At 38.1% G+C, this 72,089-nt stretch overlaps 3 protein-coding genes across 5 annotated transcripts; 2 read left to right on the plus strand and 1 right to left on the minus strand.

Moving 5' to 3' along the window:
* Positions 1–3,512: 3,512 nt before the first annotated feature.
* LOC104607236 (cytochrome C oxidase assembly factor) lies at positions 3,513–39,614 on the minus strand. Of its 2 annotated transcripts, none has more exons than XM_010272811.3 (3): positions 39,401–39,605; positions 38,640–38,744; positions 3,513–3,808 (listed from the first exon to the last, which is right to left on the minus strand). In XM_010272811.3, the coding sequence occupies exons 1-3, from the start codon at positions 39,467–39,469 to the stop codon at positions 3,767–3,769; spliced, it is 216 nt and encodes a 71-aa protein (XP_010271113.1). In that variant the 5' UTR covers positions 39,470–39,605; the 3' UTR covers positions 3,513–3,766. The 2 variants fall into 2 exon arrangements, with proteins under 2 accessions (XP_010271113.1, XP_088760344.1); XM_088904218.1 differs by lacking the exon at positions 3,513–3,808 and adding an exon at positions 13,693–14,201 and having other exon boundaries at positions 39,401–39,614.
* Positions 39,615–39,760: 146 nt separating this feature from the next.
* Positions 39,761–56,905, plus strand: LOC104607235 (RPA-interacting protein A). 2 transcript variants are annotated; one of them, XM_010272809.3, is made up of 6 exons: positions 39,761–40,267; positions 40,492–40,584; positions 41,131–41,365; positions 51,938–52,029; positions 55,559–55,666; positions 56,484–56,905. In XM_010272809.3, the coding sequence occupies exons 1-6, from the start codon at positions 40,205–40,207 to the stop codon at positions 56,643–56,645; spliced, it is 753 nt and encodes a 250-aa protein (XP_010271111.1). In that variant the 5' UTR covers positions 39,761–40,204; the 3' UTR covers positions 56,646–56,905. The 2 variants fall into 2 exon arrangements, with proteins under 2 accessions (XP_010271111.1, XP_010271112.1); XM_010272810.3 differs by having other exon boundaries at positions 39,762–40,267; positions 41,134–41,365.
* An 11,368-nt stretch (positions 56,906–68,273) lies between these two features.
* Positions 68,274–70,265, plus strand: LOC104607234 (putative clathrin assembly protein At1g25240). Its single transcript, XM_010272808.3, has one exon. It carries the CDS (start codon positions 68,706–68,708, stop codon positions 69,873–69,875), a length of 1,170 nt encoding a protein of 389 aa, XP_010271110.1. The 5' UTR covers positions 68,274–68,705; the 3' UTR covers positions 69,876–70,265.
* Positions 70,266–72,089: the final 1,824 nt, after the last annotated feature.

The raw sequence follows: 72,089 nt of genomic DNA on the forward strand, positions 1-72,089 counted from the left end.
TAAAAGAGAGGTCAGGACTGCCTAAACAAACCAAGAGAAGAAAACTTAAGAACCAAATCAAGGGAGAAAAGAAAGGGAACAGCAGCACGGTCCTTCTAATTGCTGTTCTGCATCCTGCATGTTTAAAGATTTCTAATATGTAAATATGATAGATCATACCTTGAAAATATATATATTGTTTATATTTGTTAGGGATGCAAATCGGGTTGTCCGATTTAAAGGATCTCAATTACATCGGGCTGAGATTAGGGTTTCAATACATTAAAAGTTTATCAAATTCCGAACCCAAATTCAGGTATCTCACCATCATTTAAGCCTTTATCCCATTTATATGGAGTCAGCTACATGAATTTTGTTTTATGCTTAATGTCATTTTCACTGTTAAATTATGGGTACTAAATAATTTTTTACTATTTGGTACATCAATTTCAGATATAAATCACTAAATAATTTTTTACTATTTGGTACATCAGATTCAGGGGTGTAAACAGTAATCGAAAATCTGACTTCGAATTTGGGATTCGGTATAATCGAATCGAATTCGAATAATTCGAATATATAATCGGATTCGAATTCAGATATGACCTTATTCGATTCGATAAATATCTGAATTCAACTAATTATTTAATTCTTATATATAATATATAAAATTTTTAAATGTTTTATATAATTTATATATATAATAATTAAATTATATAAATAATTATATATTTATATACTTTATATAAATAAAATACTTATTTTATATATTCATTAATTACCTAAAATAATTAATTAGTTGAATTTGAATCGAATTAAATATTCGAATATTTAATCGAATTCGAATTTAGATAATCTGATAAGATTCAAATTCGATCCATTTATACCCCTAAATTCAGGTATGATTTGCAACTCTATCGGCCACTAAATAGCTTGGCATTATCATTCTTTTTCTTATTTACAGGAGAAATATATAAGAAACAATTTGAATATTATTAGCACCAATTTTAGGAGTAAAGGAATTAGAGATGTATTGTGGTAGCACAGACAGCATATCTTGTATTAGAATAACTTTTATTTGCTTGTGGAAGTAAAACTGTTTCTTATTCTATCACCAGTCTAACTTCAGCTTCAGTCATTAACCACTTAACCTGTTTGCAATTATACTCTTAACAAACAAAGCAATACGTCATTCAGTTCAGCCATCGATCTATGGTCTTAGGAGTGGACTGAATACGATTCTAAACTTTGGCATTTTTTCACACTAAGCGGCTGTTATGAGACTCAAATCTATGTTCTCATTCTTGACATTCCAATTAAGCTTGTAGTGGCCCCTGTTTTGACCTGACTCATGATTGTCCCATTTAGGCTTGGGCATTATATCCTTAGCTCATGGCTAGTCCAATTCGGACAACACTGCTCTAGAATACAACTGAAAGCCTGTTTATTGGGGGGCTGAAGGCCTGAAGCTTTGGTTGAATTGCTTTTGTTGACCTGCTTTTGAAGAAGCTACTTAGATATGGTAATTTGTCCCATATCCATGGGATTCAGGGTGGGTTATTTGACCATTGATCAGATAAGTTCAATTTGCAAGTAGGAATGACCTAAGTAGGGTGTTACAAATTTGGGTTTCCTGTCTCCATAGAGATGGGGTTGGGATTTCTGGCCCTGTTGAGGTACGGGGCAGGGTATTTGAGTTTGGGGTCGGGGACAGAACATACAAAACCCAGCCCCATTGTCAGTCCTAAAGCTACTAATATAAGCTGTCCTGGTGTGGTTGGTTCACTTTGCAAAGCCAAAAGAAAGCCCCCACAAATAGGGGTTCTCACGGTTCGGTTAGCTGAACTGTGGACTAATCTTTGAAACCGAATCGGGGTTACTGGTTTTTGGAAAACCAGTAACCAAAACTGAAGTGAAGTCAATTAATTAATCGGTTGACTGGTTCGGTTAACCGTCAGTTTTTTATTATATTTTAAATAATAAATAATATATTATATATAATAAATATATATTTATATATAATGCATATTTATTAATTTATAATGTATAAACAATATAAAATATATATATATATAATATAAATATACATAAAATATATATAAATATGTATACCAGTCGGTTCGGTTAACCGCCGATTTTCCATTTTGATTAACTGAAACCAAACCGATCGGTTTGGTTAACCAAATTTTTTGTTTGGTTTTAATCGATTCGATTTTTTGGTTTTTTCTCACCCCTACCCACAAAACAGCGCTTTCCAAGTATCATGGTTAACAATTTGAGGATGCTGCAATCAGTATAACGAAGCCACCTTACTCAAGATGATTGTTTTGTTGAAACTTCTGACACTGGAATCTCAATCTCAAGTCTTACCACAAAACGTAACATCCTTGAAAACAACATCAAAGAGAACCGTGGGCCTCAAATCAATTGCTATTTTTATTGAAAAAGTAAAAAAAAAAAAAATTGATAAAATGGTGCAAGTTCATGCCCCAAGTTTAATCTGAGCTTTGGACCCAGATCCAGCTTGAGGACCGAAAATCCAAGCCCAGCCCATATAAAATTGTGGACTGCAATAACTTCCCCCCAATAAATAGAAATGGGATCAACTTAGTGTTGGGCCTCCGAATTTTAAGTTTAATCTATCAATTAACCAACCATATGACTGAATGATGATGGTGATGAGTAGCATCTATTAAGCTCTACAGCAATGTTTTCCAACCGCCATTGATTCAGACGGTCAGACCGTTCAGCCCAGAAACCGTTCAGTCAACCAGTTCCATTTTACCCAAAACTCAGAATTTGATAAAAAGCCGTTGAAAAAGTCAACAAACCATTGACCCAGGTGGTTGAACCATCGATCCATGGACCCATTCAACGACTTTTGACCGTTTTTTAAATTTTTTATTTTTTAATTTTACTATCAGGAACGGGCCATCCATTCGAACCGGATGATTGGACTGTTTACGTGAAAACCAGTGGCCAGAACGGTTCCGTTTACAGGTCGTTTTTTAAAACGTTGGCTTCCGATGACCATTATTCCTGTAATACCCAACAATGGGTGGGCGAATAAACTCAAATTTTCATTTGGTAGCTGAACGCTGCATCTCAATTTCTTGAGAAATAAAGTGAATTTAATAAACGTCTGTGCATTATATAATTTGCCCTGATTCCAATTCCATTAGCCTCTGCTTGCAATGTGAATTTCATTTGCCCTGGTGTACGCTCTTTGAAAGAGAATGCGTGCAGGACTTATTTGTTTCAATGAGGTGGTGGTAAGGAGGATGATGTTGACCCTACATGATAGAATTGAGGTGGAAGGTTTACAAGTTTTGCATCAGTTCGTATCAGGTAGGGCTGCAAATCATAGTTACAACTTCAAAAAACTGATCTAGCTGTAAAATTTGTACCCGATTCAGGTTTGCACCCTATAAGGCCGTGTAAAATACCTCTCTTTCATGGTAGTGATCAAGTGGAAGTGATTTAAGAGCTCTGTGTTTCCTTAGGTCAGGTGTATTGCCAAAAGACTGTTCATCTTGTATATGTTCTAATAGATTGAAGTTGACAAAAAATGTAACATTCTTCACAACAGTCGGGAAGAAATAGCTTCCCTTGATTATTTACCAGTGAAACATCAATTTCAAGTAGGCATCTAGTGCGAGCAAGAATAAAATGAAATTGGTTGTATATGGTTTCAGTAATACAAGCAAGAGTTTAGAATTTCTCACTCCTGTGGTACATCACAAGTGAACTATACAAGGTCAAGGCATATTTGGCAAACTCATATCAACTAGTAGCCCTTGTTCCCGCGAATCCGAGCTCTCATGTCAACCTGAGTGAAAAAAATAAAAAGATATGAAAATCATTAGGGCAGCAAATAAAAACTGTCTTCTCAATTCAAAAATGATCTAAGTCCAATCAATTTTCAATTGAATCAATTATGGATCCACCACAATCTGATACATGTATATTTACAAAACAGAGAACTTACCAACATATCAATTTTGAGTTTCTAACGAGAGTTCTTGAGTGGCAAAATTACCATTTAAGACTTAGCAAAACAAATGGTAAACAAATCCAATTTCTCAAAAGATGAGTTCCAAGAGGCATCTTATTGTGGAAGTCCCAGAATTGAAAATCAAAAGGCTTTTGCAATATAACTAAGATCAAAAAAATTTGAATAGCTATTTCTCAATAAGTTCTTCATTCATTTCCAATCAAAATGAGAAACAATGAAACAAAGTGCACAGTACATTTCTTCATAACAATCATTTCTATTTTATTTTCTCTATCTTCACTTTTCACTGTCAATAATTCTTTTGATTTTTGGGCAAATTTCTTATATGACCCCTACTGTTTAGCCAATTGACTAACTATATCCCCACTGTTCAACTATTGTCTTGCACCACTCCTACTGCTTCTAACAATTACCTAAAACCTCCCTTACCGTTAATGCTCCATCATAAACCGTTCACATGTGACATCACGTGACTTATATTTTTCAAAAACCCCTAACTTAGGGCCTGTTCATTTCCTCTTAACTCTGATCTCTTAAGAGGAATCTTTTAACTTTAGGAGAAAAATGGTTGTTTGTTCCTCTTATCTCTTATCTCTAAAAGTGTAATCATACAACTTTTTTGTTTTCCAATGATACCCCCAAAAAGACAAACAAAAACTATCATATATGGGCCAAAATGGATATTTAATAATTTTCAGAATTCATAATTTAGAATTCTCTGCATTCAGAATTCAGAGGAAAGAAAAGTTCACCAATACCAATATACCTCTTAATGTAATTATTGCACTTTCAGTTGTCAGACTTCGGAGCAAACGAACAGGCCCTTACCCTTTTATGGTCGAAGATGCCCTTTTCGATTTGCCCTCTCTAAATCCCGTAGCCGGTGAAAGGGAGTATCTGAGCTCTGTTCTTATCCTTCCTGTAATCATCTTTTCCATTCTGTTTCAGGGCTGACGTGAGCCCTGAAATGGATTGTACAATCCAGTGTGGTGAAGCAATGGTGTGGACAAAAAATCCAACCAGTCGCCGAAGAAGCTAAATGGCATTGATTATTAACGACTACAAGTTGAGGGGGGATATCAGGAGCTTTAATTTGGGTGGGATGGGTTGCAGCGCCCGAGTGATTGCCATCGACCTTGCCAAGGAGATGCTTCAGGTTCACAGAAACATGTGGTTGTCATCAGTCCTGAGAACATTAACCATTACTGGTATTTTGAGAACAAAAGGTCGATGCTGATACCCAATTGCCCCAATGACATAAGACCACGAGCTCTTCCCTTTTCCGTCTCCCCTGCCCTGCCCTTACGCTTCTAGAAGAAAACCGGTCATCAATCTTCACAATCCTATTCCTACATGTTCTCACTTCTTCTATGTGCAAAACCCATCTCTTTTCCACTCACCCCAAAACCCTCAAATCTCAGCCTTTACCATCTCAGGGACCTTGAAAATCTTACCTTATGTCTCTCCAATGGTCATGTCTCTTGGGTTTCTCTGGCTTTTCTTTGTCCTATGCAACCCACTTTCTCACCATTCGTTGAACTCTCCTGTAACGGGTTCAGTGGAGTTGGTAATGGAATTCTTCGCCTAACCAACAAGACCAGCACACTTCCTATCCATCATCCATTCAATTTCAAAACTCCACTGACGGGACTATTTTCTCTTTTTCCACCTTTCACTTTTGCCATCATTCCAGAATAACCATAGCTGCCGAGCGTTAAGATTTCTCTGCAAGAAAATGAGCAATTTATGGAGAGTGAGATATCTCTCTCGATCGACTTCATGAGCTCTCTGAATCCACTTGCAGGCTCGATTTCTTCATCCTGCGGTGGTCGGTCGGATATCGTTGCTTGCTTTCAGGTGCTGCTTCGAGTTTTCTCTTCTATGGTGATGGTGATCGCTCTCTGGATTTTCAGATTTCTCATTTCTCCAATCAAAAGGAATCTGAGTTCATAAGAAGCTTCCCCAGCTCGTTCCACTGCAAATGGGTTCATACAAAGCAACAAAAGGTCACTGTACTAACCCTCCTCTATCCTCTCTAAAAATTGGTTCATACGAAGCTTCCCCAGCTTGGTCCTCTCTGCAAATGGGTTCATACGAAGCAACAACGGTCACTGTAATAACCCTCACCGTTTCCTACTACAGGCCGTGGATAGAGAAGATGCCCCATTTGAATCACCAGAAGGTCATCTCTTCCATGACCCTTGCTTCTCTGACGTCATGCAAGCCCAATCTGTCCTCCAAACCTTAGGGACCATCCTGACGAAAACAGAGCAGCAATCTTCTTTTTTCCTGAAATTTGGGTTTTATTTTGAAAATTTGAGGAATAGTAGAGGGAAAATTTGACATTTCATTTTTTCCGTTCAACAACGATGTCAATTAGCTAAACAGTAGGGGTGGTGCAAGACAATAGTTAAACAGTAAGGGTATAGTTAGTCAATTAGCTAAACAGTAGGGGTAGTTTAAGACAATGTCTCTGACTCTCTGTTATGTGCTTTTTTACGCACAATAAAGTTCTTCCATTTCCTTCTTATAAACTTCATTTCCATGAATAGAGGGGAAGACTGAATTCAAATATAGTTGTAATAGGGCGAGAGGAAAGGAATATAATCAGATGGTCCAGTCTTTAGACACTTTGTATACATGCTAATATACTGTCCCCAGTTGGGGTGTATATGCTTTTTTCAGGACAACCTCTATACATAATACGAAATTACATTTACCTTTCAAATAAAAATAGGCGAAATTACATCAATGGAAAATTTAGGGGGTGTTCTACAACATGAATGTTCTTGTTTTCATTTATTTTTGGAATCACCACACCAGCAAAAAAACAAAAACATGTTCTTGAGATTTTTTTTTCATAGGGAAAAACAAGTTGGTTTTGTTTCAAAAAACAATACATGTTTTTGGAACCAACAAAATATTGGTTTTTAAAACAAAAACAAACTTCCTAATATAGAAATTATATGATTTATGGAACATGATGTTGAACGATCAGATAAAAACATGCTTTTGAAACCAGATTCAAGAACGTGTTTTCAGTTTCAGTTTTGACAACAAAAATACACATACAAAATGGTTTTGATTTGTTTCATGTGTTTTTTGTTTTAAGAAACAATATGTTACAAACAAAATGGTTTTGATTTGTTTTTGGAACTGGCAACAAGAAAAACTATTCATTTTGTAGCATGCCCCCTTAAGGTGAGATAAAATGCAACAGAAAGGCCAGAAATTGGTAGACTGAAACTTAACTATGATGGCTGCTGCACTGCTTAGGCAATCCAGGCCCATATCGATTTGGGGGAGCCATCAGAAATCATGAAGAGGAATTCCGACTCAGTTATTGCAGATCAGCTGGAGAAGGGAACTCTTCGAAGGCTGAAACACTAGCACTTCTCCAATGTCTTAGTCTAAGTAGGTCAATGGGCTGAACTGCATTTTGAATATAAGGTGACCATCATGTCGTGATTGGATGGCTCACATCAGAAGATCAAGGTCCATGGAACCTAATACATTTTGATAAGAGAAATCAAGCTACCGGTATAGTGGTATCCACTATGAACCACTAACTGAAATGGAACCCCCGGTCAGCAAACTGTGTAGCAGATATGCTAGCCAGGGAAGGAGTAAACAAAAAACTGGATAGGGGTATGCCTGGAGCTGAGAGAGATTTGTATCAAAACCATTTTTAAATGCTTATATAAACCATGCTGGCAGCCTGATCAGTTTGTACAAGTCCAGTCCTGCATTTTGTCCATTGAATTTATTATAGTCCTCTCCAAATATTAATAGAATAAATATTACTGAAAAAAATTGAAATGCTAATTAGCATCTGAACAGCCCTAGTAACAACTAACAAGCTACAACAACACAGCAGGATCAAGTAAAGGCATGCTAAGAGGAAACCTTGCCATCTGTTTACTAATATTTTCATCATATTTTTACAAATTATTAGTCCAGGTTACAAATTTCAGTGCTCGACAGTCTCATAAAAAACTTACAAAGGAGTAGAATCACTCTAGGGCACCAGCCCTTTCTCTTCCCTGGTTCTTCTGATCAAGAAAAAAGATGGGTCCTGGAGGTTCTGTGTTGATTATAGGGCCCTGAACCAAGCCACCATTAAGGATCGTTTCCCAATCCCAATGATTGACAAATTACTAGATGAGTTGGGCCAAGCCAGGATATTCTCCAAAATGGACCTGAGGTCTGATTACCATCAGATAAAAGTTCATGATGATGATGTGCACAAACACATGACGGACACTCAGAGTTCATTGTTATGCCATTTGGGTTGACAACTGCCCCCCTCCCACCCTTTAGGCTATTATGAATGATCTTTTCCGTCCATATTTGCAGCAGTTTATTTTGGTGTTCTGTGACAATATACTCATATATCCAGGATAGGGACTCCCAAATACTCAAAACAAATCAGTTATTTGCCAAGCAGTCCAAGTGCACCTTTGGACAGACCCAGGTCCATTATCTCAGTGATGTAGGACAAGCTCAGTTCTAGTCCTTAGAGAATGTTGAATGGTCTTCTTGATCAGAGTTTTACGGCTGTTGATGGCTGTAATGGCTTCTTGAAGGAATAAAAGGGAAAATAGGGAGAAAAAGAAGAGAGAAAATACCTGGAATCACTCATAGGGTTCCTAGAATCACTCTAGGGCATGGGAATCACTCACCATAAATAGCATAAGCTGAAGAAAACTCAATCTAATTCATTGCCTTTGTGTAAAACGTCCATACATATTTATAGACTCTAAACTCATAATAATCCTAGGAGTCAAACTGTTAGATTCATAATAGTCTAGGGAGTAAAACTGTTAGACTCAATAATCCTAGTATAATTCAAACTAAGCTGTCATATCCTATTTCAATTCAAAGAAGACTCAATAACTCTAATCCTACTTATGCAATGACTCTGAAATTTTAAACATAAACAAACTATAACTAGACAATTTAAATCTTACCATTGGACAACACAGAAATTTGCAAAAATGACAAAAATACCCCTACTGTCCAGAAATACAAAAATACATAAAATATCATAAAATTCCAACTTTGACTCTTCAGCTCCTGCATCATTCTTCCCCGGTTGGAAAAAAAAAACTCGTCAAAACTTGAGGATGAAAAGTTGATATGCCCCAATTACAAAGAGAGTAGGAATCACCATCACTATGTGTTCTGCTATCCTTGGTTCTTCAATGAACTCTAGAACTCCTTCCAGTGTTGATGTTGATGGGACTTGTGCTATGTCAGGTTGTAATTCTTGAATTAGTTCTAGTTGAATTTGAAAGGTAAAGTCACTTACTTTCTTATTAGGATCTACTACAGTCAACACATTTGTATCTTGCGCCTGAATTTCTTTAACTTGCTCCTCTTCTATTTCTTCTTGATCATTAACCTCAGGCTGATCATGGGTGTTGGAAACTCCAACAATTATTGTTTTTTCTTGGCCTGCACCATCTTGATTTTTAATATCTACAATTTCTATAGCCTGAAATTCTTCTTCTTTAGCTTCATCCTTAACTTCAGCTATAGGATAGGCATCAACATGCAAAGAATCATCTACTTTCTTTTCAACTTTGTACCTTCTTCCCATTGACTTCAAGTTCTCTGTTGTAACCTATTGTTTCTTCTTTTGCACGAAATTAGTCAACTCCATATATAGATCATCATGGAAATCTAGTGGGATGTACTTTTCTTGCAAACACCTCTTCATCTCTGCCCATGTACTAACTGGATCATCGCCTCTATTTTCTAGTCGTTGCTCAAGAGTTCTCCACCATACTTTAACATGACCCGCCAGCTTCATGCACGCAAATCTAATCCTTTGTTTGTCAAGCATATCGTGCCAATCAAAATATTCTTCTAGTTCAGCAACCCAATCAAAGAATGCTTGCAGATCATCATCTCCTTTGAAATCTGGTATTTCCCTCTCTCTTCTAACATGTTTGAAAACCTTGCACCCATAGCCAACATTATTAGATCTGTTTTCTTCCACCATCTTCTCAAATAAGTCAACCAAAGACCCTTCATATGGTTCAGAAACCCAATCATCATTGATTCTAGACTTGTAAGATCGTCTGGAAAATACCATAGGCCTATAGAATCAGTCACTTTGTGAGAACATAGTGAATAAACCATTAGCTCTAATACCAAACTGATGTAGGACCAGCTCAGTTGTAGTCCTTAAAGAATGTTGAATGGTCGGTCTTCTTGATCAGAGTTTTATGGCTGTTGATGGCTATAATGGTTTGTTGAAGGAATAAAAGAGAAAATAGAGAGAGAAAGAAGAGAGAAAATACCTAGAATCACTCACAGGGTGCCTAGAATCACTCTAGGGCATGGGAATCACTCACCATAATAGCTAGCATAAGCTGAAGAAAACTCAATATAATTCATTGCCATTGTGTAAAACGTCCATACATATTTATAGACTCTAAACTCGTAATAATCCCAGGAGTCAAACTGTTAGATTCATAATAGTTTTAGGAGTAAAACTGTTAGACTCAATAATCCTAGTAGGATTCAAACTAAGCTGTCATATCATATTTCAATTTAAAGAAGACTCAATAACTCTAATCCTATTTATGCAATGACTCTACAATTTTAAACATAAACAAACTATAACTAGACAATTTAAATCCCATCATTGGACCCTATAGAAAATTGCAAAAATGACAAAAATACCCCTACTTTCCAAAAATCCAAAAATACATAAAATTCCAATTTTGACTCTTCAGCTTCCTCATCACTCGGGCACATAGTTTCTTCAAGATTAGTGAAGGTGGAACCTGAAAAGATCAAATGCATGCAGGAATGGCCTACACCAAACTCAATAAAGGCTCTAAGGGGATTTCTGGGCCTGACAAGCTATAATGGAGGTTCATAGCAAGGTACAATCACTTGGCAAGCCCACTGACTCATTTATTAAGGAAGGACTCTTTTACATGGACCCATGAGGCCCTAAAGAATGCAGTGTCCACTCCTCCCATTCTAGCCCTTCCTAACTTCAATGATACCATCATATTGGAATGCAACGCGTCCGGGACAGGATTAGATGTCGTCCTAATGCAAAGGGGGCAACCCATCTCCTACTTCAGCAAGGCACTTTCGGCCCAGGGCCAGGCCCAATCTACTTATAATAAGGAACTCGTAGCCATTGTATTTGTAGTCCAAAAATGGCGGACCTACCTCCTAGGCTAGTGGTTCATAATACGCACTGATCAGCGGAGTATCAAATACCTGTTGGAAGAATGGGTCCACACCACTGATCAACAAAAATGGATCTCTAAGCTACTTGGCTATGACTATGTCATAGAATATAAGCCTGGCCCAATGAACAAGGCGGCGGATGCACTATCAAGGGTGGCAGAAATGAACCAACTAGTAAGCTCCCAAACCACTTATCCCCTCTTTGAGGCCATCAGAAATGAGGCTCGAGAATCAATGTTATTGGAACCATTGAGAATTAAATGCCAATAGGACCCCGCTAAAACTAAGGGGTATGATCTGATAGGCCCAGATTTGTTTTATAAAGGGTGGTTTGTAAACCCAACCACTTCGGCCCACATAGCAGCCCTGCTCCAACTCTTTCAGCCCAAGGTGGACATTTCGGAGCAATACGGATTTACAAGCAGCTCACCTCTCACTATTATTGGGTTGGCATGAAGAGAGAGGTCCAGCAATATGTGGCCTCTTGCTCTATTTGCCAACAACATAAGTACGACTCCCAAGCGCCGCCCAAACTAATGCAGCCCCTAAAATTTCCGGAGCTCGTTTGGGAAGAAGTTTCTATGGACTTTATCACTATGTTGCCCAAGTCACAAGGGAAGTCTGTCATCTTGGTCGTGGTCAACTGACTAAGAAAATATGCCCATTTCTCGGCTCTGCCTCACCCCTATACTACGACCATGGTAGTAGACATGTTCATAAGGGATGTGGCAAAACTCCATGGGACCCCTTGAGCCATTGTTTCGAATCGAGACCCCACCTTTCTTAGTTTTGGAAAGAATACTTCCACCTCCATGGGACCAAACTAAGCCACTCCATCAACTACCACCCCAATCGGATGGCCAAACGGAGGTGGTGAACAGATGTGTTTTGCAAGTGGAAAACTGAGGCAATGGGTCGATTGGTCCCATGGGCTGAATACTAGTGTAAATCCACTTTCTAGTCTGCCGCCGGGAAGACCCCGTTCTAGGCCCTCTATGGTGGTGAACCCCCATCTATCCTACTCCAATGAATCTGGATCCATAGTAGTCGCAGCAGTTGAAACTCAACTGATGGCCCGCGATGACATCCTAAGGCTACTCCAAGATAATCTCCACAAAGCACAGCAAAACATGAAACAACACTTGGACAAAAAACACAGGTTCATTGAATACTAGGTTGGGGATTTTGTCTACCTCAAGCTCCAACCCTATTGGCAAGTCACACTAGCCTATCGACGCTGGCCCAAGCTCTCCCCCAGGTACTTCGACCCATTCAAAATAGTAGAGAGGATCAGAAATCTCGCTTACCACTTGGATTTGCCAACTTCATCATGGCTGCACCCGGTATTTCATGTGGTTATGCTCAAGAGGTCCATCGAATCAGAGGCCATCACCAATTCTAGCTTACCAAAATTCACCGAAGATGGCAAACTCATCACTCAATCATTATGCATCACTGACTTCCGATGGGTGAAAATAGGGAAAAAAGCCATCAATAAGCACTAGTTGAATGGACAGGCTCACCCACTACCGACGCCACTTGGGAGCCTTACTATCAGCTCAAGAACCAATGTCTGCATCCCGACCTCGAGGACTAGGTCGTACTGAACATACGGGTCTAGGCCCATTACAGACCTCCGTGGCTAGGCCTAGGCCACCCATTAAGTTGGTATATGGCATTAAGAAGAAGACAAGACACGTCCATGCAACCATTAACGGTCAAGCCACGTCAGCCACATCTAACATCTGAGGACAACTGTCCATTCAGCCAGTTACTTAGAATAATTGTACCTGCCACCCATCTATATAGGGTTGTCAATTGGACTAGATTTGGTCCAATCCGGTCCAGTCCAACATTGGTCCATTTAGAAATGGACTGGACCAAATCCGGTCCAAACCCCATACAAACCGGATCCAGTCCAATCCAATTTAAATGCAAATGGACCGGATTGGGTCCAATCCAGTCCAAAATAAATGTTTTCCCTAGAAAACACTTTGGTTGCAACTAAAATAATGAAGGGAAACAAAATGTTTTCCTCAAAATAACACTCAATAAGGAATGAATTATTTCCTTAATTTCTCAGAAAATAAACAAAATGATTTCCATCTTCATCTGCAATCGAACACCAAAAAAAATAATCATTTTCCTAAAGAAACTGTTCATATCAAGAGGACCACATCCCGGTGCAACACTTGGTGGGCTTCACCAACTTGATATCTAGTCAATAGACTAGATATTAAGCCAACTGTTTCTGCACTCTGTAAAAGGATGTTGTAGGCAGTTTAACCATCTGAATCTGTAAAAGATATTAAACCAAGGAATCATTATGCAAGTGACTGTAAAAGGAATCTGGATTAGCTGAACACATTGAGATAACCCAATTATTTCATTTCTATTGTTTGTTGTCACAATGAGAACATGATCTATATTACAAAGTGACTGAAATCATCTACAACAAAAGAAGATAAGTAGCATACATCCAATATGGAAAATCATTCAACACTAGCCACCGTCATCCCTCTCTTCAACTGGTTGTCCCTTGCAAGGATTTTATTCAAACAAGCACTCCATATGAAGAAAAACTACTTTGGATGGCATGTTCTTGCACCAAACTTTGCTTTCTGGAAAGTCTTGGTCCTCCAGAAGAGTCAACTAGTTGTAAAATGAACTGACAGAAAACTGACCCAATTTTTCCTATGTCCATTTCCTTGTATCCTCTGTTAAAGTCAATTTATGGGCTGTATAACCTTTGCAGCAGCTCCAACATGGGTCCAACTTCACAATCATTCTAGTTTTTATGGAATTGGGGTACCCACACAATGAATGTTCCCATCTTGAATTTGTGTACAATCTGCCACACTCACCTCCTTGCCTGCAGCTACATCAGAAAGATATGGAAAGCCTCCGTTAAGGAACTATTTCTGCATCAGCAATCCTTCCAAAACTTCACTTTTTGACCATTTTATACATATTCAACTATTATCAGGCTCTGCAGGAAAAGCCACCGGTACAGTGAGAGTGAGTGACTAATAGATATACTTAACACACAAGGCAACCTAACTAGAGAGAATCTACACATATGTAAGAACTAAAGTTACCTCTAATTATAATAATGAAAAGGGAGCAGGTCTGCTAGTTGAGTCATTTAGCGAGCCCTCTACCCACCCTCTATTTGTGGAACTTTTCCTTGTGTGCAAAGCAAGCCCTCTTTCATAGGCAAGTTTTTTATGTTAAAAAATAAAACTTCAAATGGCTAATGTGGACTGTAGGATTGAACATTTGACCAAATCTAGTGGGTCTCTTATCCGGTGGATGGTTTGGGTTGGTAACAGGATGTCTTCTGCGGTAGATTCACATAAATAGGTGGATTTGTATACAAAAGCTCCCTACTCAACCTTAATGGGAAACCCTTCTCCTAATAAAAATGAATGCATAGAATTATTTTTGCCTTGAGCAATACTGCTCATACTAGTTAATAACCCCATACTGAGTGCTGGGAAACTATATGTATGTATTTTGTTTTGAGACCACTATCCAAGAGGTAAGTCTTGAAGCATTTAGGCTGAGTTTTTATTTGATTTAGGAGACTAAATTGGGTTTGGTTTGTGATTAAACAGCCCATCTTATCTAGAAGAATCACATCCACACCAATGTAGGTGGTGTTTGGTACTGTGGTAGATACCCATTTTGTTTGGTTCTGTAACATGCCACAGCAAACACATGCTTTTTTAAGCCACGGCATGTTCTCAAACTCGTCGGGTTGGTTTTGGAACACAATATTGTAGATTTTGGAACACACCAAAATCTTGTATTCTAGAACACACCACACTTTGGGACACTCAATAAACATTGATTTAACATATATGTACTTAAAAAATAGAATTTAGAACTTGTATACAAGAAGCCTAAAATGATAAAATTAAATTTGACTTTGAAGTTAAAAATCAACATACAATCCAATCCACTATGGACCGGATTGGACTGTTCAACCTAGACTGGATTGGACTAGTCCAATCCAATCCACTGTCTTATTGGACTATTCAACTTGGACCAATCCATTCTCTTATTGGACTATTCAACCTGGACTGGATTGGACTGGTCCAACCCAATCCATTGTCTTATTGGACTATTCAACTTGGACCAATCCATTCTCTTATTGGACTGTTCAACCTGGATCGGATTGGACTGGTCCAACCCAATCCACTATCTTATTGGACTGTTCAACTTGAACGGACTGGACTGGTCCAATCCATTGTCTTATTGGACTATTCAACCTGGATTCCAATCCAATCCATTGACTTATTGGACTGTCCAACTTGTTCAAATTGGTTTTAATTCAATTCAGAATGTGTCCAACACAAACATGGTCCATTGACAACCCCAATCTTATCTTCTATCAATAGACTAGACATTGGTTCAACCCAACCTAGTCCAATATAAACCATTATAAATGAACTAGGTCCAGTCCATTCCAAATTTTATAAGAAAATATTTTACAAAAAACATATTATAAGAAAAAAAAAACCTGTGAAGCAAAAATGGTCTTGTGCATAATTGAACTGCTGGCTAGAGTAGGCATTGTTTCAAGACTTGAACCAAATATGGGAATTCCTTGAGGTTAAACCTAATTTCTTGTATTTAACTAAGCAAGAAACAACTGTTTGATCTGGAAGAAACTCTTATAAAACAGGTACCCAATTCCATTGTACAGTTGGAGAACCTAAAAATTTTATCTATCAAAGGAATGAAGGTACCCAAGTCCATTGGGAGCCTAGAGTCATTAGAACTTTTGGATCTCTGTGGCAACCATTTTTCCAGTCTACCAAATAGCATCAGTCAACTTTCTAAGCTCAAGAACCTCCGGTTGGGTGACTACACGAGGCTTAAAGCACTTCCAGAACTTCCACCAAATTTATATTACTTGCACACTGGTGGCTGCACATCATTGAAAGAATTTTCTAGTCTGTGGAGATTATCTTCTTTGGGAGGATTGGATATGAGCCAAACCAGCATTTGTAATTTTCCAGACAGCATCCGTGGCCTATCTCAATTCAAGGAACTTGTACTACAAGACTGTAAAAGACTTAAATCAATCCCAGAGCTTCCATCAAGTCTGGAAAGAATATGTGCAAGTGGTTGCACAAAAATGGAAAAATTGCCAAATCTCTCAAACTTACAGAACCTATCACTCCTAATGCTTATGGATTGCCACAGGTTAGCTGAGATTGAGGACCCAGAAAGGAAGGAACCCATTCAAGAAATTCACATGGATCAGTGCAAAAATTCATATGCCTTTATGAAGAGTTTCCTAAATCTTCCCCATGTCTCTCTCTCTCTCTCCCTGTATTTATTTGACTATATGTATGTATCTATCTATCTACTTATCTCAAATTATATATGGTTTAAATGGAACAGGGGGCTAAAGATGAATGCAGTAGATTTTGACGCCATACTTGCTGGGAGTGAGGTTCCGGATTGGTTTACATGTCGAACCCTAGGTTCTGAAGTGTCCTTTGAGGTGCCTCTAGTATTGGGTAGTAAGGTCTGAGGGCTCACTTTGTGCGTTGTTTATGCCAGATAGATGAGACCTTAAGGATTTGTTAGCCAAACTAATGACTGTTACGGTTCCAAATCATTGATAACCCTAATAGAAAATCAAAATGATTCACACTAATGACCAAGAGTCTAACAAGCATTTGTTAGCCTAATTAAACTGTTTGGAATAATAGAGGAGATAGGAAATACCTGATGAACGAGCAAGGAGTCTACCGCTGGATAGAGAGAGACACGAGATAGATAATCACAAGAGAGATTGGGGAGTTCCGTTGGTTGCCGGATAACACTAGAACGATGGAATAATGACCACCATCGCTATTCGCTAGAGAGAGAGATACGAGAGAAAACAACTGGAGAGATACTACCACCGGAGAGATACCACCGTTGGAGAGATACCATCGCCGAAAGTATTGCTGGAGTTCGAGGAATACCACTACCAGAGAGAAGCCTTCTTTGTTCAATTGTCAAAGGGAGGATTGGAGGTGTGGAGCGCTAGGTCTTCGAAGAAAATTTTGTAGAAAGTTCAAACTTCAAACGAAATGGAACGGACTTTTGGTTCAGCAGTTTTGTCCAAATTCGGTCCGCATTATATACGGACCACTTAAATTTGGACTGATCCGAGTCCATACAATTATTTAGACTGTCCGGTCCGTCCAGAACACCTCCGGATCGGACGGGGTCCAACCCAAAACCGGTCCATTAATACCCCTACATCTATATATGGGGTCTACAGCAAATTGAGAAGCATGAAATGATAATTACCTTCATTCCTCTCTCTCTCTCTCTCTCTCTCTCATTTCCGGAGGTTGAGCCCCTCGAATAGGTTCTTGTTGGTGAGCAGCTCTCACCATCTTCACATAGGAAACTCCAAATCCATATCCATTTGATGCATTGGAAAGTAGACTTAAAGAGGCTTCAAAAAAATATGTAACTTGCCTTGAGGATCCCACGCTATCAGGTGTGAAATCTACTGTGAAATAGGTGCAAAATCAACTAAAAGACCAACCTACTCTACTTACAATTGCCAGTTTTGGCCACTCCTCTTTCTTTCATGGCATTCATAAGCCTCCAAGAACCTTTTGGCCACCCGTTCTACATCAATTCTCTAATTTTTTAGTCATAGTGGAAATTTTCTCATTTTATATTTTTATTTATGGTCCAGTCAGTGTAAGTTAATAGTTAGGGCATTGTTTCAACTTGAATATTCAAAGTCATTCAATCAGTAAACATGTTTTCGATGGACCAGGAAATTTAAAAAAAAAAACAAAAAAAGAATCTTAATTGGGTGTGCAATGACAATTTCAGAATCATGGTAGATAGTAATTTTTTTGTAACAATAAGGTAAAGTTTAAGAAAAAAAGAAGATTACAAGGACTTGTCACCTAAGAGAAGAAAAAAGACCAACCTTCACCCAACCAAAACTGAACTCCAAACCCATCATAGCTTAAATTGAATGAAACCCACCATAAACAAAAACATCACAACTGATCATACCCAAAATAACAAATTAAACACCCACAACCACAAATTCAACCCTACAAAAAGCAAACCACCTCACCAAATCCCACACAAACAACAAAAGCTCATACACAGACGTGAATTGAACTCAACTTAACACCACTAAAAAACTTAACAAAATTACACAATTTTGTCTGAGGTAGGAACAAAAACCTCATTATGGAAAGCATTCCTTGGTTTCCTCACCTTTTTAATAGGCCCAAACCCAAGCGATCCTCCATCAACTTTTGAAGCATCTTACTATGTTAGGAAACTTCTTTTTTGATAGGTAACAAGTAACAATTTCATTAATGTGAACAGAAAATATGCATGCAATAGCGTCCACCTGTCCATAATACAACTATTTACAAGATAGCCCAATACAACTATCCCCTAGTGACCCCTTGTTTGGCCAATGAATCACCCGAACTACTTGTACCTAGAGGTGAGCATGGGTCAAGTTCAATTCCAAGACAAAACCTACAACCTACCTTGTAGGGATCAGTTCCATGTTTTTTGAACCAGAACCTACCCTGTCAGTTCCAAGGTCAGTTCTGGCCTTGGCGGTTCCAATGTCTACTCGTGGAACCTGTTATTTTTACCCCCCCCCCCCAAAAAAAAAAAAAAGAAACATGGAACATGATCTTAAAAACTTGAATCTCAACAATAATAATAATAACAACAACAACAACAACAATAACAATAATAATTTGTTCAAACTTATCATTATAATTTTGTAAATATTACCTTTTGCATTACTTATTATATACATTCAAATATTAAATTGAAGAAAAATGATCAAACCGCTTAAGTGACTCAATGGTCAAGTGAGACCATGGTCCTTGTAACTATTCGTGTGTTTTTTTTTTTTTTTTTTGACAAGACTTGTAACTATTAGTGTTTGGGTTCAAATCTTCACATCCTCACAGTATTTTGGGATTTATTTCCAGGCAAGTTCAGTTCCAAGGCTGATTCCACCAAGGTCAACAAAGGTCAGTTCTCCAAGTCGGTTTGAGTAGGGTAAAACCCCTAGACCCTAGAACTAGCCTAGGTGGAGGTCGGTTCCAAGAATTTGGAAGCAAACCCCACCTAGTAAAAGATTGGGTAGGGTCTGTTCATTCGAGGTCCGTAAAATTTAGTTCTGGATAGAACCTACCCATTTGCTCACCTTTGAACCCAATGTAGTCTTAAATCGTATCCCTCGTCATAACGTCTCGATGAGTCAAAAGTGCTTCCATTGCATCTTTCAGCCAGCAACCACTACTTGAGAGTCTCCTTCAATAACCAGCTCCGTATGTTCATCTCTTTTGCTTTTTGAATCCCTTATAGAACCACAAGTATTTCAGCTCTTGTTGAATCTCCAACTCCTATAGGACCTGAAGCAAAGCCACTATATCCCCTTCTTTGTTTCTAAACATTCCTCCAACACCCAAAGGGCCTAAGGTTGCCAAATCTACCCCCATTAAAGTTTAGCTTTAAGATACTCTCTGTATGTGGTTCCCATTCTTTGTAAGTTCCACTTTTCTTTTTTGAAGATGCAGCCACTTCCCTCTAATTCCTTCTCAAATCATCATAAGAGTATGGTAAGAACAAATACAAAGGTTATACCATTTTACCCAATGAATCACCCTTACCAAGATACACTTCAAGATTGATTCCAAGCTTCTCCCACATCATCCATAAAATAACAGCCCTGGTACATCTCCACAAAATTCTTCCTCTATTTATCGGCCATCTAAATGTTCCAACCTAAAATAAGCTGGCCAAGCTCGTAGAAGGAATCCATCTACACCCAAAAACAAAGAAGAACCAATCCCAAATAAAGGAAACAACAAAACAAGAAATTCGTAATGTGAAAAGCATATTCACCATTAGCCTTATAGAATAGGCACCAGTTTGAAGATAAACAAGCAGTCCTCTTTTGCAACATGTCTAGAGTATTGATCTTTTCATGATAAGCTCAAGTGACTGAGTACCAGCCAATGGTTCGCCAAAGAGGAAGAAAGGAAGAATGGATCTAGGTTGTGACAAGGTATGATAACGAAATAGAAAAAAGAAGATAGGAAGGTGAGGAAGACGAAAGAAACCTGTCAAGAATGGAGGCAGTATTCCAATCCTAGAAAGAAAGCTGAGGACTCTCAAAGGGCAAAGAGAAGAGGTGGAGGAGCTGAAGACCAGAGAGGAACAAGAGGGCAACTTTCGTAGTCAAGTTACAGGGAGATTGAACCTCAACCACAAAGAGGGCGCAATAAGGAGGTCTCTACCAGTAGACAAGAAGTGTCGAGGTTACTGGGGAGATCCATTTGGCAAGGGGAGAAGCCAAACTCTGTTATACAAAATCTTATTTCGAAGGAGAAAACTTCAGAGGTAGAGGAGAAAGAAGAAATAGGAAAAGGGAGGGAGGAAATAAAGAAGAGTTTTGTCTTCAACCTGTCTCAACACGTCCCAGGACCCGACGAGATAAGTCAAGAGTTTGTACCAAACACTCCTATAACGGGAGGGCTGAATAAGGAGGTAGGGGCAAGAGATGATAGTTAGAAGGAGAAGGATAAAAAGAAAGACAGAAGGCAGAAGGAAGGGGAGGGAGGAGGAGAAACACAAAATAGGGTTTACAATAGGAAAAGGAGGCAGTCGAGACTATTTCAGAGTTAGGAAGAAAGGAAAGAAAAGGAGGGTAATGAAGTTAAACAAACAAGGGAGGAGAATAGAGGAGGTAATAGCTCAGTTTTCTCAAAATTACCAGGTCGTTTCAGAGATAATATAAAATGAAGAGGTGAATATCAATAAACCGGTGGAAAGGGAGGTTGAGATTGGGAAACCCCTCAGTTTAGTTTTTTGGGAGGGGAAGGATTTGCCAAAATAGCTTTCGAGAAATTTGAGAAGAAAAAAGAAGATAAGGAGAAATGAAGAGAGCTTCTAGAAAAAAATAAGGGGTGGGACAAGGAAGGGGGAGAAGATGAGGGGCTGGACAAGAACGAGTGAAGAGGGAATGCGATATTTAGGGAGTGGGGGAGAGGGATGATGATTCTCAATTGGAATGCGAGAAGTTCAAGAGAAGGAAGAAGAAGGGAGTTAGTATGAAATCTAATTAGAACCCAAAAACCAGGTGTGGTGTTGTTGTAAGAAACAAACTTGGAAAGTTTTGATGTTAAAATAAAAATCGATATTTGAGGTGAGGAGGGTGGAGTATGGATGGATTTGAAGGCATCGTGTTCTTTAGGAGCAAATAATAATATGGAATCCAGGGTTGTCCAAAAAGTTGGAGGTGGAAATTGGGAAATACTCGGTGCCGGTATGTCTGCAAGAAGTAAGCGGGGAGTGGAGATGGGGCACAACAAATGTTTATGGACCAAATGAGGAGGGACAGAGAGTGGAGTTTTGGGAGGAATTGAGGGAGTTGAGGCAGAAGTGGATTGGGCCATGGTGCATGGGAGGGGATTTTAATATTGTGGGGGAAAGTAGGACACCTATAGGGATGAAAAGGTTCGAGGAACTCATAAGCAACAATGAGCTAATAGACCCACCTTTGAACGGAGGAAGATTTACTTGGTCAAATGGTCAAATGCCGTCCATTTTAAGAAGATTAAACAGATTCCTTTCCATGGGAGACTGGGTAAAACATGTGGGGGAAGTAATCCAAGAGCCTATTGCTCTTCGGATGTCAAATCACAAGCCAATAATACAAAGGAAATTTGCTGTTGTAACAGGTTTGAGGCCATTCAGATTTGAAAATGATTGGCTACTGCAACCGGGTTTTGCAAAATGAGCAGAAGGCAGGTAGAAGGAAGTGCAGGTGGAAGGAGCTGCAACGGTTAAAGTGATCAAAAAACTACAGGGCATTAAAAAAGGTCTGAGGGAGAGAAGGAAGGAGACATTTGGAGGGGAAGAATGTAGAAGAAAGGAGATTCTGGAAAAAACTAGCCAGACTAGAGAGAATTAGAGAGGAAGGTGAATTCAAGAGAGAAGCCCAAAATGAGATGGCTGCTTTGGAGTCAGAGCTGGAAAGTCTAATTTTGAGGGAGGAAGCAAGGTGAAGATAAAACTCAAGAGCTTTGTAGTTAAAAGGAAAAGAACACTCAATTTTTTCATGCCTTTGCAAATAGAAGAATAAAAAACATGATCACTAGGGTGCGGGTGGAGGAGGAGGTGGTGGAGACTTGGGGAAAGAATCAAGAAAAATTGGTATCCTATTACAAGAGATTGTATACGGGGAGAAACTGAAGTTGAGTATCATTGGGAGATTTAGAGACAAGTCAGCTAAGTGACAGTTCAGCAATCTGCTTAGAGAGGGATCTTGAAGTAGCAGAGGTAAAGGAAGCACTGAAGAAGATAAATGGTGACAAAGCACCAGGTCCAGATGGGTTCAACTTCAACTTCATCAAAAGTTTTTGGTATTTCTTACAAGAGGACTTTATGTAGATGTACAAGGAGTTCTGTGAATCCAAAAGCTTAGATAGAAGAGTAAATGCAACATTTAATAGATTTAATACAGAAAAGGAATGAAGCAGTGCACATAAAAGATTTCAGGCCAATAAGTTTAATAAGCAGTCCTTACATGCTTTTGGCAAAAGTGTTGGCAAGCAGGCTTTAGAGAGTGATCCAGGAGGTGGGGGGGGGAATCTCAGATGGCTTTTGTGGAAGGAAGGCAGATTCTAGATGGGATTTTGGTGGCTAGTGAATGCATCAATTCAAGAATTAGAAGTGGAAGACCAGGTCTGGTTTGTAAGTTGGACATAGAGAAGGCATATGACCATGTGGAATGTGGTTTTTTGGAGGAGATGCAGAGGCTGATGGGGTTTGGGGAGACTTGGAGGGGCTGGATGTATGGGTGTATTTCATCTGCGTCCTTTTCTTTGCTTATCAACGGGGTATCTTCAGAATTCTTCCAAGCCTCAAGGGGATCCAATCTCCCCTTTGCTGTTTGTGTTAGTAATTTTTTTTTTATCAGAAACGATAACTTCCATTACAGATAAATTAACCTGAAATACAGAATTCAACTCTTATTAGAAAAGGTTGATCCAATAAACATCAAACATAACACCACTGCCCGAAAAAGACTCCCTTGCAGTCCCTTGTTTTGCTAGGGCGTCAGCAAAACCATTTGCTGATCTCCTTACCCACTTGAACCAAACATCCACCTCCCTTGTTATGCTAAGAATTTTCCTTATCAGCTGTCTATATTGCCAAATTCCCAGCTGCCCTGATTGCATCCACCCAATTACCAACTTGGAGTCTCCCTCTATCTCAATCTGCTCTAGCCCCAACTGTTTGGCCAGTTTTACATCTTGATGTAGTGCCAAGATTTCCGCTCTTAAGGAATCTCCAACTCCTATTGGACCTGAAAACAAAGCCATTATCTTGCCTTCATTATCTCTGAAAACACCTCCTATACCAGATGGGCCTGGATTACCCATAGAGCTTCCATCAAAGTTCAGTTTCACCCTTTGTTGTGCCAGTGGGGACCAAACTTCCTGTATCATAGCTTTGGTAGTAATAGATGCCACAATACCCCAACTTCTAATAAATGTCTTCAACTGAGAAATCCTTAAAGAGATCAAAGGATTTCAACCAATGGATAACCTTAGTAGTTATTCCTTCCACAACCTCTTCCTTGGATCTACATCTGCCTTTAAAGATCCTATTGTTTCTTTCCTCCCACACTGACCACAATACAGCAGCTCTAGTGGCTCTCCACATAATCCTTCCACGAACCGTTGGTTGCATGTAAAAAGTTGGATCAAAGAGATTCACCACGCTTGAGGAGGGAGTCCACCTGTAGCCAAAGAGAGAAGAGAACCAAGACCAAATAAAGAACACAAAGGGATATGACATTAGTAAATGTGAAATTGTCTCACCAGAACCCAAACAGAGGCAACAAACATGGGGGGAGAGGCACATATTTGGCATCTTTTTTCTGCAATAAATCCAAAGTGTTGAGTTTTTGGAGTACCACTTCCCAACAAAAGGCCTGAATTTTAGGGGGTGTAGGGCTACCCCACACCTCCTTTGAAGGAAAGTTCCCTACAAGGTTAGAGGTCTGAAGCAAAATGTAATAGAAAGAAGAGCAATTGAAAAAACCAGAAGGGGAAGGTTTCCAAATTCTGCTATCTCTACAGGACTGATCAAGAAAGACTTCCCCTAATTGAGTGATCAAATCATCAACCATCCCCATTTCAGAATCCCTTAGACCTCTTCTCAAGCCCAAATCCCAGGAGTTATCAACAAACACTGAAGGGATCACTTTTCTTTTGTTTTCAGACAAGGAGTAAATAGAATGTTTGGATTGAAGGCTTTAAGGCTGGAGCAAAAGGAGCAAAAGTACCTAATGAAGTGGCTATGAAGGTGGAGAAAATTCCAAGAGACTTCTTATGGGAAAGGGTGGGGGTAGCCAAAAAATATCATTTGGTCAAGTGGGAGAAGGTGTGCAATCCAAAGGAGAGGAGAGGTCTGGGGCTGAGAAGGGTTAAGTTAATAAACAAAGCACTTCTAGGGAAGTGGCTGTGGAAGTTCGAGCAAGGGGGAGAGACGGAAGCTTTATGGAGCAGAGTGATGGTTGCGAAATATGGTGTGATAAGATTTAGGTGGGAACCAAGGGAAGTGAGAAGCTCATATGGGGTGAGTGTCTGGAAAGGAATAATGAGTTTCAATCAATAATTCAGAAAATTGGTCAAGTTTAAAGTGGGGGAAGGCTCTAGAATGAGGTTTTGGGAAGATGAGTGGCTTGAGATAGGAAAGTTAAGTGAGGTGTGCCCAAGATTATACAAGTTAACTGAACAAGTCTGAATAGCAAAATGCTATGAGTGGAGAGGGGAGAAATTGATTTGGAATCCGAAATTCAGAAGGCCTCTACTAGACCAAGAAGTGGAAGAGTGTACTATGCTTCTGGAAAAATTAAAAGGGACCAGCATTTCTAGAGATATAGAAGATGGTCAGGTCATTCTACAAAGATTTAATAAGAGAAGAAAGGGGTATGGATCAGATAAAAGGAGTATGGGGTAACCCAGTTCTTCCAAGGGTAGAAGCCTATGCCTGGTTGGTGGCACATGACAGCGTCCTCACCTCTGATCACCTGAAATCTAGGGTCTATATCTGGCCAGCTGGTGTTATATATGCAATCAGGAGGAAGAAACAGTCTTCCATTTGTTCTTCCCATGCAGGATAGCAAGCTTTATATGGAAGTTCTTCTCCTTTCCTATTTGGGGTGAGTGGATTCCATCCATTGACTTCAGCAGAAATATTCTTTTTGTGGCCAAAGCTTAGAGGCAGTAAGAAAGCTAGGATTATTTGGAGTTGTGTCCCTTTTGCAGTATGTTGGTCTATCTGGAGGGAGAGAAATAGAAGAGTTTTCAAGAGTAGATCAAGCAACATAGAACACATGGTAGCCACAGTGACCAATCTGATCTCAGAATGGTTTCTTAGACTCCCAGATTTGGATCAAGTCTCCAAGACCGATTTTTTGAAAAATTTCTGCAATACCCTTGAATTCCAACTTTATAATGTAGAATCCTTATCAATTTGAAGCTTTGAGAATGCATTTGGTGTGTCATCTAGACAACCAAGGATGTTAGGATGTAACTCACTTACCTTTTCATGAAATTTTTTCTTGCTGCTTCAAAAAAAGTTGACGATGTAGAGGTTGATGAGGACAACGAAAAAGGAGCCGGGGATAGAGGGAATACTTACCTCATTATGCAGCCTATCCCCTAATCGACAAGGACTAACTACAGCTCGATCCAGGAGCTCCCTTCCACCGTCAACAATATATCTTTGTCATCCTGGTTAGTTTCATTTTCTGATATTCTCAGCCGCACTGTTCTCCAGTTGGACTTCAATCTATAAGGCTCTCGAGGTAGAAGCTTTGTCTCCATTGACAGCCTCGATGAGGTTTCGGTCACAATCTGAGCTCTCTTCCCTCACCGCTTCTAGAGTTGACTTCTTCCATTCTGCAATCGAGATTGATCAAAACACCTCCGACCTCTTTCCTTCCCAAACTCCAATCTTCCTATCTCCTTTGCATCTCAATACCACCCAAATTAACTCTGCAGCCTCTCTTCTGTTCATCTTTTCCAATTTGGCTGGTTACCAACGAGCCAATAGCCCTCTTCTTCTAAGCCAAGAGGGAATTTCCTAAAATACCCCTCCCCCTTTTAACCTTCTTTCCTTTTCTCCTCTTTTTAAACATTACCAATAGTCTCTTAAAGTGGTGGTCCCCACCCATTTGTATTTGTGGGATGCTACCAGCTAATGCCTATTCCTTCTCCTTTTTATCCACCCCCTCACTGGACTTTCAGTCTCCCTTCAATTTAACATTCTTGCCCTCCACTTGTCCCTCCTCTTTTTGACCTAATAAACTTCCTTTGTCCACCCATACTCTCTTACTCGACGAAGAATCTGACTCAACATCTTCTTCTTCCTCCGCTCAACCTTTCAACTACCCAACCTCCTTTGTCTTCTCCTTTACTTTGCACTTCTCCCTCCCCTATGCTCCATGCTCCCAACGTTCTTCCCTAAACCTCCTTTTTCTCTAAGATGTTCCTGGTCCACTTGAGTCTTCTCCTCCTCACAGAATGAATCACTGATTCCTTCCATTATCAGCCTTAGCTCGTAAGTTTCCCTAGAAAATTCCAACATCAATCTTTCTAGTATGCTGGCTAAGATTTTAGCCTCCACCAAAATCCAAGCCATATCTAATTTTACCCAGGTTCTGTTTCTATCATCATACTTCAGGAATTTTCCACAGGCTGAAGCCACTTCTTCAAATGTTAGGATGCTCCATGCATGGAGGGGTATCCACGACACTGATCCACGTCACATATCTTGGTCTCCCCTCCTTCAACTCTCCCGCTACTAGGGATGCAAACGGATCGGATCTTATAGAACTCGATTTGAATTCGAATCCTATCGGTAAGTCGGATCTTCGGATCTGATCCAATCTGACTAGTTTTCTTTAAAAAATAATAAATTATTACAAGAAAAACAAAATATACTAATTTAAATAAAGTAAAAACAAAACATACAAGTATTTTTTAATTATTTTCATCATATATATATATACATGTTTTATAAAAAAGTAAATAATACAACAAGTTTATAAAAATATATTTATAAATATTGATAAAAAAATATATATTTATAAATAAATAAATAGGATATATATCGGATCGGATAGGGGTGATCTGAATCCGAATCCGATTTCTAATTGGATCATATTATCCGATCCGAAGATCCAAACAGGGGTGATCCGAATTCGACCAAATAGGATCAGATCGGATCATCCCGCTACTAAACTTGTTCATGGGTCGGGTCAGGCTGGGCCAAGCTTTGTCTTTGTTAATAGAACATACTCAAACCTGAGCCCGAGCCCCATCCGACCATCAAGCCTAGGTCTTGAGCCCAAGCCCAGCCAAAAAATTGGAAAAAGATTTTTTTCCTTTTTTATTCAATAAAAAACTGTTTTATTTACATTAAATGACCTCAGAACCTAAAAAAAAATGAAAGATCTCACTTTTACATTTAAAAAGAGAAGAATAATATAGAAAAAATATATTATATATATTTTATTATATAAAATATATTTTTATATTATAATACATTATCAAGTCGGGCTTGGGCTTGGGTCGGGCTTTTTTGAGAAAGCTCGAGCCCAACACAAAAAAAGGTTGGGCCCGGTGTTTTAGGCTCAAGCCCGATCTTCTCTACATATTCCTTACTATGAAACATGAAGAACAAAAGTTTTGTGTTCAACTTCCTCACCCCTAACACCTTTTCTCTTCCCCATTCCATTATTGCCCCAAACTTCAAACTCCTTTGTATTTACCTCTCTTCCTATTATCCTTCCCACTAAATTAGCATGAAGAACTTTCATCCTCTCCTTTTGCCCTTCATTCTCCCTATCTTCCAACATAACCGGCCTTACAACTGTTTTATAGAATTTTCCTTTTAATCTAAGTCGATATTCGCTCATCGCATAAAAGTCCATATGCATCCCTCAATTTTGCCCATTCTACTCTAGTTCTTTGGGTGACATCCTCCTCAATATTTCCCTTATTATGAATTATTGAACCAAGTCAAATCATTTTTTATAATCTCCCAACAATCTTGATAGAATACCATAGTAAAACCATCAAATCTTGGGGCCCTTGATCTATCCATAGAGGGGTCATATACTCTAGAATATTCACATATTATGTAGAAGAGTACTACCCTTTGGTAGAGTTTTGAAGATTAAAGGTTCTAGAAGGTGTTCTAGATCCTTCCTAGATCTTCCTAGATTGTGCCAAGTTTACAGCCTTTTGTAGTGCGAGAGCTACAATCACTAAGGTAGCAACAACAATAACTTATGTGAAACCACCAACTACATAACCAATATTTGTAACTTTGTATTTTGGTGAACCATAAATAAACCCAAATGCATAATTCATTAGGCAAAATCTAATTGGTGTGTCCAATAGATGGATCAAGTACTCTAGAGGTGTATACGCGGTTGAGAGTGAATTTCAAGTAGACAAGATGACTAAGATCTAAAAATGGTGGTCATTGTCATCTATCAAAAAAAAACAAAAACAAAAAAGATCCCAAAAAAGGTGGCATCAACAAGGTCAAGATAGAGAAGATGATAGTAGCAGGATCCTAGTTCTGATGCCAAACTAATGCAAAGTAATCAATAAAAAAAAAACTTGAAAAATATTGCATATGGACCAAGGTTAAAGAAGTTAAATGGAGATTCTTGCACAAAAATGAGAAAAAAACAATAGGGCTTATTGGTTTGTAGGCCAAAGTCTCTTTAGGGATTGGCCTCCAAAAAGATGAGGCTTATGGATAAACCTATTCTTATAAGGTGGTTATTGTTCGGATGAGTTAGTGCAATGGAAGAAGATAATGGTTACCAAATAAGGGCAATCTCCTCATAATTAGGTATCTAGAGTGGTTAATACTCCCTATGGAGTCAGCTTTTAGGAAAGGCATTACGAGTGCAACTTAGGTCATGTTGGGTTGAGAATTTGTTAAATTTTGAATAAGCCTGAGGCCAAACCCAAGGGTAATGTAATTGAAAGTGTTCAAATTGGGCAAGACTTGCATCCCTAAAAAACATGGTAAAATATTTTCAAGAACAGACAAACATCATATCAAGCAAAAGAATTTTTTCAAGATCTTCCACACTTAAATCTATGGTTTTTGACAACACTGTTGCATGGACACAAACACAACAATTAGAAACTGACATGTGTCCAGGAGTCTGACTTGTCATGATGCAAAAAAAAAAAAAAACTCATAGATGTGTCTATAAAAACGTATTAACTATTGTAGGTTTTCAAGACTGCTATTCAGTCTTGACCACTAAGAGATTTCAGGTTCGATGAGAAGAAAAAGTGAAGAAGAAGTAGAAGAAAGAGTGGTGAAAGAGCAGTAGAACACAGATTTTGAGCAGAAGAACAGAATGTCAACATTCTTATATAGGTTATGCTAGTTACATGAAAGGGCATATCTGCCCTTGGTGTTTACATCATAACTGCTAACAAATAACAAACAATATAAAACTGAAACTAGAAATAACAGAATAGCAAAATAACCACAGCTGTGACTAAATACATTCTACCCTATGGACAGAGTGGGACCACAGCTGTGGGGCCCACATCAATGTTCTCTATACTCCCCCTCAAGTTGGGAGTATATGCTCATCATTCCCAACTTGGATAGATCCGCCTCTAGCTTCTTTCTTGATAATGGCTTTAGTGAGGATGTCTGCTAGTTGCATACTGGATGTGATGTAAGGGAGGCATACTTCTTGAGATGAGACCCTCTCTCGCACAAAATGGCAGTCAACTTCAATGTGTTTGGTTCTGTCATGCTGTACTGGATTATGTGCTATATTAATGGCGGCTTGATTATCACAGTACAACATCAGGGGCTTCTCATACTCAATACCCAACTCCTCAAGTAGAGATCTTAGCCATAGGATTTCAGCCACTCCATTGGCCATGGACCTGTATTTTGCTTCAGCACTTGACCGGGAGACAACACTTTGTTTCTTACTTCTCCAGGAGACAAGGTTTCCTCCCACAAGGGCACAATATCCTGAGGTAGACCTTTTGTCATCAACACTCCCAGCCCAATCTGCATCAGTATAGACCTCCACCTTCATGTGATTGTTGTTCTTGAAAAGTATACCCTTACCTGGGCATCTCTTCAAGTAGGCTAAGATTCTTTCTGCCGCAAGAAGATGTGTGGTTCTAGGAGAATGCATGTACTGGCTGACAACACTAACAGCATAAGTAATATCTGGCCGAGTGAGGCAAAGATATAGGAGCTTTCCTACCAGTTGCTAGAACATAACTTTGTCTTCAAGAAGCTCCCCACTCCCGGCACTAATCCTATGATTCTGTCCAATTGGTGTATCTGCAGGCTTGACACCTAACTTTCCAGTTTCTGCCAATAGGTCTAGGACATATTTCCTCTGAGATATAAAGATCCCCTGTTTGGATCTAGCAACCTCAATACCCAAAAAATACTGGAGTACACCAAGGTCCTTCACCTCAAATTCTTGGTGAAGAAGCTGTTTAAGAGACTCAATCCCATGGCTATCATTCCCTGTGACCACAATATCATCAACATATACGGCCAGTAGTGTCAAAGAGGACTCCACCCTCTTGATGAATAGGATATGATCTGACTGGGCCTGTACATATCCAAACTTCACAAGTGCTAGTCTGAATCTATCGAACCAAGCCCTAGGTGACTGTTTCAAACCATACAAAGCCTTGTTGAGCCGGCAGACCTTCTTACCTATTTCTGCATCATAGAATCCAAAAGGCAAATGCATGTAAACTTCTTCCTGCAGATCTCCATTCAGAAAGGCATTTTTCACGTCCATTTGGTATAAAGGCCAAGTGTGACTTGCTGCAAGGGACAATAGAACTCGAATAGTAGTCATCTTGGCTACCGGTGCAAATGTTTCCAAGTAATCTATGCCATAAGTCTATGTAATACCATCTGCATTATGCTTCACCGTAAATACCCATCTGCATCCAACTGGTTTCTTTCCTTTTGGCAAATCAACTACCTCCTAGGTGTTGTTTTTCAACAGGGCATCCATCTCCACTTGCATTGCATCTTTCCATTCAGGGACGGATAGGGCTTCTTGCACTGTTCTTGGAATAGGGACATTGGAAATGGAGCTAAGGTAGGACCTATAGGTAGGAGATAAGCGATCATAGGATAAAAAATGGGAAATACAGTGAGTTGTGGATGTGGTACAATGTCGTTTCCCTTTACGGACTGCAATTGGAAGGTCAAGATCGTCTGTAGGGGAAGTCTCTATGGGCTCTGGGACTGAAGTATCTGGACCTGGAGCTGCAGATGAGATTGGAGCTGGTCTGGACTGCTGATGATCAAGATCAACCTGCCTGCACCGCCTGTGATAAACCCTCAACTCCTGATCCCTCTGACCACCCTCACCATTGCAGCTCTCATCACCCAATGGAATAGGCAAAGGAACTGCCCCACTCTCACTGCTCTCCCCCTGAAGACAAGAACTCAAACCCCCACTCTCACTACTCTCCCCCTGAGGGGCAATCCGAGGATAATAGGGTGCCCCCTCAAAGAAAGTGACATCCATGGAGACAAACTTCCTCTCGAAGACAAGATCATAACAGCAATAACCCTTTTTGAGTTTGTGCATAACCAAGGAAGATGCATTTGGAGGCTTTGGGTTCGAACTTGAAGGGATGGGGTCCGAGAAGCTAAACAAAGCAAGTGCAACCGAATGTCTTAAGGGGAATAGAAAACAAGTCCTCACGTGGGTGTAGAAGCGAAAAAGGAGATCGCATATCAAGGACCCTAGAAGGGACCCGATTAATAAGGTATACTGCCATGAGGATAGCATCCCCCCAGAAGCGAATAGGGACATTGGAAGTAAACATGAGGCTTCTAGCCACTTCCAAAATGTGCCTATTCTTCCTCTCAGCAACTCCATTCTACTGAGGTGTACGAGGGCAAGAGCTCTGGTGGATAACCCCATGATGAAGAAGATAAGATGTCAATGATTTAGCAAAGTATTCCTTTGCGTTATCAGATCTGAGAACTTTGATCTTGGCATCAAACTGGGTTAGGATCATTTGGTGAAATTTTTGGGTCAGGGAAGGTACCTCATCTCGTGAACGCATGAGATAAACCCAAGAAAACCGGGTATGGTCATCAACAAATAACAAAAAGTATCTGTACCCACCCATGGAAGGGATATGATAAGGCCCCCAAACGTCAATATGCACAATATCAAAAGAATTATCACTCCTTTTATTACTCAATAAATAAGGCTTTCTACAATGCTTAGCAAACTCACAACTTTCATACTGTAGCTGAGACAACTCAATAGACTCAAATAAAGTAGGAAACAGACTCTGTAAAAATCGAAAAGACAAATGACCTAATCGGTTATGCCAAAGCATAACCGGACTCACACTCTGAGAAACAAAAGACAACTTCTCTACTGACTCTCCCTGACGGAACCGCTCCCCGAGCAGATAGATCCCATTCGTCTCACGGCCAGTCCCAATCACCTTCTACGCCTCCAAGTCTTGAAAAACACATCGGTCAGGGAAGAAGGTTATTGAGCAGTTCATATGCTTGGTAATACTACTGACTGAAAGAAGGTTAGTATCAAGCTTAGGCACATGCAAAACAGATGATAGGGAGATAGTGTTTAAAAGCTTGATGTCACCCTTTCCAGAAATAGGAACTAGGGAGCCATCAGCAATAGATACCTTATCCCTACCAGAAGACAAATGGTAAGTAGTAAACAATGAAGGCAAGCTAGTCACGTGATCAGATGCACCCGAGTCTATTACCCAACAAGGTTCAGTAGTACCTGGAGCTGCGGTGGCTGAGCTGAATTTCCAACCTCCTTTTCTAGCTGTATTAGGGCAGCCTGAACTGTAGCTAAGGTCTCCAAAGATGTTCCTTTTGTGCCAGATGAGGATGTTGAATAAGTGTTCATGGCTACATGAGCAGTGCCCTTCTTGTTTCTTAACTTCGCAGGAACCAAGTGGGGATGCAGTTTCCAACATGTCTCTTTTGTATGTTTGGGTTTCTTACAATGTTCACATACTACATCCTTCTTGTCTTCCTTCCTCCTGTCCTTCTCTGAATCACCCCCTGATTTTGGTGTAGCCGCTACAAAGGCTGATGTGGGTTGCATCATAACCTTCCTTCTGGTCTCTTCGCTATGTACAAATGAGTAAGCCTGAGAGAGAATCACACTGTCTCTAGTCAAAATCTGCTGCCTCACAATATCATATTCTGAGTTCAGTCCCGCCAGGAACTCAAACACTCTATTTTTCTCGATGTGCTTTCTATGGGTCTGAGCATCTTTGGGACTCTCCTACTCAAGAGTCTCTAAGTGATCAATCTCATGCCACAGGGACTTCAAGGTAGAGAAGTAGATCGACACCGGTTTCTCTCCTTGTTTAAGGGTGTTCACTTCACATTTCAATTCATATGCTGTGGCAACATTAAGGGGTTGGGAGTAAGTTTCTTTCATAACATCCCATATCTCCTTAGTTGTCTTTGCCCACAAATAATTCCGGCTACTATGAGGCTGCATAGAATTACACAGCCATGTCATAACCAAGTAGTTTTCTTGCATCCACTTGGTATATGTCGGGTCTCCCTTGGAAGGTTCTTTCATATCTCCCAAGAGGTACCCTAATTTACCTCTTCCACCAATAGCCATCATGGCTGATTGGGCCCATTCCAAATAGTTTGATTCATCAAACTTTACGGTCGTAATCTGACCACCCATCTCAGAAATACCACCATAACTAATGTTCCCAAGACTGCCTTCTGCCTGAATTTTAGACTCCATTTCTGTCAAATCTCAAAATAGCACTTGAATCACAAATCACAATCAAAACAGTATAGGCCTGATCTGTATTCTCAATGTATGTGCACAAAACCGAAATAATTCTGATCTAAAATCAACTAGCCAACACAGCAGTAGCTGTTCGTAGATCTCTAACTCCCTTAGAACTCTGAGAACAGCTTTAAAAAAAACTGATATGCTAGGGAAAGTTAGGGTTTTAATCAATCCTGAAAGGAAGCAATTCAGTCGCACAGTCCAAACTATATAGATGAGCTTGCAGTAGGGTTTTAAGAAACCCTAGAATCTGATCGGACCTACCAATAAACTTAAGAGTAGCTCTAGGTAGATCACAGGGTTCAGTCAAACACTAGGGCTTGCCACAGATCACTTTCAAACCCTAAAGTAGAGAGAAACACAGTTCGGCTAGGGTTTGCTGTAAAACCCTAGTGAATCGAAGAGAGAAAGAACTAGAATGGTTCGGCCTTCCCCTCCAGATAGGTCCAACCTATCTTCTTTGATAGAACTTCTCTTAAAAAGTAAACAACTTACAAGGAAAAATTAGTTCGCTGCCTTCTAGGGTTACCTGAACCCTAGTCTTCTCTGATCCTTCCTGACCACCAACACTCTGCAACCCTAGCAAGTTTCCAACAGCTACTAGCACCTCTGGCGATCTCCAAGAATCAGTCAGCGAACTCCTCCTTTTCAGCTTTCAGTCCTAGGGAATTCTCATGTGGTCGGCTGGTATTAGACTCACATGAAAAACCCTAACTTGGCTCTGATACCATGTAAGTTTTCAAGACTGCTATTCAGTCTTGACCACTAAGAGATTTCAGGTTCAATGAGAAGAGAAAGTGAAGAAGAAGTAGAAGAAAGAGTGGTGAAAGAGCAGTAGAACACAGATTTTGAGGAGAAGAACAAAATGTCAATATTCTGCCGCCGCCACTTTAAGTTAATATATATAGGTTATGCTAGTTACATGAAAGGACATATCTGCCCTTGGTGTTTACATCATAACTGGTAACAAATAACAAACAATATAAAACTGAAACTAGAAATAACAGAATAGCAAAATAACCACAGCTGTGACTAAATACATTCTACCCTACGGACAGAGTGGGACCACAGCTGTGGGGCCCACATCAATGTTCTCTACAACTATTACAACTAGAGGTTGTATAAAGGGAAAGAGAATTTACATAAGATACATCCATGATCCCTATACCTTCGGCCCCTGACAGTTTACAAAAAGATCTTCATATAAAAAAAAGACTTATAATCTCTTCCTTTAAACAGATTGTGTATATTAATCCATGAATACAACTTCCCAACTATCCTTGAGAACACTACTTCAGCTTAACTACTCTTCCTTTGAAAAATTCTATTGTTTCTTTCTTGCCAGACCATCCAAAAGACTGCTGCAGGTACTGTGTTCCAGATAACTTTTCCTCTTCTATTTAAACCTTCCAGTCTCCACCCCTTCAAGAAGCCTTCAATTGAAGAAGGAAAACTTCCTTCAACAGCAAATAACTTCAAAACCTTAGTCCATATTGAGTATGAGAAGCTGCACTGCAGAAAGATATGACCAGCACCAGACTTCTCCCAAATCCAAACTCTCCTATCCTCCCTGCTGATGTCTGTCCAAGTGCTATAAAAACAACTGCATTAGCTCCATCAAAGGTTCAATTTCCCAAACATTGAGCTGCCACCTAAACTAAAGGGTCCATACCCTTACTCCATTGATTTCTGATAAATAATCAACCATCCGAGCCTCTCTGTTAGGTTCCAGTTCATAAAGAGAGGGAAATATTTCCTTTAAAGGTCTTTCTCCTCACCAATAATCCTGCCAAAAACTTACACACTGCCCATTCCCCACTTCATATCTTACACCATTACTGTATTCCTTATGGCTCTTTTCTATTCTCTTCCAAAAGAGCACCCACAGGTTTGATTGACTTCTCCCAGCTTCCAACCAGCTTCCCTTAACCCCAGCTTAGCTTGAATTACTCTCCTCCATAAGACTCCATTTTTCTCACTAGATCTCCAAAACGTCTATATTAACCTCCACCCCAGAATCTCTTTTGACAACACACTTGTCCCAAAATTACTAAATGATAGCTCTATTCAGTTTTCATCTTTCCATCCCATCCACAAGAAATCCCTCATTTCCCTCTCCAACATTGTAGCCATGTTAACTGAAATTGGATACAGAGACATTAGATACAATAAAATCAATGCATCAAAATCTCAAGAGGAATAAGACAGGGAGACACCCCCCCTTCCTCCCTTCTTATTAATTTGCATGGTGGAAGCTTTAAACAAAATGGTTTGGTGGGCTGTAGAAGCCTAGAAAGAGGTTATATAGAAGGTTTTGATGTAGGGAGAGGGTAGTTCCAATGTTAGAGTTTGCTGACAATACCATATTTTCCTGCAATGCTGCAAGAGAGCAGCTTGAAAAACTTACTACTCTAAGATGGATTGAGGTAGTTTCAGGTTTACATGTGAATGTTCAAAAAAGTGAGTTATTCGCAGTGGGGGAAGTACAAGAACTGGAGAATTGGGCAAATCGATGTAGAGTTGGAAAACTTCCATGTTAATATTTGCGCATGCCCTTGGGAACAAAGTGCAATTCTAAAACTATTTGAGAACCCATAGTGGAGAAAGTGGAGAAAAGGCTAGCTTCATGGAAAGCAAAAATGCATAATATCTATCAAAGAGTGGAAAGCTTGCAACAGTCCATATTTGTCAAAATTTAATACTATAGACCAATAAAAATTGTTAGAACTTTATCTTTGTTAATTAATAAAGGTTTCTAGAGAAAAGGCATTCATTGTTTATATTAGTTATTTATTCATGTCAAATAATAAAGTAGATAAAAGAAAATTTTATGTTGAAGTGTCCATTAAAAAACTATAAGGTGTTCAAATCCAGTGTGAGTCCAACATGGACACTTCACCACCTAGGAGAGTCGATGCAACACTGGTTTCAATAAGTTAACAATAAAATAGACATACAACGAATATGATCAATACGACAATACAAACAATGCTTCTGCTGAACCATTGAAACTAATCTTCATATAAATGAAGTCATATCCAAGAATTACAACTGAATCATTTTTGCATTACAGTCACAGTTGTCTAGGCATCAAGGAGATTCTAGGCAACAGTGGATTGCCTAGTTGCCAAGTTCCCTAGGTGATAAAACCTTACAAAAAAACAAAAGCTAAATTTTAGATTAGTTCCCTAACTTTACATACCAATTAGTATGAATATAAATTGAAGGAAAAACAAATCTCCTTACTAATAACATTAGTTTGCCTCTTGAAACATATTAAATCCTTATATCTAAGGCTCACTTTGGGAAGAGTAAAAATACAAATATTTACACTTTACAGTACAAAATACAAGGTTTAGAAATACCATATACAGGGTATTGCACTGAACATATTTGTATTTGCACTCTTCCCAAACTGAGGCTAAAAGACAGTAGCATTTTAAACCATTTAATTTCAGCATTTCAAACACAACACTATATCATGTGTTAAAAAAAAAATTATTAGCAACTAAAGAAGATTACAATTACATACTAATAAAAAATTTTAAGAGAGAGTAATGAAAAGGAAAGAGAACAAGGAGCAACCCTTTTTATCTATTTAACCTAAGAGAGTATTAAAAAAGACCTCTTTATCATAGTTGTCAAGGCAACGCCTAGGCAGGCGCCTAAGCGACACCTGGGCGACAAGGCGCCCTTTGAGGCTCGCCTCACCTAATCGCCAAGCAGTTTTGTAATATGTATTGTAAAATACTTTTTTATTCTTTACTTTTTGACATTATAATTATAAAATAGGCATTATTAAACTTAAATATTCATTTTGTGTGTTTATATACTAATTTGTTTTTATTATTTTCTTATTTGTTAGGATGTAATCAATACAAACATTGCTAAATGCTGTATTGAACCCTCAAAGACTTTAAAACCTGAACCAATAAGTAAGGAAGAATTTAAAATTTTGTCTAATCAACGCATTTTCTATACTTTAACATGAACTCTATACTTTTCTTATGAAAAGTATGAATATTTATTAAGGAAATATGACTATGGTACCTATCGAACTACCCTAGGATCTATGTTTTCTATATAAAAAAATCCATCGTCTAGGTGCCCGCCTAGGCAACAAGGCGCCCCCTAATACCCAGCCTCGCCTTGGCGCCTTGAAAACTATGCTCTTTATCCTTTTTCTTCTTTAATACTTCTCTTCTTAAATTTTTTGTCAGCTGGGTGGGGGGGGACCTTATCACCTAGGCAGGAACCTTTTTTATATAAGCCACAGCGTTCAGGTAAGGCACCCAGCCATCAGCAGATTCAGCACCTAATCACCTAGGCAACACCTTGACAACTATGATTGCAATTGTAACATGCGTGGAAACCACAATTATAAGTCGAGAAACTCAAAGCTTCTGACCAACACATAAACGTAGATGATGGTTGGAGAAAAAGTTAATTAAATAGGTAACATGCCTGGCCTCTCTTGCAATTGAAATATGTCTCCCTTAGACCCACACATTCACTTGAAATGGATGGAGCCTTCTCTCCAGCACATTCTCTATATGATCTCTTCTCAACCTGAACAAATGTAGGCAATGCTAACGTTTTTAAAGATAGATCATAATAAGGAAATGAGTTTAGCAGAAAAATATGTCAGACATATTTCCACATTTCTAACCCAAGTGGTAAAATACAGTAGCAAAACATACCCAAAAATACAGTAGAAAACCAAAAAAAAAAACAGATTCAGCAATTATTTTATGATTGAAGATAGACCATATTGTATTTTCTAGCATCATATGTTACTCTTTGCATTACTAGTGTCCGTTGACATTGCAAAGTAAGCGAGAAAAATAGAGTTAAAACCAACTTGGTTTCTCAAATCGTGGATGTAAGTAATTGTCCATTTTCATTATAGAAGCAGATACAGGTCACAATCAATTTACTTCAGATAGAAATCAGTTTATTGTGGAACCCAGTCAACTAATGGGATAAGCTTAAACGCTTGTTCTTCAGTGACCAACAACTAGTGGAAAAAAAAATAACAAAATAGAGGAAAAAGAAAAGGAACCCAAGATTGCAAGAGAAAATCTATATTCCTCCATAAAAATCCAAATCACAGAACGAATAAAACTCGTAAAAAGGACACCCTTAAAAATAACGAGAAGAGATAAAACTAGAGTGGGAAAACAAGTCAAACAACAGAGAGAGAGAGAGAGAGAGAAATGAGTGACCTTAACACAATCGGTTTCGCTCAGACATTTTACCAGTTCCATCGCCAGGCCCTTGCAAGACTTAGACATGCTTCCTCTTCTCCAGTCCAGAACCAGAACTTCCAGCAAAACGAACAAACAATGATTTTGCAGGGGCTTCTGCCGATGACAGCATTATATGGGCTATTGGGCTGCAACCTGCAAGGAAAAAACCTCCATTGCCAGGGAAACAATACCTCGATTCATAAGCTTATAAAGTGCATTACACACCACTAGTTCAGAACATTGTTTTATTCTTGGTGGGTCCCACGCATGAAATGATCCAGATTAGTGGATTAAGATGCATTATAAGTAGTACAAGAAAATGAGTCTGTAGCCTTGGCATTTGCAGGTTTGTATAGTGAATAGACAAACGAGTTCTTTGCTGCTTGCGATTTCAACTCTTTTTATGTGTTTTAGTAAACCTCAAAATCAAATCAAATCTCGACGAGAAAACCCTCAATCAAATATCAATCGAGGATGAAAATTCCCTTAAATATTAATGATGTCTTCTTCATCACCCATCATTAGTTCACCGTATAAAGGCAAACCGGGAAGAGAAAGATGGAACTGCCTTCGTTATTTTGTTGGCGGGAAACCAGAACGACACAATTCTTACAAAGTAACAGTTCATGTTGGAACTTGGAACTCGAACCATCACACGGGAAGACAAACTAGGAGTACCCATTAGTCTGTTTTTTGTATTTGTTGGTTTATTATAGAAAACCTCAAACCGGATTCAACAATCAGAAAACGAGTAATTTCAGAGCTTGATAACGGAAACCAATGGAGGAGCGTCGACCCAGAAGACTATCTTTGAAATCCCATCGTCCCAATTGGAAAACAAAGGTATCTATCACTTTTCTCTATCCATTCTCTTTATTTCTTTCGGGGTTTATTTTTTATTTGGTGGGTAAGCAATTGCTTTTTTTTTCTTTTTGCGTTGATTTTTTCTGTGGTTATTGTTTGGATTCGACGTCTATAGTCTTTTTTATTTTTTTTCTTCATATATGCTTGGTTTTCGTTCCTTCAGACAACACACTCATTTGCTTCGCTATACTCATTCAATGCAGCTTCTAGAGAATTGTATCAAAAGGGTCGAAAAGGATAGAATTCGCCTGCTTTGGAAAATGAGATCAACTGTAGACCCATCCCTGAATCAGAAGGTACTTGTCTAACTTTTTGTTTCAGCTTATCTTTTAAGAAATCTATTTTGGAAAAGTTGTTATGCCTTAAGTCATCAGAATTTGCTGATGTCTATTAAGTGGCATATATCGATTCTTTGTTTCTTAACTAAAAGGCTTTTCATTGAGCAGCATGGTGGGACCGGGTTCATGTTTTTGTGTTATTTTACTAACAGTCATTGATTTCTTTGTTTTTTAGTTAAGCCAGCTAGTTATTCTTAGTTGAATAATTTCTAAGCAAGCAACATTTGTTTGGATTATTTGGTCTTTGCAATTCATGTTAATGCTGTTTGCATTTTCCCTATGTTCTTTTTTTTCAACTTTTTTTATATCTTGGCATTCGTTTCTGTGGATTTGAGGTCTTTTTTCTTCAAACTTTTATTTTTGCACAACTTTTCCTTCTTTGTATTATTGGGAATCATTTTCCTTTTGAATGCCTATAATCTCTTGTCCATTTGGTCAGATCCTAATAGTTATTTATTTATATAATTATTTATTGATTCATCTATTTCTGTATCTTGGACAAAGGAGATTATGGAATCTGCTTTCCGGGACATAGTTTCTGATGAACTTAAAAGGTTCAAGGACTCTCCCATGAACAATGGCAGATCAGAGATCACACCTTCCAACTTTGAAGACAATGATACTTTATGGGAATATGATCCCATGGTTTGTCAATCAACTGAAGGTGAATGTGAAGAGATAATGCTAGAACTGCAAAGGATATTTTATGAAGATGCCAGAATGGAATCAAGTAAAAGAGGTAATTGTAGTGTTTTCTTCCTTTTTTGACTAGGATATGTCTACTTGGTCTTCATTATGATATCAAAATTGGAAAAAGATATTTGATCAAGGGATAACTAATTTTATAATATTGACTTATTTCTTCTATCTACAAATTCTGGAAATTTCCTTTTTCAACTTGATATTAGTAATGATGAACAGCAACTTTTATGTTATTTTCCTCATATGTTTTGCTTTTTGGAGATATGTAACTGTGTACTATTACATGACCATATGATAGCCAAATTGCATTTTTACATAAATTTCACCCTAGGTAACTTAACTGCCTTCTTTTGTGGATGTATTTTGACACAGAATTATGAACCTTTGGCATGAGTACTTGTCATTATTTTGGAGTATAAACTTGAGTTTGGCAGACTCCAACCAGTTATAGATGCTTAAATCTGCATCCTATAATATCATCACCCAAGAGCCATGGATAACCTGCTAGCCAGTCCAAAGGAAGATAAAGTAATGTAATTATATGCAATTGGGTTTGGAACATATTGCTTTATCTCATATATCTAAAAGTCATTAACATATAAACTGAATTTTAGTTGTATCATGCCTTTCCCTACAATGTGACCTTAGGATAGGAGTGTAAATCAGAGTACAGTTGGGACTGGAGATCAAGAGATAACTCAATGTGACCTTTTCTGATACCTTGGATCAATAATTCATAACAAGGGAGAGACTGAGGAGGATGTCGCACATAGAACTAGAGCAGGATGGGCAAAACGAAAGGGTGCATCAAGAGTTTTATGTGATAGGTTAGTAACACTTAGATTAAAGGGAGAATTCTATAAAACAATTGTAAGGCCAGACTGCCCAGTTGTGCTGTATGGAGCAGAATGTTGGGCAGTCAAGAAAAAGCATGTCCAAAAACTAAGTGATTCACAAATGTGTATTGCCGTTGCTGAGATGGATGAGTGGAAAAATTAGAAAGGATAGGATAAGAAATGAAATCATTCTAGGAGTAGCTCCAATAGATGATAAAATGAGAGAAAGTATAGTAAGATGGTTAGGTCATGTGCATAGAAGACCATCAGCAGCACCCTTAATAAGAAGAAAGAGGAGAGCCATAGCCTTAGACCAAGAAGAACAGGAAGCTGGAACCCCTATTTTAGACCAACAAAAGTAGGAGAAAAATACTAAAATCAAAGAAAAAATGGAGGCAGAGCCCCTGTTTCAGTCCAATAAACAATTCAAAATATTTGGGGAAAAGACAGAAAAAAAAAAGAAGAGGAACAAATGAGGTGTAGTCCCTGTTTTAAACCAAGAAAACAAAGAAAATAAAGCATGAAATGAAGAGGAAAAGAAGAAGAATAAGGGTAGAATGGTAACTGAGAGTGAAACAAAGCATAAAAATGGGGTGTAGGCCCTGTTTGGTTCTTGCACTTGCTGCTTCAGGTATGAGAGACTGAGAGTGAAACCATAGTTTTCAAGGCGCCTAGGCTAGGCGACCACAGGGCGCCCAGGCGCCTAGGCATTGGAATTTTAAAATGTTTGTTTTATTGAGTTTTTACTTTACATATGCTTTTCTAAATCATTTTATTGGTTTTGTGTGCTAACTAGCAATCATGTACACTAACTATTAACATTATAAATCATTAAAATGAGTATAAATTTCATATAAAAAGCTAAAAATATAAAATATTATCAATAAAAAGGAGTCTAAACCAACTAGATATATATATCATATATATAATCAATTAATCAATGAATCAAGTTTCAGACATTTAATTCAGCCATAAAAAAAAAAAAAAAAATTAAAGAAGAGAATCCAATTCAGCCATACAATCACTGAATCAAGTTTCAGCCATGTAGTTCATCCATATAAAGAAAAAAAAAATCAGCCATATAATCATATATATTAATGATATAAAAAAAAATTGAATGAGAAGAAGAATTAAAGAAGAGATTAGAGAAGAATTGAAGAAGAGAAGAGTAGGTTCGGCAGCTTAGGCTGTTAAAAACTGAGATGATTCAAGTGTGAATCTTGACTGAAATACTGATTGGTAGGGCGGAGACCCTGTTTTTTTTTTTTTTTTGGAAAAGGCAAAGTAATATTTATTGAGAAGAAATTACACACAGGAGGCTGAGATCAGTCCCAGAAAAGGCTGACTGATCAAATCAGCAATTACACATTCCACCAGGAACTAGAAAGAAAAACAGCAGGCACATTACAATTTCTGAAATCCTCAGACACAGACACCCAAGACATCAGTTTGCCCACTGTTTTCTGAATTAGCTCTTCCGGACTTAAAGCCTTGCTACAGAAAATCCTTCTATTCCTCTCAGACCAGATGGACCACAACACAGCAATTGGAATCGTCTTCCAAACAGTCTTCTTTTTCTTGCTCAGACCCATAAGCTTCCAGCAACACAACAGCTCCTTAACCAACCTCGGCATAACCCAATTTAAGCTCATAGAGCTGAGGAAATGGCTCCACAGCTGAGCAGAAAATGGACAGTGGATACACAAATTGTCAGTGGATTCAGCACTACTCCCACACAGACTGCAAGACAGGTCCAAAATCTGAATGCCCCTTCTCTCTAGGTTAGCTCTAGTGAGAAGGGGCGGACTGACGACTGAGAGAGTGAGAGTGACTGACTGAGAGCAGTTGGGCTCATGGGGTGGAAGAAGAAGAAGAAGAAGAAGAAGAAGAAGAAGAAGAAGAAGAAGAAGAAGAAGAAGAAGTGGAGAAAGGGAGGACTGAGGAGTATAGGGGCGGAGCCCCTGTTTTTTCGACTGAAATCTGAGAAGAGAAAGAAGGAGAAGAAGAAGAGGAACTGAAGTTATGAACTAAGGTGCAATGGAGCTGGGCTGCTCGAGCTTGCAGTGTTCGCCTGTTTGGTTCTCCTCCCTCTCCAATCGAACCAAAACCCTTGTGATACAAGGGTTTAGAAAAGAAAATAGAGATACTAAAATGATACGATGTATAGTTCTCTTAATACTAAGATGATACAATGCAACAGGTTTATTTTAAAAGAATACAACAACCAATGAAATATCAAATAAATAAATTTAAAAAAAAAATAATTTTTTTAGATGCATGTAGGTGCCCGCCTTGTATGTAGGCGCCCGCTTAAGTCTCTTGGCGAGAGCCTAGTGCGCAAAACATATGGCGTTTGGGCGAGGCGCTCTTTGAAAAGAGCCTAGTCGCCTAGGCGTTGACAACTATGAGTGAAACTAACAGGCTCTAAGCTTTTGCTGTCTTTATACTAGGTCCCAACAAGGTCGTGAAAAAAAATCTAAAAGGCCACATAGAAGAAGAAAGGAAAACACAATTCAAGGATCTATAGACTTGACATAATGCAAGAATGACAGTTTGGGCTTGGGTGTGGATGGATACCTTTTTGGGATTTTCTAATGCATTTGTTCTTTTGGGAATTATCAAAAAAAATGTATTTGTTCTTTTGGGTGTCTATTTGATGTGTGATTTGTGAGTTTTGTTTTAATTTCTGTGGTGGGTTTTTTGTAGGGGTAATTTGGATGGAGGGCCATGTTTTGTGATAATGAAGGGGGAATCTATGGGAGTTGGTTCAGGGAGGGTTGTTGTAATTGGGATGTATTCTCTCTTGGATGATTTCTTATCACCTTTCTTTGTTCTTTTTCTCTTAATAAATTTTTCATTTTTATTTACCTTCAAAACAAAGAGATGTGAAAGGTTAGAGAGAGAAACATGGTATTTAGTGTAGTGTTGGAAAGGGATTTTGACTTGGAGGAGATAAGGGGAGCTGTATTTTCAATGAACAGATCTAAAGCTCCAGGACCGGATGGTTTCACTATGGCCTTTTATCAGGAATGTTGGGAGATAATTAAAGTGAACCTTTTGGCTATTTTTGAGGAGTTCGCTAGGGAACACTTTATTAGTCTGGGAATAAATTCAACTTTCTTAGCCTTGATTCCTAAGAAGGGAGGAGCCAATCAGCCGAGAGATTTCAGACCAATCAGCCTGGTAACAAGCATCTATAAAATCTTGGCCAAAGTGTTGTCTTTAAGATTAAAGCAAGTCCTTCCTGGTTTAATAAGCCACTCCCAAGGCGCGTTCATTCAAGGTAGAGAGATCACAGACCAAGTTTTGATAGCTAATGAATGCATAGAGGATTTTAAGAAAAGAGAAAAGAAAGGTTTTGTGTGTAAATTGGACTTGGAGAAAGCTTATGATATGGTTGACTGGTCTTTCCTCTTGGACACTTTGAAAAATTTTGGGTTTGGGGAGAGATGGTGTGGTTGGATCGAGGGTTGCTTGAAGACTTGTCACTATTCAGTCCTTGTTAATGGAGTGGTTAGAGACTTTTTCCTAGTAACAAGAGGTCTGAGGCAAGGGGGTCCCCTTTCTCCTTTCCTATTTACCTTGGTAGCTGAGGTGTTCAGTAGTCTTATTGTAAGAGCTGATTACTTAGGATTGGTTAAAGGTTGGAGGGTTGGGAGAGAGAGCACAATTGTCACACACTTGCAATTTTCTAATGATACAATTATATTTTGTGAAAGTGTTGATCCTCAAAGGGCAAGTAATTTGAAGCAGGTGATCAAACTGTTTGGATTTGTCTCTAAGTTGAAGATTAACTTTGAAAAGAGTTGCATAGTGGGACTGAACTTGGTAGAGAAGGAGATGACTGGGGTAGCAGAAGCCTTAGGTTGTCCTATCACTGGGTGGCCTTTGAAATATCTAGGTATGCCCTTAGGAGCCAACCCTTGGGAAGGAAGCTTTTGGAGTCCAATTCTTAAAAGATGCACTAAGAAATTGTCATCTTGGAAGAGGAATTATGTGTCTCTAGGGGGTCATATCACTCTGATTAAATCTGCTTTAGCTAACCTTCTAGTGTTCTTTTTCTCAGTATTCAAAATGCCACAAAGGGAGGTAATGAAAGTAGAGAAGATTATGAGGGACTTCTCATGGGAGCCTAGTGAAAGAAAGATCATTTGGTGAGATGGGATATAGTTTGTAGAAGTAAGGAGCAAGGGAGTTTAGGGTTAGGCAATATAGGGAAGAAGAATGAAACTTTATTGGCCAAATGGCTTTGGAGATGGCCATTAGATAGAGAGAGGCTTTGGCATAAGGTGGTGGGAAGTATTCATGGTTATGCAGAAAATGGTTGGGATGCTGGAGTGTCTCGGCAGGCTACTCTAAACTCTCTATGGAAAGCTATTCATGGTATTCTTCCCCAATTCCTTAGCCTTATCAGGTATGATGTGTGTATGTTAGGAACCTGCCTAACACAGGGCTCTTCGAGGGAGCCAACCTCCTGAATTCGAGGGGTAGGGGAGAGGGGAATAGAGAAAGAGAGAGAGAATGCAAAAAGATGATGCCTTTATTTCCCCTGTTTCTGACTATTTATACTGTTTTACAGAGTTCCTTTTTTTTTACATTCTTTAATTCCTTTCTGTTAAAACCGTTGCAAGTGGACGGTCAGTTAGCTGAGTTGTTTTGCTGACATGGCCTCCTCATGTAAAACTGACTAACTGTCCTCTATTATTCTATTTCACCGGTCTTAACAATCCCTCCTTCCTTCAGAAAGACCTTGCCCTCAAGGTCTAATGTGAGAAATTTGATTGCAAATCCAAGTAAGATTCCCATATTGCATCTTCTTCTGGAAGTTTAGACCAAACAACTAGTGCTTCTGGAATGACTCTTCCGCCACGTCACACCCATCTAAAATCAATGATGCGGGCTGGGTCAGTCTGCACTTGTCCTTCATCTGAAATTGTGGGAAGAGTAGCACTTGTAATGACTCCTAGCTTTGGCCCTTTCTTCAGTAAAGGGATATGAAATGCAGGGTGTAACTTTGATGTTGCAGCGAGGTCCAGTTTGTATGCCACAAACCTTATCCTCTAAAGGATTTTAAATGGTCCAAAATAGCGCGGGCTGAGTTTGTTCCACTGTCGGCTTCCTACTGAAATCTGTCTGAAGAGATGTAATTTGAGTCTTGAGAAACACCCAATCACCGACTTCATATTGGACATTCTTGTGATGTTTATCATAAGTGCCCTTCATCCATTGTTGTGCTTGCAAGAGATGATTTCTCAGCTCCTTTAACACCTCATCTCGTTGTATCAATTGTTCTTCTAAGGCTGCTACTGTAGTGGTCCCTTTTTCATAAGTAGAGGGGGAGGGTCCCGACCATATAGATCTCTGAAGGGCGTCATCCCAGCAGCGCTATGGAAAGTGGTGTTGTACCACCACCCAGCCCAGTGTATCCACTTCACCCATTGTCTTGGTCAATCTCCCGCGAAGCATCTCAGATATGTTTCAAGACTCTTGTTAACTGCCTCTGTCTGTCCATCAAATTGGGGGTGGTAGGTAGTTGATTTGAAGAGCTTAACCCCATGCAGACGAAAAAGTTCAGCCCAGAAATGGCTCATAAAAATAGGGTCCCTGTCAGACACAATTGAATTGGGGAACCCATGAAGTCACACAATTTCCCGGAGGAACAATTCAGCAACTGTGACTGCTGTAAATGGGTGTGATAGAGCTAGAAAATGACTGTATTTCGTCAATCTATCCACCACCACAAGAATAACCGTTTTGCCGGTAAAAACGGGCAATCCCATGATGAAATTCATTGATATATCATCCCAAACTTGGGTTGGGATTGGGAGTGGTTGCAAGAGGCCTGCTGGTGTTGTAGTAGCTGTCTTGTTTTGTTGACGTACTGCACACTCGACTATTAAGTTTTCAATGGAGGTATGCATGCCTTTCCAATGGAATTGCGTGGCGATGTGTTTTTGCGTTCGTAGGATGCCAGAGTGACCACCTGTGGGTGAGCATGGAATAATTCAAGGAGCTTCCTAAGATGTGCAGAATCTGCTGGGATTTCCAGGCGTCCTTTGAAGAAGAGCAGATCATCCTTGACGGTATACCCTGGATGCTGTGATGGATTTGCCAATACTTGGGCCTTCAATTACTATAACCCCATATGGGAGTGGGGTTCCTTTCAAAGCTGATCCATGAGTGGAGATGTTGGGGAAGATACGAGTAGCTGAAATGATTGTGGGTGTCGTGAGAAGGCTTCAGACACCCGGTAAGCAGCCCCCGCTTTGTACTCAATTGTGTAGTCGTACTCCAATAATTTGGACATCCATCATTGTTGTTCTGGTGATAAGACTGCGTGTTCTAACAAGAACTTCAAACTTTGTTGGTCGGTCCGAATTATGAATCGTCTACCGAGCAAGTAGGATCACCAACACTGCACTACTAAGACCACTGCTATTAACTCTCGTTCATAAACTGATTTGGCCCACTTTTGTGATGTCAAGGCCTTTCTGAAAAAGGCTAGTGGTCGGCCTTCTTGCATGAGGACAGCCCCCACACCTTGACCGGAGGCATCACATTCAATGATGAAGTCTTTTGTGAAACCAGGCAGTGCTAATGTTGGAGGTATCGAGACAGTATGTCTCAACTTCTCAAAAGCTTGTTGGGCCTGGGCTGACCAGTGAAAGGCATCTCATTTCAGTAATTGGGTCAAAGGGGCAGTTATTAGGCTGTAGCCTTTGATGAAGCGGAGATAATAACCTATCAGGCCCAAGAAGGCCCTCAGTTCTTTCACGTTTTTGGGTTGCGGCCAGCCCAATATACTAAAGATTTTATCCGGGTCTGCTGCTATAGTTCCATTTTCTACAACATGTCCTGGGTAATATACTTGGGTTTGTCCAAAGGAGAACTTGGACTCTTTAGCGAACAACTGATGGACCTTAAGTGTTGCGAGGGTGACGTATAGATGGTTCAGATGTTCCTCCCAATTGGAGCTATAGACCAATATGTCGTCAAAGAAAACAAAAATGAACTTACATAAATATGGTTGGAATATGTCGTTCATTAAGGCTTGAAATGTTGCTGGAACATTGGTCAACCCAAATGGCATGACCAAGAACTCGTAGTGGCCATCATGTGTCCTGAAAGCCATTTTGTGAGCATCCTCCGTATGTACCCCTATCCGGTGATACCTAACTCGTAAATCTAATTTTGAGAATATGGTGGCCCGACTAAGTTCATCAAGCAATTCATCAATGATCGGTATTGGGAATCAGTCCTTAATGGTGATATTGTTAAGGGCCCTATAATCAATACAAAATCGCCAAGTCCCATCCTTCTTTTTGACTAATAATACTGGCGAGGAGAATGGGTTATGGGCTTATGGCTGGGCTGTATTATTCCTTTCTCAAGCATATCTTGAACTTGCTTCTCGATTTCAAATTTTTGAAAATATGGGTATCGTTAAGGTCTTGCATTGGTTGGGGCGGCTCCTAGCATGAAAGGAACGCAATGGTCATGCTCCCGGGGTGGTGGGAGCTCTTGGGGTTCTTTGAGCACGCTGCCATATTGCTGGAGGAGATGTTGTAGGCGGTTGTGGTAGTCTCCAGGCCCATTTGAGTTGTTGTTAGCTAAGGATGGGCTGGTCCAATTTGAGTCCATGTGCATGAATATGGACTGATCCAGATCTCTCATTTGCTTTGTTAGTATTGTAGGACTAATGGGCCTTGGACCTTTGCATGTTTGCCCTTGTAGATGGATTGTAGAGATCCTCGATGTGAAGTCCATGGTGAGACGAGCCCAGTCACAGATGACGGGGCCTAATTGTGACCCTGAACCTTTAGTGGTATAGGTCCACTGAAAACTGGTGACCCTGAACCTTTAGTGGTAAGCCCATGCATATACTATTGCAAGATAGGCTATTACTGTTGGCCACATCTATCATAAAAGCCGTTGTTGGTTGAATCGGGAGTCCCATTTTATCCACCAAAACTTTAGTTATGAAGTTAAGGGAACCGCCATTGTCTATAAGGATTGACACGTGGCACCCTTGGATTAACTCAACTACTCTCATTGTTTGCGGGGGCGCAAGTCCCGTAAGGGCTTGTAGAGATATTTCAGGTGTTCCATTGGGCTGTATTTCCCACCCAGGGTCAAATTCCCCACAACTAGTGAAGCCATCTTCCTCCTCGATCTCCGTTTGAAGGAGAAATGCTTGTTGTTTCTTGCACCGATGACCCAGCCTGAATTTCTCTTCACTGTTGTAGCAGAGTCCTTTGTCTCTATGGGCTTGCATTTCGGCCCAAGTCAGTCGTTTGAAGGGAACAGATGGGCCTAAACCCAGTATTCCTTCCTCCTTATCCAGTGCTGCCGATTTGGTTACAAAACCCCATGGCTGATGTACCCTTCTTGCTCGAGCGAACTTGTCTTCGTACAACCTTGCTAGTGCTGCCGCGTTTATGACCAAAGTAAGTTGCATCGCCTTTACTTCCAGTCGTAGTTCTTCCTTCAAGCCACCGATGAAGCTTCCAACTAGCACCTTTTCCATCCACCCTTGGACTCGCATAGCTAGTTTTTTGAACTCCATCTGATAATCTTTAACCGATCCCACCTGCCGCAGTTTTGCAAGATTCTCATTGTGATCTTTGAACCCAGATGACCCAAAATGGATGGTCAAGGCATCGGTGAAGTCTGCCCAAGATTGATGAGGGTACCCCCATTAGTACCACTGATACCATAGGATAGCTTCCCCCTCAAGATGCGCCGAAGCTAGAGCCACCCTATCTTGCCTAGGTGTCTCATGGTAATCGAAATAACAGAATTTTTAGTGATAAAGAAAGGGATGTAGATAATGTTTGGGAAATGTCTGCTAGTGGGGGCTATAAGCTGGGCCAAATCTTTAGATTTATTCTCACTTTACTCCTTTGATGACATACAGAGAAATTGGGTATCTGTTGCAAATTCTTCTTTGGTTAAGGATAAACCTGTTGTAGATTATTGGAAGCCACCAGAAGAAGGTTTCATAAAGTTATTTTGATGGCAGAAGCATTGGCAGTCCTGGACCCTCTGGCATTGGGGGTGTCTTTAGGAATGAAGAGGAACAGATTGTGGCTTTATTCTCAGGCCTAATTGGTGTGGGGAATGCAGTTAGTGCAGAGGTACAAGCTGCTCTACAGGGAGCACAGATTGCTAAAGAATTGAACTTTAGGAGGTTGATCATTGAAGGTGACTCTAGAGTGGTAACTGGGTGGCTGAAAGAACCAGAGACAGTAGCATGGTCTTTTAGGGGAGAATTGAAAAGATTCAAATGGCTTACCTCTAATCTCACAGTTGGAGTTCAGTGGGAGAGGAGGTCAGCAAACAGGATGGCTGACCAACTAGCTAAGCAAGGGGTGAACAGGGATCAATTATTCTGGGCTCATTTGTAATTTTACTTTGTCTTTGAGGCAGCAACTCGCACCTCCTGATAGATATCAGCTTTGTATGAATTTGTCTACTTTTATTATTATTTATAAAATACTGGATTGTCCATCAAAAAAAAAGAAACATGGTATTTAGTGTATTAATAGAGCATGAATTTTCATCTAAGATGGCTTTACAAGTTTCCCTAACCCTTACCATCCTATATTAGGAGAGTGACTCACTAGCAATTTCAGTCCAAGATTGCTAGGGCTGTCGCATCTCCTTGTGCAGCACACCTAGGTGGTTCTGAGCACTAGGTGAAAACATACATTGTCTTTGGAAGTTTGGTCAAATTAATTTTGTAGATTTAGTTAACTGTTTATCCTCTGCAGACCCAGAAAGTCATGACAGAATTTATGAAGATGAAGAAGATGATTACTTAGCACATGCAGTTTTTGAGCATATGCAATTGAACAAAGAGCAGGTATTCAATCAACATGCAATATCTTTGTTAGTTACTTCTCACCTATGCTTGCACAAATAAATTCACCTTGTATCTGAAGGCCTTATCTGGAAGTAATGCACATTTATGCAAAAGGAGTTCATAGAAACTTAATTTTTTTTTCCTTTTTGTATGTATCAGAGATATGTTGGTAAACCATTAAATCAGGTTATAGAATAAGAATGCTCTATGGTCAAAATTGGAAAAATTAAATCAGTCAATAAAGATCCAATGGTTATTGATACTTTAATTGGATCTATCATATCACATACATAATTAGGATAAGTATGGCACTACGGCATCATACTAAGACTTAATACACCTGTTGTACTAGTAGTTTTTTGCTGGAAATCCCTAATATGAAATTGAACTTCTCTCATCATTGTTTACTGCAAGACAAACCTGTAAATAAGGGAAAAAATAGATATAATAACCTAGGAATAAACACCTAGGCTTTCTAGGAATCAACATCTAAGGGAACTATTAGGAATTAGCCCCTAGTGTAAGAGTGTCTGGCAGGGGAAGGAAATCTAGAACTCTGAAAGTGATGGTTGAGGCTTGAGATGCGATCTGGGTTGGACTAGTAGAAAGCCTTATGTGCTGATTCGGCCAAGCTTCTTGTGAAAGGAAGAGGAGAAAGTTGGGGGTTTCAGCAATAGATAGAGGAAAGGGAAGAAAGGAGAAGAAGGTCGACTAGGATAGTGATTCATTCCCCTAGCCGCCAGCCCCTCATTCTATTTATAATTAACTTAAATATGAGGTATTACAAAGATGCCCTTAGTAGGGCGGCAACTCAAACTAAGTACTTACAATTCTTTTAAAAATAAAAACTAATGGGCCCAAGGCCCAACAACTTCTTAATTTAAAAGAAATCAAACTAAACATAAATCGGCCCACTCAACAAGACCGACTGGTTCTAGGTTCTGGGAGGCCCCTTCTGTTCGTATGACTGTCTGGCAGGCTGAGTTTCCCCCACTGTGCTGGGTATTGAGGACTGGACTGGACTGAACTGGCTGCAGTTGCTCCAAGGTCAGAGCTGGTTGAGAAAGCTCGGAGAAAGGGGAGAAGGAAGGGGGAACTAGGGTTGAAGGTTGTGGCTCTATTTGAAAAGTTGAGTGAAGTGCCTTCTGTCTATGTTGGAGATCTGTTCCCTTTTATAGCCACTCTATGGCTATCAAGCCTAAGCTCCTCTGAAATTCCCGCCTTTCTGTGTCCTTTGTCTTTTCCTTTAAGTGTCTTTTAGTCTCCTTTTCATTAAATGCACACGTGTATACATTTCTGTGAAAAGTGTATTATTTTGTTGAGGAAAATCTTCTCATCAAGTTGTGGCATGATAATCAGTATCAGTTTATGTGTGCAGGGGATGTGGTACTCTGATGTGTCTTTCCTGGTCCCACATATGTTGGTTTACATGTCCTGACAGTGGAGGGGTGCGAACTTGATTTGCTTCATTCTTTGGTTCACATTTGCACCCAAGGGTGGCTTGACCGGCTTGAAAAGCCTGATTTGCACACCCATTGTTGCTTGTGGCTGGCGTTACACATGTCAATGCTCTTATTAGCTTCCTGATGAAATTAGAACCATCAAGAAAATTAACATTATCCAACATTAAAAGCAAAAACAAAAAATCACACTTTATTGTCTAATGTTTGAAAGAGGGCTTACATATTTGTTTTCAGGCAAAGAGGGTAGAGTGGGGAAGAACTTTTTCTTTATTTTCCTACACTGGAACCAACTAAGAAGCACTACTAAGACAGTAACTAGGAATGAAACAAATCCTAGTTGCCTTGGACTAGGAATAAAACAAATCTTACTTGACATAGGACTATGACTCTAACATAGTAAGACAACTCTAGCCAATTAGGAAAACCAACTGTATATGTACTTTTATGGTAATATGCATACATATATATCTGAACTCCTAGTGTAATTAGAAATACCAAACCCTAATGCAATTAGGAAAAGTGATAACAACTCAACTCATCAGGAAAAAGAAACTATTGGAAGATTACAACAAACACCCTTCCATCCAAAAATACATAAATACCCCGAATATCAAGATTTGACCAATTATAGCCTACATTATGGTGTAATATTGTGGACCTCTACAGCACAATTTTGAACATCCATCAATTGTAAGGACACAAATTCTGGATATATTATACATAAGATTGCCAAAAAATTGTAAAAGAGTAATGGGTAAGAAAGAAAACTTGTTATATGTAATTTCAGCAGGCATTAATTCATTTTCCATGATTTAGTGAAGCACCAATTTCATAGAGAGAGAAACCAAGGGCACACCAAGACTGGGGAAAACATTAAAAAAAGGAAATTAAGATCCCACCAAGATGGCAACAAACATATAGTAGCTCCAAGTTACTTTCAACGTTTCTCCATTGATGTTGTACATATTGCATAAATACAATTAAGGGTGCAAGTGAGGCCAGGTTAGGTCAGTTTGAGGATAGCCCTAATGCAACCCGAGTTGTTGATCCCTAACCTGATTTTCCAGGATGGGTTGGGTTCGGTTAGCCCAGTTCTTCACTTCATTTTGCTAAAATCTTCTTTTTCTCAGACTTGAGTTTACCAAATTAATTAAAATATTGAGGTTTACTAATCTTAGCATTATTATCTACAAGGATAAAGTTATGGTGCTTTTATTAATACATATAAATATGAAGAAATTTCATGTTCAGGTCGGGTCAATAGCCTTCGGCCTCAACCCTAACCCAAACTTGAACCCTACCTGACCCAATCCAAATTTTTGAAGTTGGGTTCAGGTTAAGCTGACCCAAGTTGTACCCCTAAAAATAAATGAAGTTAGAATATCAGAATTATAATTTTGTGATAGTATGATGTACAAACGGATCATGTGTAATAGCATGTGTATCTTGTGAGAAGAAGAAATTACAATTTGATGTGGACCTTGCATTTTTGTTTCCATTATGCTAAATTCACATGAATGAATTTCCCTATAGGCTTTGGATGAATTTTGGAGATGTCCAAGTTAGGTGCTAGTAAACAAAGTTTAGTCCATCAAGATCTGGAGCTCTGATATATTATATGCATAATTTGGGCTTTAGAAAGTTATTATAGTTTGTTATAATAAAAAAAAAAGTTGTGATTATCTTGTGCTTTCCTATTTATTAAATGCATTTAAGAAGAATAAAATTAAAAATATCTCATTCATAGTTACTTCTTGAAAGAATTTTTATGGTTTAGACCATAATTTTAGTTTTATCAAAAAAAAAACCCTAATTTTAGAAGAAATTTTTCAGTAAGAGATGGTGGTGTATGTTTACATAGGAGTTACTTGCCTTGAGAAATATATTCACTCACTTCCCTTCTTGCTACTACATTTTCTGTTGTTTAGTTTACATAGGAGTTACTATTATGATTTGTACCTTCAGATTATTAAATAGCAGTCTATGTTCTTATCTAATTGCCTTTTTTGCTACTCAATTACCTATTAGTAAAATGACAATTATAAAACATTTTATGTGTGTGATAGGTTGACAAGGAGATTTGGTGTCCCATCTGTAAGAAAGGCGAGTTGCAAGAGAACCATCAAATTATTTATTGCACTCTTTGTGATCTCCAACTCAACAGAGGTGATGAGGTGCAGTTACCTCTTCCCTTTTAGAGATTCCCGTCCTCTTGCCTTTGCATACAATTTTTTTTCTATTTTAGTTTTTCATATTTGAAAAAATGCTAAAATTTAGGTTCATATCCAGTCTCCCCCCCCCCCAAAAAAAAAAAAAGAAAAAGAAAAAATCCTAATAGCTGGAACCATGGTAATGGCTAGGGGTGTTCATTATATGGTTCAAATCGCCAAACTGTAATTTGCAGTTAGGTTTGGTCTAAACTTAAAATGGTTTGGTTTGGTTTCCTGCATTTTAGAAACCAAACCAAATCATAAACTAAAATATATATACATATATTAACATATATAATATATTAATATTGTAATATATAATATAATAAAATAAATTCTCAAAACACTCATTCTAATCAAATTTGCATATGAAATACAATGATTCAATGATTTCATGGTGACTAAAAGACAACATTTATTATTTATGCAATGACCCAAATCGTATTAAGAACTACACCAAACCATATTAAAACGATTTGGTAGAATTTCTCAGACATTTTATCAGTTTGGTCTGAGATTTACTAAACCGCACCAAACTGAACTGTGAACACTCCTAGTTTAAATCACCAAACTGTAATTTGCAGTTAGGTTTGGCGAATATCAAGTCCATGCTAATCAATGATATTGGAGTCACTTAATTATGTTAGTCATATTAACAATCAATATTGTTAGTTATATATATGATATAGCAATCAATCAAAGGGATATGATGGTAAATCCTAGAAAAACTATGCATATTTGAAATGATATATACCTTATAACTTTAATTTATTGGTTTTAGGTTAATTTGGAAATTTTGGGCGTCCGTCTAGGGGAAGCTCATGAAGAACATCTCGAGAGAGGATGCAAATTGACACCCAAGTTCTGCATTGAGACTAAATTCAATCTAACTGCATTGTACATTCAATGTCAGGCTTGCAAGACGTTTGAGATTATATTGTAGCTTCATTTGCTTGTATATATAGTTAAGAGCATTTAACTTCAAGCTTGGATGACATCTCACATGTGACTTCTTCCAGTTTTACTTTTATCCTTTTTCCGGCATTCAATTAAGTTTCTAGAGTTTGTTTCGGTCTGTAATTCAATATAATTTTGCTGAAACCCTATAACATTCACTTAATAATCAGGTAGATTGTATCATTTTAATTCTCAACATAGTAGCCATTTATGGTTGTGTTTGGTAGTCAAAGAACAAGCAACTCCTACACAAAATCCTAAAAGCAATTTTTTATTTATGTTTATTTCTGTTTCAAGACATATGGTATGTGTTTGGTTTTGTGGGCATTTATAGATAGTGTGTTTCTTAATTAAATCATAAACATTTAATTGAAAAATGTTACTTTGAACGTTTATTGTCTTTGTTGTTTGGTTGGGCATTTCATAAGCGTTTCAAGTAACACTTTGTAGTTTGGTTTGGCATTTTAAATTACACCCCATGAAGCAATCTTTTACCTCTCTTAGTAAGCATTTCATTTGAATAAATATTGGGGCATTAGGAGAAACCAAAATTTGTTTCCCCCAACACCAAACCGAACCCGATAGGGTTTGTAATTTTTTAAACCCAGAACCAAACCGATTGGATATGTCTTGGGTCGTGTTTGTATCAATTCGGGATTTGGTGGAATCGGTTCCGAATTGGTATTATTTGAGACACTATATCAAGACCCAGAATTGACCCGTCAGGTCCAGTTCCTAGAACCATTATCAGCCCAATCGATTTGGGTCTATCATGTTTGTAGAGTTAGATCGACCCATTGTCACCCTATGCACATAAATACAAGTGTTTCTGTTTTTTAGTGTTTATTTCATGCAAAATAAATTCCAACGCTTAAGTGGCATTAATGTGGAGGCGTTTTTCCATTAAACACCCATAGAACCAAACATAGCAATAGGTGATAAACACCACATAGGAAAATGTTTATGGAAAAACAACTCTTACATATATTAAGGCAAAAAGTTGGCAACATATTTAATGGCAATAAAATGTCAATCAAATAAGAAGTGATTCTACATTGTAAAAAATGCTTAGGTGGTTCTGAGCTAGCAGCATTTTTCTAAAAAATGGTAATGGAAAAAAAGACCCACGTTTGATGCTCAATATCAATTAGAACTCTTTTTTATGCACTTTGTCATATATGATAATGGTCATGTATAATCTTTTCTTGAAGTTTAGTAGCAAATATATAGTACTTTAATTTTTTTATATTAAATAACATGCCTTGTGTTCTCACAGGGGCCAAAATTTTCAAAGTTTACTGAAAATTACGATGTAGTTGTATGTCTTTATTTTGATGATATGCTTATTGTTGGTAGTAACATAATTGGCATAAGTGAAATCAAAAACTACTTATCTTTTATTTTCAAGATGAAAGATAAATAAAAGAAGTAGATACCATCATAGGAATCAAAGTTAATAAACATAATGGAGATTGTGCATTAAACCAACACATTATATTAAGAAAATATTTAAAAAATTTAAGCATTATGAATTTAAATAATATAGTACACCATATGACTCGTATAAAGTTAATAAAAAATTTAGGTAGAGTAGTTGCACAATTTGAGTATACTAGTGCAATAGGAATCTGATGTATGTTTTGCTTTGTATTAGACTTAATGTCGCATATGCAATGAGTAAACTTTGTATGTTTACAAGTAATCCCAATGTAGAGCATTGGAAGACAATTGGGAAAGTCTTAGAGCACCTTAAAAGGACCTTGGAATTTGGCTTATTCTACTATGATTATCTAATTGTATTGGAATGGTACACTAGTGCAAATTAAACTATTAGTAATAGATATAACAAGTCTACTTCTAAATGGATTTTCATCCTTAGTGGGGGTGTGATTTCTTGGACATACGAGAGATAAATTGTATATCTCATTCAAGCATAGAATCCAAATTCATAGCCTTGGCGGCTACTAGAAAGGAAGATGAATGGATTAGGAATTTATTATTAAATTTAAAATTATGGTTTAGTCCTACGCCTCCAATTTCTATCTATTGTGATAGTTAAGAAACTCTATCAAAAGTCTACACTAGTACCTACAGTGGTAATTCCAGATATACAAGTCTAAGACATTAATATTTTAGGCAATTGATTTAGGACAGGATTATCACTATAACATATCGAAAGCCTATAATAATACCTACAATGGTTAAGTCCACATATAAGTCTAAGACAAAAGTATGTTAGTCAATTGATTCATGATGAAATTATCACTATAACATATATAAAATCAAGTAAAAACTTGGTTGATCTTCTGCCTAGAGAATTGATAAGAACAATAACTAAAGAGATGGGATTAAAACCTTTCACTTAGTCACTAGTAATGGTAACTCGATCTAAACTAAAAATATCAGTATTAGGTTTAATGGATAATAACAAGTTATTACGATGTGATTGTAAACACTAAAATTGAGAGTCCTCCTATTACAATATTAAGCAATGTTGTCCGTTATGATAAAGATGTTGAATTAAACTCTTAACCAAATTCTGAAATATGTCAAGTAATGGAACACATAGTGGAACTTCACCTATACGAACATAGAAATTGTGTCACTTCTCATGAAAGTCTAGGTTTTGCTCTCGAGATCATTCACGAAACTAGGAAAGTAGCACATGGTCAAAATAGTGTTGAGCAAATTTAAAATTCTTGCATAGATATGACATTTTTATGTGTATGGGTATTTCTGGTCTGCCTTGAGAGTAACTAGTTTAAAGTCTTACTACCAATAACTTTGACAAGACTAAAATAGTAATTTTGATTAAGAGAAACTCATGTAATTGATCAATCGAAGTGGGGAATTGTTTGATTTTAATATCATTAAAGATTAAATTCAATGGGTAGTTAATTGATTAATTACATGTTTGAGCACACCTACACATTCACTTTGAAAATGGTTTCAAAGCTCCTACCAAACCTCTTTGTTTTACCTTATTCCTCTTCTTTAAGACTTGTGCCAAATTGGAAAATTACTATAATTGACTTGAGTTTTTAAGTAGTATCTTAGTTACACCATTCAGAATTATAAAGAGGAGTATAGAGACTTGCTACCACGCAACATGTGTGCATGCGCGTGTGCGAGTGTATGCAGTGCAATGAAATGCTTTAGAGGAGCACTTTGCTCGCACTTCACACGCTTCACATGAAGTGGCCATATTTTGTGCAGACACTTGATGCAATGAGATGATTTGTGATGACACAATATAAAATCGTAGATTGCGATTTTGCGACAAACTGCAAACTATAGGTTTTTGAAATCACAAATGATAGATTGCAAATTTTGTGAAATCACATGTCATTTGCAAAATTGCAAATAGCGACTTGCAATTCGAAAACAGACACTCCAAAAACTGCTTCTGATTTGTATTGCACATAAGAGTGTGTTTGAGTCTTGAAGGTCAAACCATAATTGTTGACGTTTTGGGTCGATTTGATTATTGAGAAATAAACGAAAAAAATGGATTATTCCTGAATAATTCCATTTTCTCGTGTTCGTTTTGTAGAATATAGTGACATGAGATAAGAAAGTTGTGGGACACAAGATCCCAAAAATGTGTGGGTAGGATTGCACCAAAATAGCATGACCCACTGAGAAAAGAAAGTTGGGACTTCTCTAAGAAAACATATCAGGCCTTGTTAGAAGAGAACCCCAAGCCTCTACTCCCTTTAACTTCTTCAATGATCTCCAACAATTTCTTTGCCAGTCTCAAGCAAAATAAGACCAGATCCTTATTCTTCTTGTGATAGTGATTATATTCTTCTGCTCTTTTATCTGTTTCAAACCATTGTTTATTACCCATCATTGTGGTTTCCTCCTTAACGACTAGAACTCCCGTTGTCTCCATCAAATCAGGTTAGAATTTGCCCAAAATGAACTTCATTTTTCTTGGGTGTTACTAATTGTCTTTTTTCCCCATGTTTCTTTTCCTTATTCTAACCCACCGACCTGTTTTGGTTGCTATTTATTGATTTACCCTCTTTCAATATTGTAAAATAGATACCGGTTGCTCTATAGAGATAAAACCCCTATGGCTTAGCAAGTTGCTATATATCTCTTCTTTTCCTGCCACCCTCTTTTGTTAATACTCATTCATTTATTTTTTTGTCTTTATTTTTTCATTTTTTGTTTTCTAAAACAAAATAATGTTACCATGCTTCCAATCGATATAATGTTCACATCAAAACCCTTGCCTACAACCTGAATTGAATTCAAATCCATGTGAAAAGAGCCTACATTTTTGTGAGTCCTCACCTCAAAACCCAAAAACAAATGTAATAGTAGATAGAGATTCTTGGAGAAGCCAGGTTGCCATAAATCCAAACCCATGAACTAAAACCTCATTTAGATTCCTATAAAAGCCTAGGTTGTCATAAATCCAAACCCAGGAACTAAAATCCATTAGAATCCCCTATGTACCTGTATTTTATTTTTCATTTATACCCATTTACCGCTATTATGCTAGGATATCTCTATGAAGAATGCCTTGATTCTCGATGTGGTTTTGTGTAGTTACAATTAAAATGATGCCCTTATAATAAATTGAAAATAAAAGGCCATAAGTTAAGTTTTGAACACTTCAAAATGGTTATGATGGTCAAAACATTTTATTAGAGATTCTTCTCTAAAAAATATTGGTGATAAATATGAAGAATAGAAACTAAACATGACAAGAAAGGAACATTGAGAAACTTGCTTGATGGAAGCTAAACATGACAAGAGAGGAACCTTGAGAAACTTGCCACGTGGAAAGTTTGTTGGCACATGGCATACTTTTTCCATGTGCCAAGTTTATTAACACATGTCATACTTTTGGTAATGCAAGTTGTCATACCCATGCCATGTCATCATATAAATAAATTGCATGTATATTTATAGTTGAATAGTTTTCTATAATGATTTTCTCATATAAATTTTCTCACTAAACAAACACTAGAAAATGGATTTCTTACAAAAATTTTCTCAACAAACAAACACAGTATGACTAACTAAGAAAATAATTTTTCCTTTTCACATCCCATCCTTTCTCAACAATCAAACAAACCCTTTAATTAATCCAACGGTCATGACTTGATCGGGTGTAATCATGAGACATCACTCAAATGTTAACGGTCATTAACCATTAGCGTTCTATGAACTGTCACAAAATTTGAATTCGTAGCTATACAAAGAACCTCTTTAGATGGGCACACCCCTCTTCGTGATGACTCTTAGAACTTATAAAAGAGTACAAACCAAGCCAATTTACACACAAGTTTTCACTCATTTCTCATGAAAACACACTTATCTCTCTTAATTAATCTGTTGCTGTTCTCACAGAAAGCATCTTCAGAGAATCTTCAGCTTTGCATGTTGTAGTTTCTCACCCAAGGCTTTGTTATATTCTGTGAACGAATTTGCTAATAACCTAACAATTATATATATATATATGCCTTAGGGTATTGCCTAGGATGGGCAAAATGGATGGACGCATCTGGAGTTTTATGTAATAAGTGAATATCACTTAGATTAAAAGTAAAATTCTATAAAAGAATTTTTAAGGCCAATTATATTGTATGGAGAAGAGTGTTAGACAATTGAGAAACAATATGTCTAGAAAAATGAGTGTGGTAAAAATGTGTGTGCTAAGATGGATAGGCGGAAAAACTAGAAAGGATGGGATTAGAAATGGAGTGGTGCATCTATAATTTTTTGGTGATAGGTGAATAGCACTTAGATTTTAAGGCCAACTTTGTTGTCTAGAGAAGAGTGTTGAGTAGTCAAGAAACAAAATGCCCATAAAATGAGTGCAATAGAAATGTATACGCTAAGATGGATGAGTGGAATAACTAGAAAAGATGGGATCAAATGGAGAGGGTGCATCTGGAATTTTATGTGATGGATGAATATCACTTACATTAAAAGGAAAATTTTATAAAACAATTTTAAGGTCAACTGTGTTATATGAAAAAATAATGTTGGGCAATCAAAAAACAACATTACCCAAAAGAATAAGTGTAGTAGAAATGTATATATTAAGATGAATGAGTGGAAAAACTAAAAGCGTAGCATAAACAATAAAGTCATTTATAAGAACCAAGGGTTAATTCCAATAGATTATTAAATGAGAAAAAGTAGACAATGAATCTCAACAAATACATCAATAACACTAGATGGAAGTTTTAAATGACCACGAACAAGTCATATACCCACAAGGCTCCATTTAGGAAAGAGTGCAAACACCAATTCAATGCATATATGCATTCTGGTTCATCTTTGTAGGTATTTGGTTGGAATGCATTTGTGTATTGAAAATGATATCACAAATTCTAAGACATGTTTGCATTCACAATTAAAGTAAAGTTTGCATAAAAAAAATGATAGCAATTGCAAAATGAATCCAAACTTTGCACTCAAATTTTGCCAACGTAAATGAGGTGAACTCTAACCTCGGAATTTGTGCTTCTACCTATTACAACTAAAAATCATTTGGCAAGAGAGCAAGGCATATTTATATTTGCATTGAACATTTTTGCATTCGCACTCTTCCTAAATGGAGCCTAAGGAACATATACTATGATTGTTCATGGGGAGTTTGAACTATGGGGATACAATTGGTAAATGCTAAGAAAAGATGAAAGAATTAAAATATGCATGTATTTAAATATATCTTAATTCTCATAAAATCAATATATATATATATATATATATATATATATATATATATATATATTAATAATCAAGATTTAACATTTATTGACAAACATCCAATAATTGTAGCATAGACCTGAGATCAAATCCCTCTATCACCAAGGTTGGGGAGTTAAGGGGATGAGAATGGGCTAACTTTGTTGTATAGTCCCACGAAGCCAAAAATAAATGAATAAATAAATAATTGGAGTATGGCTTAGTGGTGGATCTAATGAGCTAGAGAGATCGATTAGGAGTGTAAGAATAATAGGGGTTATTTATAGAAAATTAATGAGAAAGAATATGCTAGGACTACTATAGAAAATTTGAGTTGATAGGTTGACTGACTTCATAAAAAGGTAAATTGCTAATACCTCCCTTGAAGTTTGGTAATTGTAATCATCTCCCCTTAACTTTTTAACATAGTTGCAAGTAGAGGTGTAAATCAGGTCATGCCAGTCGTAGCCTGGTACGACAGAACACGGGTTGTGCCAAGCATGGCACGATCGTACAAGCCATGTCGGGCAAGGCATAATCATGTGTGCCAGGTATGGCATGACCTAGCATGCGGCACAACCCAGTGCGCATGGCCCACGGGCTTGCCCAAGAAACTAACCATTGGGGGACTCCCCCCCCCCCCCTCCCCAACGACTAGTTTTCAATTTTTTTGTGGGTTTTATAGAAATACCCCCTAACAGCTATAAACATATAGGGGTTATTTATGTATTATGGCTTTGGGAGAGAAAAAATGATAACAATGCCCCTCTAACAGGTATATAACAGTTAGTTTGGGGGCCATTTTGGGTAAAATGATAAATGGCTTTATAATGATCAAAATACCTCTCTGAATAACTAAAAAATGGCTAGTTTTTAAGGTATTTTGGGTAATTAAATTATTTTCAATTCCTATAAATAAACCTATCCTCCACCATTCTCACCACATCAATTTAACAATTCTCTTCTCATACTCTCTCAATCTCTCATACAGTCTTATACACTCTCGTACTCTCTTTCTCTCTCACTACTCTCCAACTCTCAACTTTATTCAAGCTTCAACAAGAAGAAGACTTACTCAAGTATCTCAAGTTAGTAATTTAGGAGGCTTTGAAGCTTAAATCATTGAAATCAAGGTGAGATTCTAAACCCACAATCCGGGTAAGTGCAATTAAATTAATTTTTTTAGAATTTAAAAAAATGGTTGGCTCCTCCCAAAACCAATTCCCCATGATGTCCAATGTTGACGATGCTACTGATATTGCCGAAGTTCCCACTCCTAATACTACTACTAGGGTAAAAAATGGCACTAAGTTGAGTAGCTTGATTTGGAAAATATTTAAAATAGAGGAGGTTGAGGGGAAAGGGGAAAAAAACCGTTTTCCAAGCTACTGTAGCAAGGGTGGTACTGGCAACTTGGGCAGACATATTCTCTCCCATGAAAAACAAGAAGAAGAATGAAAGGAAACATCACAAACACAAATTGGCCGTGGGGTTTTTAGTACTTTTAAATATTCTTAAGAAAAAATGATGCAAGAATTAGCAAAATATATTTTACATGTTGAACAACCATTTTTATTAGTTGAAGATATTAAACTTGAAAGATTTTTACGTAATTCTATAAATCCATAATTTAAAAAAGTTTCTAGAAATACTATTAGAACATATGCTTTAAAAGTTTTTTATTCATATAAACAAAATTTAATTTCTATTTTATCAAATCTTAATTCTAAAGTTTCAATTACTTCTGATATTTGGACCTATAAATTTAATATAAGTTATATTTGTGTTACTAGTTATTTTATTGATGAAAATTGGCTTTCACAAAAAAGAATATTAAATTTTTCTAGACTTAAATGGTCACATATTGGCTCAGCTATTGCTGCAAGTATTTTAAATACTTTATATGTATATAGAATTGAAAATAAATTTTTTTTCTATTAGTTTTGATAATCCTAATAATAATGATTCAGCAATAAATATTTTAAAATTCAATTAAAACCATGTTTAAATGGTAAATTATTTCATATTAGATGTCATGTTACATCTTAAATTTATATATTTAGGATGCTTTAAGTATTAGTTCTCATCATATTTCTCAAATTAGAAATTGTATTATATATATATTAAAAGTTCTAGAGCAAGAAAACAATAATTTAAATATTTATGTCAAAATTATGGTTTAAAATATAAACATTTTGTATTAGATGTTCAACATAGATAGAATTATACTTATTCTATGTTAGAAAGTTGTATTTCTTTCAAACAAATTACTATTGATTTATATAATACAAAAATGCCACGTGATATTATACTTGAGGAAGACTAGGAAATGACAATTTGTATAAAAGATTTTTTTTTACAAAACTTTTATGATGCAACTAATGAGATTTTTAGTGTTTATTACCCAACTAGTTGTATTTTAGTTAATCAATTATTTATGATTAGTGAATGTTTTGCAACATATAGAAGAAATTCACAATTTAAAAGTAATATTGAAACAAATGAAAATAAATTCAAAAAATATTGGGAGAACATTTCTCTTTTGTATTGCTTAGATACAATATTAGACCCTAGGAAAAGGAAAGATGGTTAGATGTTTTACCTGAATCATATTGTGAAAATATAAATATTGAATTTGAAACTGAAAAAAGAAGAAATTAATAGTTTATTATTTAAATGTATAGTTTATATGAATCTCAAATGATAAGGCATAAGAAATCTACAACTTATACAGGTGCAACTTCCACTTTTGAAACTAGTTCCAGTAGTGGAAAAGAAAAGGTTTGGCCTCTAATAAGTAAGAGGTAGAATTCTACTCCCACTTCATCAACAAGTTCATTTACTGAACTTAATTTTTATTTATAAGCAAATTTTTCTAGCTTAGGTGATTTCTTCAACTCAGAAGAAATGAATAATTTTTATATTTTATCCTAGTGGGGTGAACATAAAAAACAATTATCCAGTCTTTACTGCCATGGCATGTGATCTACTAACTCCTCCGATGTCTATAGTTCCATTGGAGTCTTGTTTTAGTTTAAGTACTAGGACACTAGAAAATAAGAGAAGCTACATGAATAATGAAAGCTTGGAAATGTGCTTCTACTTTAAAGATTTATTGGATGTTGAGGATAGATTACAAGACAAAGGAGGGCATGACACTACACCTAAAACTGAGAATCAAAGTCAAGGAGATGGAGATGTAGGTGGAACTTGAAGAAAAATGATAAAGCCAATATTTTTTTTGTATACTCAATAATTGTGTAGCATTTTTTTAAATATTGTAAATTTTGTTTTTCAATTTTATTTAAATTATTTGTTATTTTTTCAACAATGTAATTTTTTATTTTCAATTTATAATTATATTATATTTTTTATATTTCATTTATCCATTCATAATTGTATTGTTCAAATTCAAATGAAATAAAATTCCTATTTTTTCCAATTTGTTGTCCATTTTGTATTTTGTTAAGTTGTTTTTTTTTATTTTTTGTTAGATTTTTATGTTTTTAATTTGTTCCCAAAGGAAAGTTAAGTATTTTAGTTTTATTTAGCAAAAAATAATAAAATCAAAGTGTAAAAAAAACAAAAAAAATAGTCTGGATCAATTCAGCCTACAGCTCAAGGCTCAGCCCGTATCCCAACCTAGTATGACTTGTAGCCCACAAAACGGCATAGGCATGTGTAGGATCGGGCCATGGGCCATGTTGGGCCGACCCCCCAAAGTAACCTAGGGGAGGGAAGCACAGCTCGTAGGCCAGCATGACATGGCCCGCTCTTTGCATGGGCCACATGTGGGTCATGCCATGTTGGCCCAACATGGCTTGATTTACACCTCTAGTTGCAAGCAAGGTTCTATCGATACAGTCCTTTACCCCCAATTTAGAATCCTCTAACAAGAAGCACAAAAATGTCCAAAATACCTTTGGAGTTACTTTTGATCAAAATGTTTATTTTTTAAATTTTCTCTTCATATAAATGGCTACCCCAAACCCTTCCAATCTCTCTTTCAAGATTGATTTATTTTCTAAATCTGCCCTTCATAACAATCACCCAAAGGTAAAGTTGCAACTTTAAACTCCCTCGTATTGCTTTTTCCTATAATTGCATGTGTATTTAGGACATTTTTGTACCTCTTGAGGATTCTAATAGAGGGGGTCAACTTGCAACTATATCTGAAAGTTCAAGGGAGATGATTGCAATTACCAAACTTCAGGGGAGGTTTCAACAATTTACCTAAAAAAGGCCGATTGGTTAGCCCATTGTTTTTGAATCATTGACCCGGATGGTCAGACTGTTTGGACAACCAGTTTTGTTTCACCCCTTACCTGATCTTTTACCAAAACCATTTAATCAACGATCCACTGACCCATGCAGTTTAACCGTCAACCCATTCAACCTAGACAATGTTTTTTTTTGCTGTTTTTTGTTTGAATTGATTTTTAAAATTGCAACAAACCATCTGTTTGGACCGGACGGTGGAACAACTGAGCCAGAAACTAGCGGCCAAAGCAGTTCCGGTTCTGAGCCGCCTTTTAAAACATTGGGTTGGTCAACCTGGCGGGGGGTGTCTTTTCCTATTCCTAGTGACTTCTTGTATTTAGTGATGCTTGGGGAAGGTCTTTTTCACGCTGAGCTGTTTGTATTTTTTCTTGTATATCTGTCATAGTTGACTGACTCACTTTACTTTCTAACAAAATATAATGAGAGGACTATTAAAATAAGGAGACATAAACTTGACGTGTATTGATGAGCCACACGTCTCTATTATGAATTGAGAGATGTGTAATGGTAAAGTGAATAGGAAATCTGGGCTCTTATTTATATACCAAATTGTATTGATCAACTGAAAATAATGGTAATCTACATGAAGAGTTGGGAGCACGAAAACTCTGTTCATATTAATCGCAGTCACACATGGAGAATATCTCATCCTCTGCATAGTATATGTAAGGGGAGATGTTCCCAATTCAGAGGGTAGTGTATGTGAGTAGGAGTGGACAGAGTTCTCGTGAACAGGAGATCCGGAGTCTTACGGGAATGCCCAATTGTTACTATCCAACGGAATAACGACATTGAAGGTTTCAAACCTCCGAAAACCAACCGTTGCTCCAAAAGAAATGCAAATTCCGCTGAAAAAGAGATCAGGAAATTAGAAAACAAAGATGGGCAGTATTTGCTCTTGGATTTGGAAATTGCTGGAAAATTTAACGCCTTCTTCCACTGAAAATAAGACCAAGAAAAGGAGGGGAAGAAATAATTGGGACCACAGAAGCTCCCCTTCTTCTTAACAACAAGAAGAAGAGAAAGCAAAAGAGAGAGAGACCCAACAAGGATGAAGGTCTGGAAGAAGGCCTCAGCTGTGTGGAAAGACAATAACAGCATTTATCTTGCCAAGTTGGCAAGAAAGAAAGCTTCTCGAAATCCAGAGCTTGAAGAAGCCATCATCAAAGCTACCAGCCATGACGAATTCTCCTTGGATTACAAGAATGCCCAGAGAGTCTTTTCCTGGATTCGCACTTCTCCGGCCTCCCTCCGGCCTTTCCTGCGTGCTTTGTCGGCAAGAATGGACAAGACTCAGAGCTGGGTCGTGGCTCTCAAGGGCCTAATGCTATTGCACGGTGTCTTCTGCTGCAAAATTCCGGCCGTTCAGAAGATTGGGAGGTTGCCGTTTGATTTCTCGAATTTCAGTGATGGCCATTCCAGCACTGTAAAGACATGGGGTTTCAATGTATTCGTCCGTGTCTACTTTGTCTATCTTGATCAAAGGTCCGTCATCTTAAGCCGTGATTTTGTAGAGAAAAGAGGAAGCAAGGAAAAAGATGAGTCGATGATGAAGCTTCTACTGGAACTGCAACAGTTGCAGGCATTACTTGATTTGCTTCTGCAGATTAGGCCTCATGCTGATGGGATGAATGTTAAGCTCATCTTTGAAGCCATGGATTGCGTTGTCATCGAGATCTTTGAGATTTATGACAGAATCTACAATGGGATTGCGAAACTTCTGATGGGAATATTTTCAGCAGGGAAGAAGGAGGCTGCGAAGGCACTGACCGTTTTGCAGAAGGCAGCTATACAGGGTGAACAGCTCTCTTCTTATTTTGATTTCTGCAAGAGATTCGGTGTTCTGAATGCATCAGAGTGCCCCAAAGTTCTGCACATTCCAGAAGAAGGGATCCGAGATCTTGAGAGAATTATAAATGGTGTTCCACTGCAAAAGAAATCCGATGTTTCTGAGACCGATAAGGCGAAGGTTGTGGTAGAAACTAAATATGTTGAAGTTGAACTACAGAAAGAACCAGAGAATTTGCAGAAGACGACGCTAGTTACTGATAATTGGGTGGTTTTCGATGATCAAGTCAATAACAATAAAGGAGAAATCAGTGAATGCAATGTAGAAACAACGAATTTTAAAGATCCTTTTGCAGCTTCCCTGAAATTTCCTCCTCTTGTGCAGAATCCAGCCAACTCTCCTGCAATTTCAAGAGATCTGATACTGTTGTAGCTTCATCAGAATTGATGTCATGGAGCTTCGTCAACTGTGGAGAAGCAGAGAAACCGGATTCAGCGCTTTCTTTCTTGTTTATCTTTTTTGCGATTATTATTATTATTTTATTTTATTTTTTTTTGTTTTCTTTCTCGAGTTTTCTTAGGAATCCTTGTGGGTTCTCTCTATTTTGTATGGTAAGGGTTAGGTTCTGAGGAATATTCAATTATTCATCAGAAGCTTTCTTACTGTAATTGTTCTCTATGACACAGATCTTTCTGGGTCTTCCTCTTTTTCTTCAGAATTGACCTTCAGTGATTGCTTGCTTACCAAATAAGGTTGAAGATCAGATACTGCAGTTTCCTTTCTATGTTCTTAAAATAATTTGTAAAGGAATCAAGCTTTTCACAATCCCATAAATAAATGCAATTAGATGGATTCATTAATTTGGAAATAACTCTCAAACTAGAGATGCAGCCAACAAAAATTTTCAAGCCATCAGATGCTTTCATGACTCAGATGTGGCTTGTCTCCTGAAACACTGTTGCATTCAGGTTTGAAATCTTCGACTATGTTGGTGCCAAAAAGATATCCAAAAGCAAGATTTATATGGATTTCTTCTCTGGGTTGTTGATGTTCTCATGGTTAGAACTTAGCCCAAGAATTTCAGCATGCTTCATCAGTAGTAGTAATGGCAAATAGGATATCTATGCAACAGATGATCTGATCAGATCACTTTTGCAGGATCAATAAAGTAATTGTCAGTCCTGGCTGTGACAATAAAGCTTACTTGATGCTACCTTCTCTTGTTCCATTTGTTCTTCAAAGAAAATGCGTTTCCTCTTATGCCTCAGCTAAGGTTTAAGCATATATATTAATCTGACCCGAGTCCATAGTCTATTCCTGGATTAATACAAAAAAAAAAAATCAAGAGTATGATTTACTTGGATCAGAGAAATTTGAGGTAAAGGGAAGGTGGTGCAAATTTCGTATGTCTTTGAGATTAATATATATATATATATATATATTTGTACAACCAATGAGTGCAAATGAGACAAAACCTACAAATTTTTATATCAGATTATCAGATAGGAATGCAAATCATAGGTTGTGTTTGATACTGTTATGGACGCATTCCTCGGAAAGACGTACCATCGCCGCCGGCAGTAACAAGAACCTGATCCACCGCCAGATTAGATTAGATCATCTTGCTTGTTCTTATCATATTCTATTGCTCTTATCTTATCTTGTAAGTTATCAGATTATGATTAGTTTATCTTATTATCAGATTAGGATTAGCATATCTTATACTTAGAAAGATAGAATTGTTAGTCTCCCTATTCACCAAGGAGACTCCCAAAGATTAGGACTCTTGTAATCTCCTATTTAAGGAGACACCATTATTGAATGAGGATATCGAATATTCAGTCAAGAAAGAGAGTAAAGGAGAGTTAGGTGATCTCTTGAACAAATCACCATTAGGGCGCCTACATAGGTTCATCAAGAGCAGGGAGGAACAAGGGAAAACAGAGGGTTTTCCCCGTGGACTGACCCGTGACGAGATCCTATTCGCGGGCCCATAACATTTTGGTATCAGAGGCAGCAGCGCGCACCGCACGGCAGCACGCACCGCGCACACGCCCAGCACCGCACGGTAGTGGCACCATGAGCCCCGCACACGCACTGTGCGGCAGCGGCACCGCGCGCACGCACTGCGCGGTAGCAGCACCATGAGCCGCATGCACGCACCTGGCAACAGCAGCAGAGCGGGGCCCACATGACAGCCCATAGGGGTGGGCCCACCCTTATCTAGACACGTCAAGACCCTTATCTGGACACGTCAAGAGAACTCACCGCCAGCCTTCCTTATCCCTTATCCCATCCTCCTTTATCTTGTCCCCTATTCTTAGAAGGAATTATAGTACCATTAAAAGTAAGTAGTCTAATTAGAAGTAGGAGTTTGAGTCCGTTTAGGACTAACCTAGCCGAATCCAACAAGGAACCCTCCTCTTGTAATCTCCTATTTAAGGAGACACCATTATTGAATGAGGATATCGAATATTCAGTCAAGAGAGAGAGTAAAGGAAAGTTCGGGTGATCTCTTGGACAAATCACCCACTAGATAGTCAAAATAGGGTTTGTGCGCAAGGCCAAAGACAAGGAAAGATCAGGGGTTCCTACCGTGGAATGACCCGTGACGCTATCCTACGCTCGGGCCCATAACATCTTGGT

The sequence above is a fragment of the Nelumbo nucifera genome, chromosome 4, assembly GCF_055504915.1.
Source record: "Nelumbo nucifera cultivar China Antique chromosome 4, China Antique-T2T, whole genome shotgun sequence".
NCBI lineage: Eukaryota > Viridiplantae > Streptophyta > Magnoliopsida > Proteales > Nelumbonaceae > Nelumbo > Nelumbo nucifera.

Excerpts from the sequence above, each read along its gene's own strand:
- LOC104607236 (XM_010272811.3), bottom strand. The coding sequence starts at position 39,469 with ATGTCTAAGTCTTGCAAGGGCCTGGCGATGGAACTGGTAAAATGTCTG. Across the intron at positions 38,745-39,400 it reads GCGAAACCGATTGTGTTAAG|GTTGAGAAGAGATCATATAG; the intron begins GTCACTCATTTC and ends ACATTTGTTCAG. Across the intron at positions 3,809-38,639 it reads TCAATTGCAAGAGAGGCCAG|GTTGACATGAGAGCTCGGAT; the intron begins GCATGTTACCTA and ends TTTTTCACTCAG.
- LOC104607235 (XM_010272809.3), top strand. The coding sequence starts at position 40,205 with ATGGAGGAGCGTCGACCCAGAAGACTATCTTTGAAATCCCATCGTCCC. Across the intron at positions 40,585-41,130 it reads ACCCATCCCTGAATCAGAAG|GAGATTATGGAATCTGCTTT; the intron begins GTACTTGTCTAA and ends TCTTGGACAAAG. Across the intron at positions 41,366-51,937 it reads AATGGAATCAAGTAAAAGAG|ACCCAGAAAGTCATGACAGA; the intron begins GTAATTGTAGTG and ends TATCCTCTGCAG.
- LOC104607234 (XM_010272808.3), top strand. The coding sequence starts at position 68,706 with ATGAAGGTCTGGAAGAAGGCCTCAGCTGTGTGGAAAGACAATAACAGC.